Raw genomic sequence first — 52,555 nt, forward strand, 5'->3', positions numbered from 1 at the left:
TGAAGTTTTTTTTTTCCCATTCACATGAATGTCCCTTCCATGACATCTATCACTAACAGTCACCAGCTCACGCGAACATCTACCCATATAGATCCCTGCATGCAGCCGCTTTTCCACCAACCTGCACTCATTCATTGGCCCTCCACACCACCAAGCAGTGGGAGGGGGGGGGAGCCAAGGGGCAAATGGCAATGTAGGACAAAGGACGGCTTCATCCAACAACTTAATCAAAGTGAAGTATGAACGCATGAATGCCAACCATCGCCACCGTTTCTTTACTAAAGCCTGAAACAGGAATGCAATGTTTGATGGCACATGTGTGTTCTTCCCTGCTAGCCACAATCACAGAGGCATTAGCGTTGCGTTATAGATGCACAGTTGCTTTAAGTGGCATATCTTGGTTTGTAATCACGCTAATCTGCTAGCTCTTATGCAACACCACTTTGTAAGTGGAGACAGGTCAGAGAGTCAGTAACGTACAGTGACTCCCCTCCGGGTTTCTAATTAAACAAATTTATGCGCGGATCATGATGAAAGTGGTTATGTCTGTAGCCTTTTTAACAAGAGCAACAGCTACTCTATGCTGCTCAGTTTTGCACTGGGGGATGAATTACCATGTTTAAGTATTCCCACAAAAGGGTGAAACTTCTATGAGTATGTAACCCTTATTGAACTAGGTAAGTCTGTTGAGATGCAAGTCTTATTTACAAAAACAACCTATTTAAAAGGGCATCTTACTGACAGTAATGTCCACAAGCTTTTCTTCAGTACCAACAATTTTTTGATCTACCATGTATTCTGCACTATAAGTCATATAATGCTAACATGGCTATGGTATGTTGAATTCTATTGTTTTTTACATGTTACTAACAAGGTTGGAAGTTAGCGTAGCCGCAGTAACGTTTGTTTTAGCTGTATCAGTCTGTTTATGTATGTGTTGCTAACAAGGTCAAAAGGTACAACCTATGCCAACATAACTAACATGTAGGAAACACGTTCTAGAATAACTCTGAACACTGTTAATAAAATCTGACTAATGGACGTCTCTCTGACTTTTTTGTCTCACTTAATGCACTTTAGTTTGGTGCGCCTTATATATGACAGAAGTTTAAAATTAGGCAAATCATCGATATTATGCCTTCTAATCCGGTGTAGTATAATATGGAATATACCAGAGGTGGGCACTGAGGGCCGCAGTCCTGCATGTTTTCCAGCATACCCTGCTCTGGCATGTTCTGATTGGCTGGACACACCTGAACCAGGTAATCAGCCATCAGTAGGGCAAGATTATTGGCTGGACACACCTGAACCAGGTAATCAGCCATCAGTAGGGCAAGATTATTGGCTGGACACACCTGAACCAGGTAATCAGCCATCAGTAGGGCAAGACTATCTGGAAATCATGCAGACACACCGGCCCTCGAGGCCTGGAATTGCCCACCCCTGGAATATACGATACTTTTGAAAAACTTTAAATCACACTGCGATACAACATCTTGTTCAAGTTAATACTGTGCGTGAGAAAACAAAGGAGCACTATTCTCAAGAAGAACTTAAAAACAGCATGTTATACAACCCTGTGTAAGGCCAATGGTAGTTCTCCACTGCTCTTCTTGATCTTCTTTAATGGATTAATCCAGAAATAGCAGATAATTCAGGTGATATAGATGTGATGATTTTAAAGAAAGGGTACCATCCTGAATGGGAAGACTTTCAAGGACAATCTCATTGATTGATCTTGTGGGCAAACCGTTGAAAAAGTTCTTGATCTGATCTTGTGGAACATACTTACCCCTGAGCCCGGTCAACCACACTCAAAAAGACTCAACCCAATGAGAGTGTACCATATTTCATGACTGCAACGGGTCAACAATATTTGTGTCAAGATTGAGACAATAAAATGACATAAAACCAAAGAGCTTGTCACAATAGTAATAATGGGATCAAGCAGGCGTGTACATAAAAAAATGTTTCTCCATAAATCAAGAAGACAATTTTTGGGATTAAAATTCATCTTCACACTTATCAATAAGCACTATAGACTAATAAATCTTAGCGGAAACTGTTCAAAACAGTAGACTCATTAGGTTCATAAAAAGTTTTTAGAGTTCCTGTAGAGTTCCTGTACTTTTCTTAAGTCTTACTTTACCTTCCAAAGTGCCAGGCTAAACATTGCTCTGCACTGTTTACTTCTGTCTTCATACATCTGCCATCATGGCATCTGACTTTGCTCACCTTTTCCATTAAATAAAAGAAAAACATCTAAAAGATGTTTGAAGGTGCAATTTTGTTCATTTTGAAGATTTTGCTGTGTAGTGCTTTGAAAGTAGAATAGTTCAGTGACCTTTGTTTCGCTGGCTGCAAATGTAAATGTCACACCATTGATTAACTTTGCTTTTACGCTTCTGGTTTTACTTTATTCTCCTTAATTAAAAAAAGAAATACTCACACTTTTTTTGGTCTAGACAGTCTATCTGCATTAGTATTATAGAGAACGGCACCAGGGTTCACTTTTAAATGTGTTAAATAGGGGTCTTTTTCCATCAGATTAGGGTTTGGCTTGTTTGGGTGATTCTGTCACACAGTGCCCTTAGACCACATTCCAACCATTAGCAAGGTACGTGCACTGGCTATTTGCAAATGCTGAGCGCTTGGGGTATGTAGGTGATATGCAAGTGCCCTTGGGACACCTGTAGGATGCCCCCACAAGTTACAATCAGGTTGTCTAATTTCCTTATTTCTAACAGTCAGGTGCGCGCACAAGGCGTGCTTTGGGCGCAAAAGGATATACACATCACTTGAACAAAACTAACAGGCCTCTTTCGCAGTGGGCATGTTTAAGGAGCATTAAAAAATGAAAAATCCGCACGACGTGCCTGAGTCTCACCTACTTAACCCTTACTCACCCTTGTGTTGAGTGTTTGCAATGACCTGTCAGCAGCATGCCTGTAGAAAAAATGTACATGCGCGATTTTCTCCACAAGATCAACACACGTTGTAAGAACTTAAAATTTCGTGCAAGCCACCTTTGTGTCCCGTACAGGTTTGCTCATTTTCCCCCCGCAGACAGCCAGTATCCACTTGTAAAGGCAGTTGTGACTAAGGCATAAAGTTAGCTTCAACTATCCGACCATCTGAGCAATTAGCACTTAGAGCTATTTATTAAATTATTGCAGACCAAAAAAAAAACATCGTCAACCATGTTTTTCTTTTTTCATTTCAGAGTTAACAGCTAAAATTTTCATTTATGAACAGAATTAGGACTTTTTTCAATGTTTTTAAAGCAATTTCAGAAATTTTGCAATTCCTTTGGCTACAACCTTTAACCACTGTAATAGTGAAATGTGATATACCGACGTCGTTTATCATACTATCAACAGCAAAACTGCTTATATGGGTTTTTGACGGATCTTTGACATTTAAGTGAAGTCCTATTAAAGTCTCGTTTTACAGATTATGCCACAGGACTTACAGTATAACAGCAGGTCAGCTGCGCCAAAGAGAACATCTTAGAAACAATCCTCTGATGCCAGAGTTTTTCAGATGACTTGCTGTATGCAACCTTTGTCTCTCCTTTTTAACCTGTTTCCATCCAACAGCAAGATTTGTGGTGTCCTCCTCTGTAACATTGTTTTCACCTGGGTATTTCACTCTCCAGGAAGTAGCAATCATGTTAAATCATGCAAGTTCCATGAAACCCTGTGCCGTAAAAGCCTTGCCTTATTATCTGGTGGGGTATTTGGGGTGCAGAGGGAAGTCAAAGTGCTGACGTATGAGCAGCAAAATCCCCCTTAAGGTACACTTTGTCTCACTTTTCAACTTAAAACGATTCTTTGTTTCTGACATCATTGATTTATGTCAAATTCTGCTGCCTGCTTCACTAATTATCCAATAAATGAAAACAAAGCCCAGTGCAGCAGAAACCAAACAAGAGGTCATTTAGATCTAATAATGAGTTTGCACATCAACAAATCCTTTCTGTGATCACTGATGAATCCATGGTCGTCATTCATCTGGATTGTGGATGTTCTTTGCATTCGGACCTTTAATACTGAGTCATCCAGATGCCCTCGGGTGAAGCTGCTTGGCTTTCACCTTGGATGCTTGTTGACCTGATTTCAGCATATTTTTGCTATTTCTGCCACAAACCTACAAACAACTTTGATCCAAGATGTTTTTAGTTGATTCATGGTTTGATTTCATCGATTTAAACTGGACTTCTGAGCTCAACAGTTTGAAGAATTACGGTTGAGTTCTGCCTTTTAGTTTTCCAGCAGAACAGCTCTTGTTTCTGTGGTGGAAATCCCATAACAATGTTGCTTTGGGTCTCTCGTGTTTTTGGTTGACAGTTGATGGTCCTTTGTTCATTCATTGATTACCAGGAAACTTGCTTTTTCACAGTTGCATCAACAGAAGGGGGGCATTGCACCCAAAATACAGTTGTTAGCTCATATAAGTCACTACATCATTATATATAGTTGCAGTGGCATTTTTTGACCTTATTGACAAGATCTGGTCTATGACAACCTGTATAATTGAATAAATGAACGCAACCCAATTAGAAAGGTTCTAGAATGAGAAAAACCTGCTACTTGTCTTTGGAGTTTATTCTCTACATTGCCTCTAAAAAATGGACAGTCACGTTTCTCTTCTGCAGTGCTGTGGATTTTCTGATTTTTTTTTTCGGATTACGGATCATGTATTAGAGCACACGGCAATCAGCTCCACTTGCTCTGCTCTGCTTCTCTTCATTTCTTGTCTTTTTCTGCACACTATCTGGGAGCCAATCACAGTCTGCTGTTTTCTGGTCCTGTTTGTGAATGGGACTTTTACGAGAGAGAAGGAGGAGGAGGAGGAAGAGAAGAGCGCTGCATTTGTAGGCATGCCGATACCACAGTGGGGGGATACCAGCTACAAATAATGTTTTTTTATTCCATTTTCCCTCCGAGTTTTCATTTTCATCACACTTTCCACCCCCCCACCCCCCGTCCCATCAGCTTTGAACTCTGAGTCGTCTTTCTCCTTTGATGCTGCAGTTTAGTGCTGCATTAAACATCCATCTTCCCCCCGCTTTCCTCTCACTTTCCATCCCCGTTCGCTTCAGCTTTCCCTGTCTTTCCCTCGAGCGTCCTGTCACACCACTGCTTCCTCTCTGCCCGCTTTTACGTCTTTCCCTCGCTTGCTGGTCCTTCCCAGCGTCACACCTGCAGCCACACGTCAAAGCAGGACACCCACTTACAGACGGGGACCCTTACCTTCTGTGACAAGGTCTACGTCCTCTCTTGGGTGAAGTGCGGCAAGCTGGCGAGCTTCTGGAGGCTGGAGAGAAGTGGAGGACAGAGAGAGAAAGAGATGGAAGGGAAGAGAAAGAGAGATAAGAGACGACAGAGCGAGTGTGAGAGGTTTAAAGATAGAGAGAAAGAGAGGGAGAAAAAGTGGACTCAAGAGTGGGGGGGGTGAACAATCAAAGAGGAGGAGGAGGGAGCACCAGCTAGCTGGAGGTGAGATGAAGGGGAGAAAGAGAGTGGTAAAGAGAGATAAAGGGGGAGCCAGAGATGGAGAGGGGGAGGAAGGATGGCAAGAAATGGATCGAGAAGTTGAGAGGAAGAATGGAGACGGTGGTGATGAACGGGAGGACGGATAAGGGGACACCCTCTGAATAGGCAGGAGGAAAAAGCCAGAATAAAAAAGAGGGGAGCATGAAAAAAAGACAAAGAGCCTGGCAGAGGACGCGCAGAGGACGGATAAAAGTTCATGATTGCAGAACATTTCATGTCTGGTCCTGATGCAGGGAAAGTCCTTCCGTACAGTCAATCATAATCCAGAGCAGGGATGCAGCACAGATACTGCAGTTAACCGAGGAGCAGTAACTTAAGGGAGTCAACTGATGGAGGGATGGGAGAAATGGAATCTTACGGGGCTGGTTTCTTTGGAGAGATTCGATATGTTTGACATGTTAGAGGGAAGAAGAAGACAACCCGCCTCAGGCTGTGTGTGATGGAGGGGTGGGGGTGCAACAAGGTTGAATGGAGGATGGCGATATTCACTGATCTGTCCCACGCCTCTCAGAAAGTTAAAGTACGGCGGGTCAGGCGTGAACGGCGGCATTCTGCAGAGTCACGCAGCAGAGACTTAAGAGCACACTGCAGCTGTGGATTATGGATTACCACCAGGCTCTCAGCACAAAAGTGCTGCGTGCCAAAAGCACAAGCCCCCAACATGTGGCTGCATCGATTGCGTGTCTTTGTGTTTGATTGTGTTCTGTTGTGGCTCAAATTGTGGTAATTTAGTGTCAGCTTTATTTATTTTCTTTTGCACAATTATAACCATCTGGTCAGTTTTTCTATTTGCTTTCCTTATGTTTTGTTTTCTTTAATGTAATTCTCTTGTAAAATAGTATTTTAGGGGATAAAGCTTTTGGTTTATCCCCTAAAATAAAGATAAAGCTTTTGCTGCCATAGATTTGTTATTTTTTCCCATTTGAAAAGACAGTTTATGTTGTAATGCCAACAGCTGCTTTCTGTTAGCTAATAATCCTTCCTTCAGCATTGAAGTTGGTGGTTTTTTTTGGGTCAGGGGTTGTCAGAATTCCGTCACCACTCACTATTAGGTGCACTATATAGGGCGTTTGCCATTTTTTCAGTGTGTCAAAATCTACAATTCCAAGGTCCTGGAAATTAGCCAGAAGTCTCTGCAAAAAACCAGCGTGCGTTGATGCTACTGGATTGGCGAATGTAGACCAAAATGCATTGCAATTGAATGATTTTTTATTTTTAAATTGTTATTTAAATTGATTTATTATAAATCATCATCACCAGAGCCCAGATTCAAAAACAGTCTTTGTAAAATGTTCATATTTATTGGGTTTATATTTCAGCAATTGAGTGACTTCATATTTGTTGAGTGAAACCCTACAAAGAAGTGAACATGTGTCCAATTTACGTTTCAATCCTGGGACCAGACAGTCCCCCAGTATGTTTTTTAGGGCTTAGTAAGGACTGAGAGAATTCCGACACAGCCTCAGTGTTCAGTTCTGTTTGCCTCCTTCTTTTTCTTTCTCTTTGCAAGTTTACAACTCTGTCAACCTGCTCCAAATCTTTTGCGATTGCATCCTTTAACACATTTTCTTGTCACAACTTAGCTTTTTTGTCATTTTTAAAATTTACTAATTCATTTTTTTTTATAAATAACTGTTATAAATTCATGGGGTAATTTGTTTGTATTGTTGTTAACGCATCGGTTTAATTTAGTAAGTAATACTTAGTTTTTGAATAGCAAGTTTCTTTCATTCACAATGATGCTACTTTTAACATTTATTTATTTATTTATGCCATTCTATTTCCTTGTAAGACTTAGTTTATCCAATTAAATAGAAAAAAAAACTGTTCAGAAGGTGTTTCCCAAATCGTCTTTAGCATTGAACCTCCCAATACTTTGGCAATACTCTCATCCAACCTGTCACGTGTAGGGGAGAAATTATGTCTCGTTCGTTTATGTAGCTTTAATTTAATTCCTTCTATTTTAGATGCAGACTGATTCAATATCTTCAAGAAGTCAGTTGTCTTAAACACACAGCCTCAAACAGAGATGACAAGATTACATGGAGTTCCTGAATTTCTTCGGCTGGCCCCACGTCAAATGTTTGAATATGTATCATGGAAAAATAGCGACTGAATTGACTTTTTTTTGTGGAGCCAGATATAAGCTGTTTTCTATGGGTGACATCACACTCACCGACTCGGTCCAGTCCTGATACGGTCAATTGACCATGCCAACGTTGGACAAGGGGTGGGTTTAATAGGGAGACTAGGGTTCTATATGGGGTGGCATTCAGTCACTTAAATACACAGCATAATCTTTCACAAGTATTTTAGTCTGAAAAGGGACTTATAACAGATGTGCAGCAACAGGGACTTTGATTGTTGTCCTTCCCTTGGCATTAGATGAACCTGGATGCTGCAGATGACATGTCAAATAGCCTGCAGACCTACAAGTTTTTAGTTTATTGAGAACTGAAGAACTCATATTAATCAATCTGTGAGTTAGTTCTCTCTATGTCAGTTCATCCAAACCTCATATGAGCAAACCAGACTCCACTTCCACTACACTTCCACCTTCATGCGTCACTGTAGGTAACATGTTTATTTTAGTGGGATTTCTGTCGTTGCACTAAGGTCAGAAAGGTTTGAGGTCCCTGAAACGTAAACCTGAGTTCATGTCTATTTTTCTATATTTGGTCATTGATTAAACCAGGATGAAAAATATCCAAAGAAATGAAACCAGGATGACTAAAAGAAAACGTTTTCTTATCTCATCTGTGATCTGACTATCTTTAAAGTGCCTTTGAAGAAAATAATAACATTAAAACGAAACATTTATTTTTCTGAAGGATTTTATTTGTAATATTTAGTAGTGTTATTTATTATTTATGTAGTTCAATGTGTTATTTTTGCCTCTCCTGTCATCTAGTTACTCTTTGAGAATGTTTGATTAGCCTGAAATCTTTTCAAGCTCAAACACACACATGCCCCCGTTCAGTATTCCATCCATGAAAACCATCTGTTAGTGACTCTTGACCCTTTGCAGGTAGATTAATCTCCTTCACTACCATTAAATTCAGCATCGTGTAGGTTATTATAAAGGTTCGGATTTCAAAGTCTTTGTCATCTTGACAGGACATGAAAACTCTGATAAAACAGACGCCCCTCTGTTTTTGTGTTCCGAGTCGGAGTCAGTCGGGTCAGTTAAATTCGTGTTCAGCCTCATTTCTGTCAAAGTAAATGTTTAATTGCTCAAGGACACTTCAGCCAGATGGAATCTTGCCAGTGCAGGACTTAATCCTGAATGGTCTCTCTCAAAAAAAGGGCCTTGCTCAGCAGTTAGCTTTTCCAATAATTGAGGTCTGTTTTTAGAGCCATGCAGAGCATCAAAACAACAATCCTCTGTGACTATTTCCATTAAATAATCTATTTTACAAAGACGTTCAACGTGTGTATATGCAGGTTCGTTAAAAGGAGGAACCATTACTTGGAGACTTAGATACCACTCTAAATGTTTTTATTTTTATTTTTTTAACTTGTCTTGTCCAACAGCTAAGCAAACAGATGAGAGCTGAAAGCTTCTTGTGTTGGACATATTTTACTTTTACAATAAGGGTTAACTTGAAACGATTTTGACTTCAAACTGCTAAATTTGATCCTACATGCACAATTCATCATGCAAAGAAAAACAGGTGTTTGTCATTCAAGTCAAACAAATCCAATAGAGCATTTAAGTGACAGGAAATTACAGTACCTTAAAAAATAACATTAATACACGTGTATAGTGAATGTATGTTTATTTTTAATCCAAATATTTACTGTTATCATTTGGCTTTATAGTACTTGTGCCCCGCCTATTAAAATACTTTCCGTCTAATTAACAGCTGTCTTTCGGAGGAACCAGTGATAAACTCAGGAAACCACAGGGGGCGCAATAACCTGCATCACGCTGCAGGCTTGACAGTCTCAACACTGAGCAGGCAAAATGTTTCAATTTGTCTGTTGCACATAGATTAAAAGGAGAAACAGTTTCTTGGATTCTCTAATTGAGATCATAAAATGCTTTTGTCTGTGATGGATCATTTTTTAAAGGGATGTTTATTCCAGGCAACAGTGGATGCAGGTTATTTTTTATAGGCAGGAACATGGCTGTAAACCTCTGATGGTTCACGCTAGTTACAGTAAATGAAAAATAAATTGCTATCAAAAGTCTAACAAAGCTGCTTTTTATAAAGCAATTTTCTTAACTGGCCAGGAGTCTGCTGAAATAAGGAAAGATTTGAGATTTCCTTATGTAGTTGTGTGTTTAAGAAGGAACAATGTGTGGAATAAGTCTGCTTTATTCCAGTACAATATTTGATTTGAAACACAGATCCACACAGATGACCTTAATGTCATCTGTAAGAGGAGTTGCTGTTTTTTAGGATTTGGTTGCTCTAGCATTTCTTTTTATAATACCCATGTCATATATATGGAGGGCATCAGTTAATGCAAACATGCTGTGAGCTGAGACATGTAATGGTCATGAAGGAGTTCATGCTGCCCTTCACATACATGCTAGTCATGCTTGTGTGCAAACAGTAAAAAGAGTTAATGAGCGGGACAGTGAGAGAAAGTAATTGACGCCTTTTGTCACAGTATTGCAGCGGGACCCAAATATCTTGATCTTGAGGCAAAAGCTCATGAGGAACCAATAACTGAATAAAAAAAGCACTGCTAAAGATTTGGGAATAAAAAAAAAAAACAACTTCAAATTATCATATAATCCTCTATGTGGTGTAAGCAATAGCTTCGAGGTAACTAAACATACTGAAACTGAGAACCTGAGCAGGGACACCAACACACTGTCCAACCAAATCAATCTACTGTAAGTGTAGGCAGCTGTGTGGCACACCACAAACAACCACAGGTGAGGGGGCGGTACCCTCCAGGAGAAACCACAGGCAGCATGAACAAAAAACAGAGGGGATGAGAACACACAACAAAGCAGGCAAACTGTGTTACCTGTGGTGCTGTCAACATGGCACGGCCCAGTTGATGTGATATGAGCAGCCCCTAAGCCAACACGAATCATGAAAACGGGTCGTGGTCACATTCAATCAAAAGAGACCAAAACTGCTCGTGTTTGACAAAAGATGTGAGAGAAACAAATGAAATCAGTTAACAAGACATAAAAAATGGAAGAAAATAAATGCTGATATGAAGTTTTTTGTGTATGATTAAAATGAATTGATTGAAGAGCCTGACATAGCCTTTTTAACTGTCATCAAAGATGTGATTTCATTTTTTTTTTCTTTTTTTTTTTTTTTTTTTTTTTTCTACTTGTCCTGTCCATCAGCTAGGCAAACAGATGAGAGCTGAGGGCCTCTTGTGTTGGACATATTTTATTTTAACAAGAGGGGTTATTCATCTTCAGACAAACCCAAGGTATGTCTGAATAAACCCCTTTTGTAATTGAGGCCAAAATTTATTAATTTCAATCATGTTTGAAAATCTTTGGTGTTGGACCGGACGGAAAAGGAAAGAGGGGAAGAAGAGAGAGGGACGTTAGAGAGAGGGGGGGGGTAGGAGGGTGATAATAGGAGGGGAAGGGGGGTAAGACCATGAAGCAGCATAGAGCAGACAGGTTTACTGGTTGTTTATCGTTACGGTACGGTTCAAATGTAGTACAAAAAGGGCGGGGCCTGTTCACACACACTCAAATATTATCAACACACCTGCTAGCCGCAAAAATGTCCACATGTCAACATGCACACAAAACAGATAGTGTTCACGAACGCATACCTATGCCTTTAAACCAACTAGTGTGAAATCTTTCATTCATTCAATCATGCAAACTATTAGTGCAAAGGTGAGCTAACACCTGTGCTCAGGTGAGTGTTTATGTTCTTCTAAAATGGATGGTGGAATGTGAAAAGAAGGAGGAGGAGCGCCCAGCCACCCCCACACCCATACCCCCGCCGCAGCAGCAGCGGCAGCCGGAATTCCCCCAACGCCACACGGGAACAGGCAGGGAACAACCGCCCCCCGGGCGACCAAGACCGCCACCCAGGCCAGGGCCAGCCGGACCGCCGCGAGGCCCCCAGAGCCAGAGAGCAGGGAGGCGCAGAGGGAAAGAGAGCGCCGCCCCAGCCCAGCCAGGAAAGCAGCCCCCCGCCGCACCGGAAGAGCCCAACGCAGGGCCCCACCGGAGAGGGACGCCCACAGCCCCAGACGAGCACCCCACCACCACCCAGGAGCTCCGGGCATCCCCCCGCCCCGACCCCAGGTACGAGCCAGGACCCCCCAAGGGAGACCCGCTCCGCACTCCAGGCAGCCACCCACCCGGCCCACGGTTGGTCCAGGTAGGAGCAAGGCAGGGGCCCGCCGCCCCCGCCCAGGAGGGGGGAACCCCGGGGAAAAAAGGGCGGCCCACAAGGGATGTTATAAATATGGCCCGACCAGGCTCGGCCATGTTGGAAGTTTGGCGGGGCCCAGCGCCCAGGGGCAAGGACCAGGACCCACCCCCCAGGGACACGAACACCCCCGGCTCAGGTGTAATATGAACCCCCCCACCGTGCGGAGAGAGCACCGCCGGGCCCAGGGAGCCGGCACCCAAGGGACACGGCCGCCATCGCCAAGGGGCCCGCACCCCCCACCAGGGAAGGGGTAGGGGACAGATGGACCCAGGTCCCACCTTCCTTGTAAAATGTGTGTGCGTGTATGGGTGTTTGAGAGGGTGTTTGTGTGCATGTGTGTGTGTTTATGTTTGAATGTATATATTGAAGGGGGAGGGGTGTGTGTACTAAGGGGGGTGCAGTTAAAATTGGCGAGTAGGGCACTAAGGGGACATCTCCTGATTACTCACAGTGATGTCCCCTCACCCTCCACACCAAGGGGCCCTAAATGTCTAAGGTGCGGTTAAAATTGGCGGGTAGGGTGCCAGGAGGACATCTGCTGCTTGCTTGCAGTGATGTCCAAGCACCCCCCCTACCAAGGACCCTACATGTCTAAGGTGCAAATAAAACCGAAAGAGGGGGGGCCCACTCCATACGGCAACCATAGGAGGGGGGCCACTCCCAAGTAGCCCCCCCCCCAAGGCGCATCGCAGGCTAGACCCCCCACCCCCTCACCCTAATATGAGGTTATATAAGGAAGGGGGTAAGTTGGGGACAGCTGGTAGACTGTCCCCCGGTGGTCAAACAGCCGTCCCCCAGCCCACCCCCAGCAAAGGGGCCAGGGCCACCCAGCCCAGGGGCCCACCCCCGGAGGCGCCGACACCCCAGGCCCGGCACCACCCACCCCACACAGAGAGAGAGGAGCCAGAAAGCGTCGCCCCCCCCCGGAGCAAGCCCAGGCCCCCACCCCCAGACGCCGGCCCTAGAAGAGCTCTGGTCAGGCCTCTACGGGACCGAGGAGGCCAACCGGCCGAGGCAACCACTGATTGCCTCAGCGGAGACCCCGACCCGCTAGCCCCCCCGACCCGTACTAATAATGGGCCCCCCCTCCCCCCCAGAACGCCCCCCCACAGGACAGGGCCGACAAGCCCCCCACCCCACCCCACCCCAGACCCCGCAGCCGAAGCGGGTGACACCCAGAGCGACCGGGGGCCCCGAGAGGGTTGTCCCGTCCCGCCCCAGAGCCAGGGAAGGGCCGATCCCAGCCCCCAGGTGCAGATGGGCAGCCCATCCGGCGCCGCTGGGCCCCCCCCACCCGAGCAGGGCCCCCCGCCAACCCCCCCCAGCACAGGCAAAGGGACCACCCCCCCAAGCCAAGCCAGACCACCACCCCACCCCCCCACCACGCACCCCCACACCCAAGCCCAGAGGACCACGCAGCGCCCCAGCCCGCCCCACCCAGGCACCGGACCCGACCCCCCCACCCAACGGAGCCCCCCACCGCCCCCGCCAGGCACCGGAAGCCCCGACCCCCACCCCAAACCACGGCAGAAGGGCAAGGAGCAGCGACGACCAAGCCCCCCACCCCCTAAGTCATGGAGTCAACCACAGGAGACCAGAGAGATTGAATTCTTTCAAAGTTACTTGAGCTTTGGGCTGACATTTTTTCCAAGCTGATATGATCAAACAGCAGATTTCTGTGTTGACTTATGTTTATATTTTTCTTGTTTTTCCAATTTATTAAAATAGTTTTTTTGGCAATACAAAGAGTTATGAAAATGATAGAAGCTAATCCTTCTTCTATATCGATGGCACTCATGTCACCAAGCACACAAAGTGACGGTGAGGCAGTGATTGAAACCTTAAGCCAGACTGATAAATCGGCACATACCTGCTGCCAGAGAGCCTGGACAGGAGTGCAGAACCACAGTGCGTGCATGTAGCTGTCGGGTAGATTATTATCACAGTGCTCGCAAATGTCTGAGTTACTGAGACCCATCTTGAACATCCTCTGTCCAGTGTAGTAAATTCTGTGAAGAGTTTTGAGATGGATTAGCTGCAGATTTGGACTTTTTGTCAGTTTAAAGGTGTTTAGACAAAGTTCTGACCAGAAGCTTTCATCTGTGCTGATGCTCAAATCTGCATCCCATTTTTTTGTTGGAAGGGCAATATTGTTATCTAAATTACATAAAAGTTTGTATATTTTGGAGAGAGTTCTATTCATTGAAAAATTAATCAGAGTGGTAACTACATCTGGTAGCTTTAAATCGTCGTCTTTAATTTTATACTTTTTAGTAATACTTGATTTAAGTTGCTGATATTCCAAGAAGTTATTTATTCCATGTTTGTCTTGAAGTTCCTGGGGGGTTATGAATCTTCTATCAATAATTACGTGCTCTAGTTGTTTTATGCCCCCTGCTTGCCAAGCTGGGAAGTGAATCATTTTTTTGTTAATAAGGATGTCCGGGTTGTTCCAGATGGGTGTCATTTTGCACGGTTGAATTGATGATTTTGATATTTTGAGAAATTCCCACCAGGCTGTTAAGGTGGCATTTATATTAATGCTTTTGAAACAATCCTGTTTTTTAACTGTTTGGCTAATAAATGGTAGCTGTGACAGGTTGATCTTTCCACATAACGCCTGTTCCAAGTCTAACCATGAGTTGGTTTCTGGATTATTTTTTAACCATTTTAGGATGTATTGTAATCTATTTGCAAGAAAGTATTTGTGGAAGTTAGGTAATTCTAATCCTCCACAGTTTTTTGCAGATTTTAAAGTTTTTAGACTAATTCTTGCAGGTTTGTTGTTCCATAGAAAGCTTGATATGGATGAGTCTAATGTTTTGAACCATTTTAATGGCGGTTGTGTGGGAATCATTGAGAAGAGATAATTAACCTTGGGTAAGATTTTCATTTTAACCGTGGCTACCTTGCCCATAAGGGACAAAGGCAGGTTGGTCCAGCGTGTTAGATCGTCCTGTGTGCTTTTCAGTAATGGGGTGTGGTTTAGCTGCACCAGTTCTGATAGTTTGGGGGAAAAGTAGATACCCAGATATTTGATATTTCCTGTTTTAACTGGAATTGTGAGTCTTTGTTCCATATTCCTGTTGAGTGGTAATAAAACAGACTTATTCCAATTAATGGAATAGTCTGATATGGAGGAGAATTCATTTATGATCATTGCTGTTTCATTTACAGAATGTAAATTCCTTAAAAACAGTAATATGTCATCCGCATAAAGACTAATTTTATGATGGCTGTGTTTGGTTTTTATTCCTATAATGCTCTCATTCTGTCTTATTGCTGCAGCTAAAGGCTCAATGAATATAGCAAAAAGAGAAGGAGAGAGTGGGCAGCCCTGTCTGGTTCCTCTTCCAAGAAAAAACCTGTTTGAAGTCTGATTATTAGTTCTAACTAATGCATTGGGGTTGTGATATAATATTTTGATCCAATTGATGAATGCTTCTCCAAAACCAAACTTCTGGAGGGCAGCAATAAGGAACTTCCAATTAACTCTGTCAAAGGCTTTTTCAGCATCCAGCGATAGTACCGTCATTTCCTGGTTTTTAATGGTGGCAAAGTCTATTATATTAACTAGTCTACGGACATTATCATCCGAGTGTCTGCCTTTGATGAATCCAGTCTGGTCGAAGTGAATTATGTGAGGAGTGATTTTTTCTTGTGTATGATTAAAATGAATTGATTGAAGAGCCTGACATAGCCTTTTTAACTGTCATCAAAGATGTGATTTCAAGTGTAAAGCTACGTTCCCACCGCCCTCAGCTACACACGTTCAAGCGACCACTTCCAATGAAAAGATTACGTAAACGTGTGTAACGATCCTCCGCAATTAGAACTCTTGCGCTTACACACAAGTTTCTACAACCGTTTTTGGCGTACACGAGTCGCCAGTAAACACACGTCGCCAGTCATGGACTCGGATTTGGTAGTGACCTGTAAATGGTGTCCCTTTTATTTCACGGGAGTGCCAACTGTTTGAAAATTGATCACGGAAGACAAATTAGTCATTGCGGTTTTTCCCAGCTGGAATTATATGACACCAAGTCTTTCATATATCGAAATAGAGCCGTGAAAAAAAAAACCTTGAGTGAGATTCACAAAATTTGCACTGCTTTGACATTTTGCCCCAAGCCTCTTCCAACTGTAGGTTGTGGACGTTGGCTAATAAACAGTAAAAAAAGAAGAAACCCTTCCCTGCATGTCCAGTGTGAACACCATAAGCTTAACATGCATTATTGAACTCGCGTCACATTCTCTGTGTTTTTGACTTAATTTGAAGCCAACATGGAAAACTGTGTACAGAAATGAAGAACGTGATTCTTTCCACCTGTTCAAACTGCAACTAAATTTTAATGACTTCATTGGAGACAATCGTTTTGTCCAGCACGATTCGCTACATACCTCTAGATACATAATGTACACCAGGGTTAAGTCAGCTCCACTTAGTGGGCGTACTTACAAATAGAGAGAAATGGGAAAACCCATCATTCATCCAGTTGATTCAGATTGTTGTCTAATTAGCCTTTAATAGCATTTCGTTTTACTGCTGCAGACTGTTTTCTTAAAACACATTGTGATACTTTTTTTTTTAACTTGTTCTGTCCAACAACTGAGCAAACGGATTCGAGCTGAAGGCCTTTTGTGTTGGACAGGTTTTATTATTACAAAAAGAGGTTATATGTCTTCGAAAAACCAGAGTGTAAATTTGTATAAACCTCTTTTTGTTTGTATTATTATTTATTTTATTTATTTGTTACATTTAGTGTGTGTGGGGAGGGAGAGGGGAAAAATGTGAGATGTGAGAGGGGTGGGGAATAAAAAGGAAGAGAGGTGGAGAAAGTGGGGGTTACAAGCGCTGATTTGATACAAGCGCTGATTTGAATAAGTTATTATTTTAAGCTGTGTAACAATTATACCAGATCTGCTGAGACGACAAATATTACATCAAATTGCTGATATTCTGACATGAAGATGAGCGGAAGACATCTGTCCATCGATACACTTTGGGTTAGGAGGAGGGATATACATAGGGATATACAGGAGGGTGGAGATACATGCATGCTGCCGAAGTGAACCGTGTGATCATAAGGTGAACCAGATCCTACCCAGGCCGACCAGCCAGAACAGGAAAGGGGGGGAGAGACCCCCAAGCCAGGAGCACCCCTGGCAACGGGACCCAAGCAGCCTGGGAGGGGGGGAACCGCCCACCCATCCAGCCAGACGCAGAGGGGGCCCCCCCCTTCACCCATGCACTCCCACACACACACTCACAATCTTATGGCACAATCATGGTTGTGTTGCAGTTCTTTAAAAAATACATTCCTTATTAAAAATCCTGCAATAGGGCATCAATCTTCACATTAAAAAGGCAGGTCATTTTTATTTTAGCAAGTTCTTTAAGAATGCGCATAGAGTGATGCCTTTAAAATGATCACTGACAGATAAATTTCTTTTTTTTGTCATGTTTTGAGGCAGAACAGGGCGCAAAGCAAAAGGGAAGTGAAGGTCTCCTGCAGGCCTGGCTCAGTTCTCTCATTTTCATCATGCAGATTCTTTTGCAAGTTTGGTTTATCCCGAGCGCGGTTTGGCTGCAGTTCACCGCTCCTCCAGAGGATGGGTCAAATGCGGAGAAGAATTTCCCCATTGTGGGATAAATCAAGTATCAATTATTATTATTAATATTATTATTATTTTAGGTGTTTGTCTCAAGCAACCTTAAAAAGAAAAAAATAACACAAAATTGTAATCATAGACGTTTTCTTACATTTTCTTTAGTCCTGATAGTGTTGACCAGGTTGTGTAAATGTTAATCAGTGATCAAGTGACCGTCATCTAATAGGACATTTTATAAAACCTTTGAATGACTTTGTTGGTAAAATACATTATATTTTATTCTTTGAAAATTGTGTATTTTGTTCAAATGTTGGGGTAGCTGTCCAACTTTTAACGTATGTGGCCAGTAGGGGGCAGGGTTCCTTTTTCTATCCTAGTCCTAGAAAACCAACCAAAATAAACAAACGTTTACTGTTGTACTGTAGCATATTAAGAAATATTGATTTTGTTTAAAGGAGATGAAAGCACAGCAAAAAGCATGTGAACCCATGACACTGGATTAACATGGGTTCATGCACAAAACTTAACCATAAACAGAATATCTCTAGATGTGATAATAATAACAACTATAATAACAAATGAAAGTAACTTATTAATAACTAAAAAGAACCGATAATGAAAATTAATGACTATAATTGATTTTTTGAGCTGCCATGTATTCTATGGATTTCAATATACTGTGTCTGGCAGGAATTAAAAAGAGTTTCTTCGTATTTCTAGGTACTAAGAACAGTTTTTTTCTTTTTCACAAAGTCTCCTGACACCACAGTTTATTTAAATGATTTGTTTGGACTCCTGCCAAAGTCACTGCAGAGTAAAAAAAAAAAAAAACCTTAAAAACATTTCTGCCTTGGCAGTCACCGGAGGCTGATTGCTGGGTTTGTTTTGCCATGAGATATAGCTGACAAAGTAAAGAAAACCATTCAAACAGCAGACAGTTGACAGTTTGGCGGACTTTATGTGTGTGGGATCTGCTGCAGGAAAAAAGTTCGTTCACCCGTTTTCGAACAAAGAGAGTTTAAATTAAAGCAGCTAAAATGAGGAAGAAGTCATGGGGCTTTTTCCTTTATCGTCAGCTTTGCTTGAACTGACGTGTCAAAGATATCTGCTAGCAGGAAGTGGACGGGTTAAAAGCAAAGTAAGGAAAGGGTCAGCCAGCTTTTTGTTCACAACAAAACTGACTGACAAAGAACTTTCATTTTTCTTTGCATGCATCAAAATTTAAAAATGTTCAGGTTTGACAAAAAAAAATTCAACCAAAAACCTTTTAGAGACAATAATTCCAGTGAAATATGCAGATTTCCTGAAAAGTTTGTTGAAAACATCTTGCACCAGAAAGTAAATTCCCCTTTTAAGCTGTAGTGTCTGCTTTTACAGACTGTTATTTAGGAAAATGAAACTAACCTTTTCTTGTTTTTACATTTAGAATGATTAACAGAAAAAAAAAAAGATTCTTACATAAGAACATAAAATTCAACTTTTGAGACTCATGTTATTATTAGACAAAATAAGTTGAAAATATATATATGCATGATAATAATTATTGTGCACAAAATTCTAGCTTGTACTTACTTGCGTGCAATACAAATCGTGTGTACATGGCATAATATATGTCAGCAAAAGTTTTTTTTTTACACTCAACAGGAAACAAATAACTTGTAAGATCAGCTTTTGTGCAGAAACAATCAGCACTTTTGAACATTAAAACATAAAAATGCACATACAGCACCATTGTAACTTGTGCACATTGTAAATAGATTGTAAATAGTGCTCATAAGATCATTCATTCATTCATCTTCTAATTCGTTATATCCCTTTCGAAGTCACGGGGCACATAAGATAATAAATTGTGCAGTTGTTTTGCATGCAATTATAGTGAACACAATCCAGTTTTGTACAAATTCTAGTTTAAAAGCCGCGTGTGCAGAAGAGAACTATGATAATGTGTGTTTGGGAATCACACTTGTGCATGTAAAATAGGAAAAAAACTGTGAAATAATGTGGTCGTTAAACACTACATAGTTCTCCAAGCACTTGTGCACATATGGCTGTGAAAATAAATCGCTCAGTAAAGATAAAGAGTTGAGCACAGAAGGTGTCAATACATATGTTGATCACATTAAATTGCACAAAAAAATAAAAGCTTGTGTTAGGCAATTCTCACCGAATCGTGTTTCATTTCAGTTCTTTGTTTTTTTAGGCAAAAGTTTAAGTTTAATTTAGTAAAATTTTTTAACAAAAGGTCCTTCATTTTAGTAAGTCACAACTTTAACACCGTAACAAAAATATTGTTTCTAAATTAGGCTTTCCTCTGTACCAAAGGCAAATAAATGAATATAATATTACCTTGCTGGAGTTAAGGGCTCCACAAAAATGGAGTGCAGTAATCAGGTATGTGTTTGTCATCTGTATCAAATCTATCCATCCATTCATGTTCTTTATCCTTTTTGAGTAATGGGGTTGCTGGAGCCAAACCGGCAGCTGTTGGATGAAGGCAGGGTACACCTTGAGCATGTCACCAATCCATCACAGGGCCACACAACCACACACACACTGAGACAATTTAGGAACAATTTGGAGCCACCGGTTAACATATGAAGCATGTTTTTGAACTGTGGGAGGAAACAAGAGTGCCTAGAGAAAACCCACGCATGCACGAAGAGAACATGCAAACTCCACACAGAAAGGACCCAGCCGGAATTCGAACTAGGGCCTTTTCGCAGTGAGACAAGAGCTCTAACAACTACGCCACTACGCAGTTCCTTTGATCAGAATTCTTCATTTTCAAGAATCAGTTCTAAAATTCTTTGTCCTTCCTTGTCCCCGCCTCTGACCAGGTATTTGGAGTCACGTAGAAGCATCGGCAAGACAAACATGAACTCGGTCCACAAAACGCATCCATCAGGAAGCCATGTTTTTGAAATGTTACTTTGTAACAACATGTATCCTGAATGAGATTCTAACAATGCCAGTTTCAGTAGAGCCACATACAAGAACAGTGTAACTGCTGTTATCTCAAAGAGTGTGGTTGGAAGTTGGAGGTTTGTTGATTTCACTTTCATTTTTTCTGAGAATTCTGAACTTTGGCACACAGCTCTGCTTTCATTGGTTTTCTCTGTTCATTCCTGTCTGCAGGGGTTTGCAGCTCAGAAGGATATTTACTCTTGGGTGTATAAAAGCTTGTAGGTTCTGTCTCCTTGGCTGTAGATTCCTTCAACATCCATCATTTTATCTGAGCATTCAGCAAACAGGATCTAACACAGCTGATTGTGTATTTCAGAGATAGGTTGCAAAGTGTCACAGTGGACAGAAAGAGGGAAGTCATCCGTCGCAAAGGAAACTCCCACAGTGTTTGAGTCATCTTTAGGTGGGAGCTGAGTGACGAGGACGAATGGCAACAGACTGTTGAACAAAAAAGCAGCCTTCAACAAGTAGTGCTGGGTGAGCCTTGCTCCAGGTTTTAGATCCCAGATGATCCGAAACCATGTAGAAGTTCAGCTTAAACTGATACGAAGAAAGTTAGTAATGTCACCAAGAGTTTTGTCATTGTTCGTGGGAAAACATTTACACTATGAGTCTACAAGTTTACACAACAGGAGCATTACATCATATTTTTAAAGAATCTAGGTATCTGTAATCTGATTACCTTCACAGGAATGTAAAATTTGGTGTCAGATTTATGAGTCTTATTAAAAAATTCATTTAGTAAAGTTGCTTTTGTTAAAGATTGGTACCAAATTATAACAAAGAGCGGACGACCCATCATCTTTACCCCAATTTTAGAGAGTACTGTTAAAAACAACACCTCTGCTTAAACAGACTTCAGTGACCCCATTATTTTTTCCGGGTTGAGTTTAATTAAGCTGCAGCAGCTTTCAAGGGCCACCCTGATGAAAATTGTGTTTTTAACATGTTCTTGTAGCATTTTTCTGATGGAAGACTTAGTTAAAGAAAATTAAGCCTGAAATTGTAAGTCTGAGTATTTCATTATTCAAATTTTTGTAAATCTGGGCAGACGACTAAATGCAGTTGGAAACAGCTTGAAGGTGGGATGTAAAAGCTACATCTGGCAGACGACAAGTGCCCTGCTCTGCTCCATTGGGACGCATCCACTTGCAGACAAATACATTCATCTACATGTTGGCATTACTCGTCTGAGCTGGCATTATGTCACCCCAACAGTTCCACCCACAACTCAGAAGCTAATTTCTGATGAATTACTGCAGAAAATGTGTCCAAGAAAATGACAATTAAAATTTAAAAAAATTACTAAAAAACAAAAAAATCAAGGTGGCTCCAATGAACACACCGCAGCACACTCCATGAGGCGTATACTGCAGCAGTGAAACTGAGCCGCTGTGTAACTAGACCGCTGCCTTGGTGCATGGTAACTGTCGTAGGTGGGATGGAGGCATCAGCATCACATTTGGAACCACATTCTAAAAAGGAGTTTTCAAAATATCTTAAAAAGTTTGAAATGATTAATCTATCCTGTTTGTGTTGTGTTATTTTACAGAAAATGTAACACAATGCAGTTGTTACAGGTGTCTCTCACCCTCATCTACCCATCTTCCTTGATTTTTTTGGTAGGTCAGATAATGTAAGACAGCAATTCCAGCATGTATATTCTGAGTGACAGGCTCACATTTAATCAGGCTGCTAAGGCACAAAAGCAGTCAAATGGGGAAAAGGCGTATACTTATGTAGCACTTCAATACCTTCTTAGATAGGCCAAAGTTTTTTGCAGACCCACGCACGCACACATTCACACACTGATTGTGGCTCTCCTGCCCAATACTGGTGCCAACCTATAACCACCAGGAGCAACGTAGGGTTCAGTGTCTTGCCCAATGACACTGTGACACATGGCAAGGCAGGGCGGGAACTGCACCTGTGGCCTTCTGACCAGAGGTTGACCACTCTACCGCTGCACCACAGCCGCCTAAACACAAACATGTAGACTTAAAATACAAAACAGCAATACTTTTGCTTCCTTTAAAATGTGAGATTTAGTATGTAGTATTTAAGGCTTTGAAAATGATCCTTTTATTTCTATACTGTAAAATACCAAAGCACATGCTTCATAGGTCAGTTGGCAACTCTAAATTGTCCCTAGGTGCGAGCGTGAGAGTGAATGAGTGTGTGATTGTGGCCCTGCGACAGACTGGCGACCAGTCGAGGGTGTCCCCTGACTTCGACCTCAAGTGGCCGTTTCTGCTTGTGAGTGTTGTTTAGGCCGAATAGGTTTTTGAAAATGTTGATCTGCTTAATAATGTGGAACGTCCTTCTTATGTAGTTTTTCTTATAATTAAACTAATTATATGAAAAAAAAGTCAGTTTTTTTACTGATGTTTCTATTTCTGATTGATTGATCTGTTCTTTGTTGTCACCCACTGTTTGTGTGTTTGTATCTTGAGCCTAACGCTGACGCTGCAACAAGCCAATTTACCGTGCTGGGTTTAATAAAGTATCTCTATCTTATCATATCCTAATTATCACAGGTATCTGAGATTGATGTCAGTGATCCAAAGAGCACAGAGATACAATATCATCCATGAGTTTAATTGAAAACAAAGAATCTTTTTGACACTTATACCATTTGCATTGTAATTTGATCTTTTTAAATCTTGTAGACAGATGCCCTTCCAAGCAGTAGCCCCCATTGACTCTGGAATGCTCTGCTTTTGACCCTCTGTGTGGCTGATTCTGCTGATTTTTTTAAGAAGCTTTCAAAGATATTTTCTATTCGTATAAGCTGTCAGTTAATTTTGCAACTACCTATTTTATTTTTATCTTGAATTTTTATAGTATCTCAGTAATGTTTTATTTCTTATATCTTTTGCACTTGAACATGAACAAGGACTTTATGATTTTTATCTATCAAAAAAAGTTCCAATCAAGTCCAAAAATTGTAATTAAGTTCATGTCAAATCTAAAGGCTTTGCACTTCAGTTCAAGTTGGGTGTAAAGTTTTTCTCTTGAGTTTAAGTCGTATCTGAAAATGTTTGCATTTCAATTCAAATCAAGTATTAAGCCCAACAATTACTAGTTCAAGTCCCACTTCAATAATCAAGTTTGATCTATTGAAACAATTTTACCAGTGGTCTTTTAATTTTGATTATACAATTTTTAACCTAGAACCAAAATTTCTGGGCGGGACTGTTGGCGTGGACTAAGCCTGCCCTCATTTCCCAACATTGATCTGTTAACATGCCGTCCCGTTATCTTACAGCCCCTCACAACCGCAAACTAACTTTACCGGCGCAACAAAAATGCAGAGCAATATTGCAGCCATCCAGCTGTACAGTCTTGAGCCAGATGCTAGATCGGACGAGGAAAACTAAGACGTATATGAATTTAGTCATGTACAAGTGGATTCTTTAGAATGGAGTGGAGCAGGGAGCGGCCCACCGATTCACTGCTACAGGCTTTACCAAGGAAAAGAAAAAAACTCAGAAATGCAATTTCAATCTTAATTTTCTTTATAAATGTCCTCCATCATCATTAAAATGCCACAAGAACATATTAAAAACACCAACAACACCATTTTCATTGGAGTGTGTCTTGAAAGCACTACTTTGGTCATAAACTGACATCAAACGACCGACTTAGTGTCAGTATTTCCGCAATCTCAAAATAAAAGGGCTGTAAAGAGTTGACTAGATGATAAAATAGCTAAAGAGTATTGAAACCTTTAGAAAACAGCAAAAATTGATTTATTTTTTTACACACATTCTTACCACAGGGTGGTATATTTTTCTTTTGTACATCTATTTTCCTGTTGTAGACAACCCAATTCGCACTTTCCATCTACCTGAAAAGTGTATTTATTTTGTCAGCATCCAGATACGTATGTAGAGCACCTCAGAGAGAACAATTGCAACTCAACTTTGCGTTTTAGTTTCAGAATTTGTGTTAATTTCCCCAAATATTCTGAAGGTGTTTTACCTCATCTACTGTGTATGAAAGATAAAAAGAAGAAGTAATGCCTGAATGAGTCCAATTTGTTTAACCCTTGTGCTATCTTAGATGCATTGACGTGTTCTCCCTACCATGACAAAGGTGGATAAAGGTGGAAAGATTTCATGTAATCCATGAACACCATTGAGGTTCACAAATCGTTGAAGAAGAAAGGTTCAGCACACTGTCTAGTGGGTCTAGTCTAGATGACCCAACTCCTAACGTTCAAGTGCCTATAATTGTATCTGAGTTCCTTATGTGTTGTTAAGGATTTGAATTTAACTTTTTCTAATTTTTACTTTGGTTCAGTAGGTAAAGTGATCATATATTTTTCTAAATAAACTGTGGAACAGTGGATTTTGGTATAAGTTTTTAATGAACGAAGGGTAAAAAAATAGTATGAAGCACAGGTCTCTTTGTTCAACACGTCTGCAATGACAACAAGGCAGCCTGAGGTTTCTTATCGTGCAGGGTTGTGTCAGGTCTTTCTGGCTGTGAGTCTCACCGTAAAGACGTACGATGAGCAGCATTCATGGTTCATATTAACATGTTTGTGTCTGCCTTTTCTTTTTTTAGATCTATCACATGTGAGAGGCAGAGATAAGGGCAAAGAGGATGTGTGGTGACAACCCACAGCATGTAAAAACGCAGAGCGGAAGAAAACCGATGGTGCTGTTATGAGTCATTTCTTCATTATTTCTAGTAAATGAAGTACTTCCCTTTCAGCCTGTCTGTCTTAGACTCACTTCAACACTTCATGCAAGACTCTTGTCAGCTCCACAATGTTTTTGATGATGTGAAGATACGCGGTTGAATAAAAACATTGAAGCTGAGTGATGGCGGTAGTCTGGATCCTCCTCTGGTCAGTTATCACCTGTCTGGCTCTCCTGACTGCTGTCCAGGAAAGCAGCAGCTCACCAAGCGGTAAGTTCATATTTTTTATGTTAGGCCAAATATTTAGTTGTGTACATTTTGACTAAAAAGGTCTTGAAACAAAATCTCTTCTGGATGTCAGGAAATATTCTGTAACGAAATGTATTTTTCTTTCCCTGAAGATTGATTTTATTTAGTTTTTATAAAAATGATTGAATGAATTAAAAACTTGACTTCAGCTTTAAAATAAAAGGAAATCTTGTGCAGAAAACCCCCCACTCTGATCTAAAATTTACAGTTGAAGAAAAAAAAAGTTTTAAAAAAGTGTGTTCCAAATTATTGTGCAAACTGTATTTGAGTGTCAAAAAGATTACATTCTTTGTTTTTCAATTAAACTCATAAATAATTTTTTGCCTCTGGGCTCTTTGGATCAATGACATCAATCTCAGACACCTGTGATAATTAGAGGAAAAACTGATAAAGACGGACGTTCCACATTATTAAGCAGAAAAACATTTTTAAGCAATATGGGAAAGAAAAAGGATCTCTGCTGCTGAAATGCAGCAAATAGTTAATTGCCTTCGACAATATCTGAAAACCTTGGATACTACATGAAAACGTAAGTGTGATCATCATGGTATTAAGAGATTTGTGGCTGATTCAGAGCACACAGGGTTCATGCAGATAAAGGCAGAATGAGGAAGGTTTCTGCCAGACAATTACATTGGAATAAGGGAGCAGCTGCTAAAATACCATTTCATTTCAAAGCAGCAAGCACATGTTTAAAGCTGTTGGTGTCTCTAGAGTCTCACCAACATCAAGGTGTGGGATCCTTCAGAGACTCGCAGTTCTAAGAAAACCATTAAGAGAGCTGCTGGTAAAATACCATTACAAAGCAGCAAGCATGTACAGCTGCTGGTACATCTTTTATTCAGCCACCCCAAAACAACACTCACAAGCAGAAACGGCTGCAGTGGAGTAGATGGTTGTGGAATGGCCACCTTGTCCTAACAAGACTGTAATGTCAGCAAAGAGGTGGCAGAGTCCCTGAAGGGGTAAAAATGACCTCTGATAAGTCCGTGGAGTTTCTGACTGACCACTTTCTTCCATGGTACAAGAAGAAAAATCGTGCTTTCCGTAACTAAATCAACTTCATGCATGAGAACGTACTATCTCATGCTGCAAGGAATAACTCTGCATCATTGGCTGCTATGGGCAGAAAAGGAGATAATCTGACGGTGAGGCCTCCATCCTCCACTGACCTCAGCCCAAATGAGAACCTTTGGAGCATCCTCAAATATTGATAGATTAACTGATATGATGATGGCATCATTTTTTACGGATTTTAGGGGCTCAGAGGGATTTGACACCCCAAACTCTCAGCACACACAGACTTGCCCCCCCCTGATTTTTTTGCCTGCACACAAATGTAAAAAAAAATAAATAAAAAATAAAAAAGCAAAGTCGAGCCTGGAGGTTTATCCCACAAGTTTTGTCATCTGCTACTGATGGGGCCTTCAGGAAATGGGGGGGTCTTGGTCTAGACCCTGGGTATCTGGGGGCCCATTCTCTGGTCCTTCTGCTCTGTGATCCTGTGCTCTCTTTATCTCCGCTGGTGGGAGCTCCTTTGGTGTTCTCTCGGATTCGGTTTCTGGGGTTGGTTTAAGGAAGCTCTGACGTTACTAAATCTACAATTTAGATATACAATTTCTAATTTTTACTGCACAAAAAAGCAGTTACATATTGTAGTTTTTAGTAACTACATTCTATTTACACATTTTTCAGGACACAAAGTTCAAAATCCTGTAATAAAAACATCCATCTTTAACTCTGTTTTCATAGTTTTGATGCTATGGGTCATTGTAAAAATGTAAATGCCTGTCCTCTCAGATCCAGCACTGCTGAAGTCCTTAGAGTGTCACAACAACTACAAATCCCACGTTCACTGTAAGTGGAGGAGACAAGAGAAATCCGACCTGCAGCTGTGGTTTAAAACAGACACCAACAGGTAAAGAGAGGACAGGTGAGGGTGCTTCGAAAGTGCACGTGTTTTCTGCCTTGAATGCTCAGGTTTTGTATCCCAACAGTGAGCCATGCGTGCCGTCTGATGCTCCACATGATCCCAGATTTGTCCACTGCACATATAAGACGTCATTGTTTTCTATTGCCATCAAACACACCGTCTTCTTCACCAAAAACCAGACGTCGAGCGTCCTCCCAGCTGGTCTCAAGTCTGTGGCTCACCTGCAGGAATGTAAGTCTCACCCACAACCTCATCTCTAACCTCTGCAGGGCTCCTTTGGGTGCTTAAAACTGTTTTTTTTGCACAGTGAGAGCGCTCTCGCCTTTGAACTTATCCTCACATGAGGTAGGTGACGGAGACCGACGTCTGCAATGGCTGAGTCCATACCCTTCCTCCTCCTCCCTGAAACTCAAATATCGGCTCAGCTACAGGGTGGAGACTGAAGATCACTGGACGGTAGGGTTAAGATCTAGACCACACACAAATGTTTTGGAAGGTGTGAAAATCGCTCAGAATGCATTGCCTCTTTTGGGCTTCCAGGAGGTTGTGAATCTCACTGAGACAAGTGCGACACTTGAGCGTTCGTCTTTGCTTGAAGGACGCAGATATGAAGCCAGGGTCCAGGCTCATGCTGGTGTGGGCCAGTGGAGCAACTGGAGTCCTGTAGTGACTTGGACGACTCAAGACAGTAGTACAAAAAAGAATTTTAAGAGTTATTTAAAATCCTCATGTCTACATCAAATTTATTGAGCTGCTTTTTTCTCCTTTCTTGGTTGCAGACTCCAGGCAGTTTCCCAGGTTGCATTGTGTTCTGGAGGGAGAAAAAGAAGTGTTGTGCAGCTGGGAGGTGAGCGCAGATCTGGCGCCCATCATCACCTACAAGCTTTGTTGTCGACAAAAGCAGACCGATTGGTACGCTGACTGTGACAGAAGTTATACCTCATGATTGGTGCCGGAGAAAAAGAAGACAGCCGTCAGTCACCCTGTTTTCAACATTGAACCTTTCAGTTTTAAAGGATGCTGCCCGAACCCAAGGGTGACCTCTGACCTCAGCGGGAAGGAACAGTACAGCTGCTTGCTGTCCGTGTCAGAGCCTGAACATCTGCGGCTGGACCTTCTGCCAGTACACAGAGTCAAAACCTTTAAAGTCCACCAACACAGTGAGTGAAACCCAGCTGAGAAGAAAACAGCTGTGACCAAACAGCTCCACCTAGTGGCTGAATAACAGCATGCTGCCCGAACCTAAAACAGTTCAATTGTTCTTTAAACTGCAATGATCATTGCTTGTAGTGAATGAAATCGGGATATTTCACATCCTAGAAAATATGTGTATTATTAAAATCCTAAAAATACGTTTTACATAACGTTGCATGACTTGTATAAAGTATGAAGATATTTACTATTGAGTACTAGTAGGGATCCTCTTGGCATGAATGTGATCAGTTAGTGGCTCTGTGCTATTGAAGCCCAGCTTGTTGTGATAGCAGCTCCTCCTGTTCATAAACTGATGTTACTTCTTCACAAGACAAAAATTTTATATTAGCTTTAGTTCAGCGCACTATGCTGATCAAAGTATGCCAATATTGTAATGATTTTATAATATTAAAGGCTCATTCACATGTATGGGCGTTGGCCCATACATGCCACAGTCTAGTTGTTGATAAGGTGCAAGTTCTGGATCCTTACTGACACGCAAATGCTGCACGCAAATGCTGCTTGCACGGGGTGTGCAAGGATATGCAAGTGCCTGTAAGACACCCACACAAACTACCCTCTGATTGTCTTATTTCCTCATTTTTAACAGTCAGGCTACACGCAAAGAGCACATATCACTTTCACAGCACTAATGGGCCTCTTGCGCAGTGTGCAGAGTTGAAGAGGATGGGAAAAATGGAAAATCTGTATAAAAAGTCTGCTTTTCACCCACTTCAACCTTGCTTACCATTGTGTGTTGTACAATTTTTGCACTACGGGCTAATCAAGCTGTCTACGACCTTGATATTTCATGCAGGCCACCTGCATGCCCCATACAGGTTTGCTCAATTATTTAAAATTATTTATTTCTAAAAAATTCCAAGAAAACAATGACAGGAAACACCAGAAGAGAGACAGACCATCATAATACTGATCAATATAGAAAGTGTCGGTGAGTACTGTATCGTTTTTGCATCAAAGGTCTGAACTAGAACAAACTGATAGGAAAAGGTCTGAATCAGACTGAAGAAGAGGACAAGTTTGCTAGGCTACGTTGACACCAGGCATTTGATGCCTGTTCAAGAACCTACATTTTGTGCTGCATTTAGGGCTTTCAAGCATTTCTTTTAAGCTCTGAAATTTTTGGAAACTCCTATCATAAGAATAAAAAAACATTAGGTTACGTACACACCAGGCATTTGATGCAGGTTCTCGAACAGGCATTTAACCCAAGGTGTTTATGCTGGACAAGCGGCGATTTTTCTTCTATCAATTTACTGTTTACTTGCGCATGTCCGCCACTTACAGAAGAGGCTTGGTGTGAAATCTCGAATTGGTGCAAATCTGGCAAATCTTCCTCCATTTTTTTCTTTCACAGATCTGTTTCAATTTATGAAAGACTTGGCGTCTTATATTAACCGCCAGGCACAAATTATTATTCAATTCTCCTTGGTAATCAATTTTCAACCGGTTGCCGTTTCCTTGAGTAACAAAATGTCCATATGTCACCACCAAATCCAACTCTGTGATTGGTCGAAGTTTTATCTGGTTTTACACTTAAAGTGCATTTATTGGACGTGCGTTATGTAAATAGAGCCCAAAAACGGTCTTAAAGTATGTGTAACTGCACATAAATGCGAGAGTTTGGAACATGGAAGCCCAGAATGTGCAGGTATGCGGGTTTACATAAACTTTTAATTGAAAGTGGTTGCTTCAACATGCATTGCAGAGGGTGGTTTGAAATTAGTTTGAGGGTTAAAGTCCTGCAGCACAGGCAGTTCACAAGACAACAACTTCAAACACAGCGTCAGCACATTCTCCAGGATCAAACCCCATACAGTTGGTTTGGGATGAATAGGACAGAAGAGTAAAAGTATAGCAACTTACAAATGCCAAGGTCTCACGACCTGTTATGAATTTTTCATAAACAATTAATTCATAATGTGGAAATTATACAGTGTCCAAGTGTAAAAGGTGTCTACAATTTAAAGGTTTGACAGTTTATGCTTTTGAAGCAGAAAACATTTCCACAGGAAGTGGGGTTGTTGTCATAACTGCTTTTTTCTTGGTTTCAAATAAAACCCCAAAAGAGTATTTTTCCTGATGTGTTGTAAATCCACTGAAGGCCAACACCAAAAGAAGGGACAACAGTAGTTCCATAATATCCAATTCACTGTTTTTTCTTTCTTGGTTTCTTGTTGTGCAGTTCAACCCAGCCCTCCACAGCAGGTGAAAGTGAAGGAAAAGGACAAAAACTGGATCGTTGAATGGACCGAGTCCGCCTCAGCAGCTGATGTCAGACTGTCCTACCAAATCCGTTATTACAAGACACAGGATGAGGTGAGCAAAATTGGACGCCATGCCATCAATAATAAGGAGGTGCAAAAGTCGAGTTAAACTTACAAGGTCGCAAGTAGCTAATCAGCGGAAAACGGTGCAGAGGGAAATGTAAAACAGGAGGACCGGGGTTGGGAGGTCTGACTGTAGGTCAACAGCACCAGAGGCTGTCATTGTTAACCCAGGTCACGACAAATCCAGCATGGAAGTTCTATTAGAGGTTGGCATAATTGATTTGTTTCTGGTTTTACATTAGATGCTCTTCTCCTTATACAATTCCCTGCATTTATGTAGGATTTAGGATTGGCAAATGATGATTTAGGATTGCCCCAGATTATATGCATGTGGTTGCATTAAACTACAAAACTAAGAATTTGTTTTGTTGTTTTTAAACATGTAATTTTAAAATTACAATACAAATTGTCAGAAATTCAAGTTCCAATCTTAAATGGAATGCATTACTTTGTAGTCAAGTTAATTATAGGATGACTCATTTTTAGGTTAAACAGTCGGATAAAATGGTGTTTTGGGTATTTTTAACATGTTCTTGTGGAATTTTTTGATGATGGACGACATATATAAAGAAAGCTAGCTTAAAACTGCATTTCTGACTTTTTCTTCATTCAAATTGTTTTGAATCAGTAGTAAATGAAAAAAATGTCGTTTGAAGAAGCTGTAATGCAGAAGCTACAACAGAAACCCACAGCTCCCTGCTCTGCTCCATTCTGATCCATCCACTAGCAGACAAATAAAACAATGTAATTCTCTTTTCCACATCTCAGCATGGCACCTGAGTCAAAACTGTAAAGCTGGATAGCTCCAATAAACTGTATCTAGTGATGTCATCTGTTCCGTCTCCCAACATTTGCAACAGGACAGGAAATTAAAGACTGGATGTCACTCAGAAATCAGACCTTGAAGATGGCTTTAAATCCATTCACTGACCTTTTTTTACCAGATGATAAACATTTAAACAAATAAATATCAGTGCAAGTAGCTGAAAGTGATAAATAACATTATCATGAATACAGCAACATGAACCAAATGTCCCAAAACAGACATTAAACATGTAATAAGTTGTCATAAAACATGTTTCATGACAATATTTCATATTAGAAAAATATTCTATCAAATTAAACTGATTGTTTCCTTCTATCATATATAAACTTTTGTACCATCAATCATTTTTACAACAGACTAAAAATCTTTGTTGCCCCTTTTGTGCACCTTTTGTGTATTTTAACCTTTTAATGTCAAATGGTTGTACGCTGAAGTTTTATTTTAAAGGTCACAGTTTGTGCAATAAAAGATGCTTTATAATGAGAGTTAAAGACTTCCAAACTGCATTTCTTCTTCAGTCACCTTCTTTGACACTATTTGTGCTTGAATACCAGGGGTCTTCTGTGCTGCACAACATTTCAGAGGGGTCCACATCCATGTCCATCCTGGGAGACTCTCTTTCTCCACTTCAGGATTACCAGGTTCAGGTCAGGTCACTGGTCGTCCCTGGGGAGGGCTCTCACTACAAAGGAATCCCCTCCGAATGGACAATTCCTGTGACATGGACCTCAAAACAAGGTGTTGCATCCAAACACTAAACATGATCGACTTTCTAGTGTTTGGTGTTACAAGTAAAACGTATGAAAATCTTCTGCATCCCTTTACTGTCCTTGTTGATTCTGTTTTTGCCTCCTGACAGCCTCTTGGTCATTCTCCACCCTGATCTACATCCTCATTGGTGCTATTGTTGCCATGGTCTTCCTAATTCTCTACTGCACTCTTCCAGCTTGTCAAAGGTACTTATGTTTGCACACTCAAATCAAGGTCTTAGTCTTAACTGCCCTTATGGGTGGATACAGGCTGTCTGCGGGCATAAATTAGGCAAACCTACACAAGATGATAAGGGAAAAGGGAGAAGGGAAGAGAGAAGGGAAAAGGCAGGAACATAGGTTTGAGAATAGGGACTCTTAACGTTGGCACAATGACAGGGAAAGGCAGAGAGCTGGCAGACATGATGGAGAAAAGGAAGGTAGATGTACTGTGTGTGCAGGAGACAAGGTGGAAGGGCAGCAAGGCACGTAGTATTGGAGGAGGATACAAACTGTTCTATCATGGTGTTGATAGGAAGAGAAACGGGGTAGGAGTGATTCTGAAGGGGGAGTTTGTAAACAGGGTTCTAGAGGTGAAAAGAGTCTCAGACAGGATGATGAGCTTAAAGTTAGAAATCGAAGGGGTGATGGTGAATGTAGTCAGTGGGTATGCGCCACAGGTTGGCTGTGAGTTAGAAGTGAAGGAGAGATTCTGGAGTGAGTTGGATGAGGTCATACAGAGTTTCCCCAGAGGAGAGAGAGTTGTTATTGGAGCAGACTTTAATGGGCATGTTGGTGAGGGCAACAGAGGTGATGAGGAGGTGATGGGCAGGTTTGGTGTGAAGGAAAGGAATCTGGAGGGACAGATGGTGGTGGACTTTGCGAAGAGGATGGAAATGGCTGTAGTCAACACTTACTTCCAGAAGAGAGAGGAACATAGAGTGACATACAGAAGTGGAGGTAGGAGTACCCAGGTGGACTACATCCTATGTAGACGAGGTCATTTGAGAGAGGTTATTGACTGCAAAGTGGTGGTAGGAGAGAGTGTAGCCAGACAGCACCGCATGGTGGTGTGTAAGATGACTCTGGAGGTCAGGAAGAAGAAGAGAGGGAAAACAGAAAAGAAGACCAAGTGGTGGAAGCTACAGAATGAAGAAACTTGTGAGGAATTTAGGCAGAAGTTGAGACAGGTCCTGGGTGGTCAGGATGAGCTTCCAGATGACTGGGAAACTACAGCAGAAATTATCAGGGAAACAGGTAGGAAGGTGCTAGGTGTGTCATCTGGAAAGAGGAAAGACGGTAAAGAGACTTGGTGGTGGAATGAGGAAGTACAGGAATGCGTCCAGAGGAAGAGGTTGGCTAAAAAGAAGTGGGATGTAGAAAGGACTGAGGAAGGTAGACAGGAGTACAAGGAAGCGCAGCGTAGAGTGAAAAGAGAGGTGGCAAAGGCCAAACAGAAGGCTTACGATGAGCTATATGACAGGTTAGACACAAAGGAAGGAGAGAAGGACTTGTACAGGCTAGCCAGACAGAGAGACAGAGATGGGAAGGACGTGCAACAGATAAGGGTGATTAAGGACAGAGATGGAAAGGTGCTAACAACCCAGGAGAGTGTACAGAAAAGATGGAAGGAGTATTTTGAGGAGCTGATGAACGTGGAAAATGACAGGGAAAGAAGGGAGGAAGATGTGGTTGTTGTGGAGCAGGAAGTAGCAGAGATTGGAAAGGATGAGGTTAGGAAGGCTCTGAAAAGGATGAAGAGCGGAAAGGCCGTTGGTCCTGATGACGTACCTGTGGAGGTATGGAAGTGCTTAGGAGAGACAGCAGTGGAATTTCTAACAAGGTTGTTCAATAGGATTTTAGAGAGTGAGAAGATGCCTGAGGAATGGAGGAGAAGCGTTCTGGTTCCGATCTTTAAGAACAAGGGTGACACGCAGAACTGCAGCAACTATAGAGGAATAAAGTTGATGAGCCACACAATGAAGCTGTGGGAAAGAGTAGTGGAAGCCAGGCTTAGGAAGAAGGTGGAGATTTGTGAGCAGCAGTATGGTTTCATGCCCCGTAAGAGCACCACTGATGCCATTTTTGCTTTGAGAATGTTGATGGAAAAGTACAGAGAAGGTCAGAAGGAGCTGCATTGTGTGTTCGTAGATTTAGAGAAGGCGTATGACAGGGTGCCGAGGGAGGAGCTGTGGTACTGTATGAGGTCGTCTGGAGTGGCAGAGAAGTATGTCAGAGTAGTTCAGGACATGTATGAGAGAAGTATGACGGTGGTGAGATGTGCTGTAGGTCAGACAGAGGAGTTCAAGGTGGAGGTGGGACTACACCAAGGATCAGCTTTGAGTCCTTTTTTGTTTGCTATGCTGATGGACAGGCTGACAGATGAGGTAAGACAGGAATCTCCCTGGACAATGATGTTTGCGGATGACATTGTAATTTGCAGTGAGAGTAGAGAGCAGGTGGAGGAACAGCTAGAGAGGTGGAGGTTTGCTCTGGAAAGAAGAGGCATGAAGGTCAGTCGTAGTAAGACAGAATACATGTGTCTGAACGAGAGGGATCAAGGTAGAAGCGTTAGGTTACAGGGGGCTGAGGTGAAGAAGGTGCAGGAGTTTAAGTACTTGGGGTCAACAGTTCAGTGTGATGGGGAGTGTGGAAAAGAGGTGAAGAGGCGAGTGCAGGCAGGTTGGAGCGGTTGGAGGAAAGTGTCAGGAGTGTTGTGTGACAGAAGAGTGCCAGCAAGACTCAAAGGAAAGGTGTACAAGACAGTGGTGAGACCAGCTCTGCTCTATGGGTTAGAGACGGTAGCAGTGAGACAGAGACAAGAGGCTGAGATGGAGGTAGCGGAGATGAAGATGTTGAGGTTCTCCTTAGGAGTGACCAGGTTAGACAGGATAAGGAACGAGTACATCAGAGGGACGGCTCATGTTGCCTGTGTTAGCGACAAAGTCAGAGAAGCCAGACTGAGATGGTTTGGACATGTTCAGAGGAGGGATAGTGGATATATTGGTAGAAGGATGTTGGAGATGGAGCTGCCTGGCAGGAGGGCAAGAGGACGGCCAAAGAGGAGATACATGGATGTCTTAACAGAGGACATGAAGTTGGCTAATGTTAGGGTAGAAGATGTCCATGATAGAGTGAGGTGGAAAAGGATGATTCGCTGTGGCGACCCCTGATGGGAAAAGCCGAAAGAGAAAGAAGAAGACACAAGATGATTAGGTCATAGACCACTTGTTAAGCCCGTAGAGCATAAAATGTACTTTTCTTCCAAGGGGCACAGGTTGTAGCAAAGGTGACATGCAGGTCAGTGTCGTCCAGATTTTTTAATTTATTCGACCATCCCCAAATCATGCGCACTGCAAAAGGGGCCTGTTAGGGCTGTTCAAGTGATAGATGTGTGCATCTTGACCGTTAGAATTTAGGAAATTAGACAGACTGTAATTTGTGTGGGCAACTGGACACTTGCGTATCATCTGTTCACCCTGTGTGTGCAGCTTTTGCACCCGGTAAGTAAGGATCCAGTACGCGCACATTACTAACCACTTGAGTGTGTCATTAGGGCACAGTGCAACAGTATCACCCATACATAAGTGCATGCAACTTACAATATCATTACAAACACTTCACAATACATTAAGGGGTATCACACACACAACAATGGTGCAATCCATTTTCATGACGTCCCTTGAGGTGGTCAGACAAGCCTCAAGGGAACTGCAAGACGCACCTGTTCTCCCTTTACAATGCAGCTGCTCCGTTCTACGACCCTCCTCAAACCCAAAAACCTGCAGCACTTGTACAGGTCAACCCCCTGTTAGGGGACATGTGAGATTGAACTATTATATAGTTGTGGATTTTATTTTAAAATCTATGTCTTTGTATAATTTTTAATCCTATAGGAAAATAATGGTGTGGAAGGAATCGCTTCCGTCTCCAGGCAAGAGCAAAACTCTGTGTAAGATTATGGTGAGACAATACTCTTGTTACTATCCAATCGAAGCTCCTTGCAAACATGTATTTATTGTTGCACCCTGTTGTGATCCAGTCACCTACCTGTCAGCTCATCATGCAAAATGAGAAGACTTGCATCTGCAAAGTGGAACACCTTGACTCCGTTTCGACTTGGTAATATTTTTCAAATTGACACCTTCTACAAGTGTATCTGTAATTTCTTTGGAGAATGGTGAATGAAGGATCAACCCAATATATCCACTGTGTAGTTCTTCAGAAACTCATCTGTGGCCCTCAAAGACTATAGAGAAAGGTGTGGATCAGAACAGAGAAAGCTGGCGTGGAGATGATCTGATCTGCTGTGCTGACAAAATGAACAGCTATGAAACGTCATCTATGAGCTTCATTGGGCCTTACATCCTCTGTCAGGTAGGCAAACACCAAAATTTTCTGAAATGTTTTGTATCCCTACTGTGATGATGAAGCAGCATCACAGATTTCAGGCCAACACCTGAACACCAGCCTGAACTGTTTGTTTTTTTTTTTTTACTGTTGTTTTTTACTGTCATCTCACAGTCCATCAGTCTCTGTAGCTTGCACCCACCTCTCACATGCAAACAGCCAAATAAATCACTCACATTTCACCACACCATATTAGTCAATTTTGTTTAATTCTAAGGGTGCACACTTTTTCTTACATAGAATTGTACTCCAGACTTTACACCACACACTTTCAGATCAGAGCATTGTACACATAAACATACATATCCGTTTGCAACAGGAAACAGGAAGTGACTTCATATTATCTTCCTGTCTAAATGATTTGTGTTTCTAACTTATTTCTGTATTTTATCATTCCAAATCCTGTTTAGAATATTTCTAATTTTTGGTTTATGTTTAACAATTTATTGGAGTTTATAAGTAAAATTTGTTTTGAAGAAATGTTGATTACTTGGCCTGAGGGAGAGGCCAAGCCCTCATAAGGGGGGACATTTTACCAGTTAGAGAGGGAACAGCCTTGGTTGCAGGGGTGGAAACAAGCTCTCCCCGGAATTGTGTTCTTTCTTTGTTTTGTTTGGGAACAATAAAATCCCTTTATTTCTTCAAAATTCCTGGAATGGTGATCTTATTTTCAAGTGTCTTTATTTTTCATTGTGAAGAAAAACCAGTGTGTCTAGGGGATTTGCCGCACATTCAAGAACCCGCGTTTGGCGTATTTAGCGCGTTTGGCGTGTTTAGCTCTTGTGCAATCCTATGACCCCACCCTTACATTGACGTGTTCTCCCTACCATGACAAATTTGGATAAAGGTGAAGAGGATTTCTTGTAATCCATGGACACCAGTGAAGATCACAAATCATTGAAGAAAAAAGGTTTAGCGCACTGTCTAGTGGGTCTAGATGACCCAACTCCCAATGTTAAAGTGCCTAGGAAAGCACAAGGGTTACCGCGTTTGGTGAATGCTGTAACAGTTTACTGAACCCCATTGTCTTCTCACAGGGATCTGCATCAACGTCCAGTTCAGCGAAGATGAAGACGGACCATGGAGACCAAGAGACTTTGTTAGAGTTCTCTTCATTTCCTCCAAGGGTGCATTTTCCTGTAAAAGGTGACGAATATGTGTCTCTACCCAACAAGGGCATCTCAAGGTCCACAGAAGATCTCACATTTCACAGCAATCCGAACTCAGAATGGCACAGACATGCTGAGCAGCCCCAACAATGCTCAGATACTACACTGTGGCATGTTCTGTCAAATGAGCAGCTCATCAGCAGTCAGCCTCCTGAATACACCTCAAGTCCCTTCTCTCCCTGGCCTGAAGAGGGAACCATTACACAATCAGGATACTGCCACCTCCCTGCAGCGTTTATGACAGCAGCAAAATAAGAAACAGCAAAATTCAAGGTCTTTGTCATTGCATCGTTAAACATAAAGAACAGACCGAGGTAGATAAATAACACACGGGGAACCACCAATTCTAAACATATATACTAACATTCATTTAAAAGTTGCACACTTTATGTAAGCTTATTATCCTAATATATATATATATATATATATATATATATATATATATATATATATATAAATACAATACAAATATATAAATGTGTACATACGTTTAGCTTGTAAGCTTTACATTGCTGTTGGAACTGCTTTGGTGAGATGTATAAGTTGTTTTGTTTATATAGTTTGGCTCTTTGGATCAGGATCTCAAATAAAGAGTGTCACAAGTCTTTGCCATGAGTAAAGTCTTTTTTTCACCAACATTTACAGGAAATCTAATAAATCAATTTTTTAGTTAGTTGAAAAAGTATGGAAAGGAGCGTCTGAAGAAAAGACCCTTTGATCTTTTGTTGTTAGTAAGTAGAACTTGGAGTTTTTACAATTAAATAAAAAAAATTCTTCTGCTTGTAGTTTCTTATTATAAGAATTCCTCATTCAAGTTCACCGAGCAAAGCAGCAACTGCAAAAAGTCAAACTGTGCCCCAAACATGAACTGTTCAAGTGAAGAATATTCAAGTCAGAGTAATAAAACATTCGATTTAAAAAAAAAAAATCAAAATATATAATGTGTATGTTTACAGAAAAGAATAGCACATTTCTATACTTTTCTTTCCTACCAAACCCAAATTGAGGTCAGGGACGAACAAACAGGTGACAGAGCAGACAACCTGATGAGGGTGCACTGAAAACGGAGTTAAGGATAAACAGCTGTTTGAATAATTCCAAATACATGTGTGAACTCGATTGTGGTGAAATCATCAAACCTCTTTTAATCACAACCAATAAACGTTATATTGTGTCATGTGCAATAATGATTACTGAAATGTTTGAATTACAATTAATAAGCTATTGATTTTCTTTATTTGATCTGCGATGTGTTGCAATAATTACTGGTTTAATGTGATCATGTGTTCTAATGATTATCAATGATTAATAAATATCAGTTACTGTTGCTGTTCACTGAAAGCATGAATGAATGTTTTCTGAAGATCATCAATCATTAGGCACTAGATTATGTTACTTGAACAGTGTGTTTTGTTTCTTTGTTTCCCTTCTATAAAACTGGACACATTTTGCTATAAAGAGTTGAATTTTGAGAGTTTAACCAAAAAGAAAAAGTGTGGAAAACGTTCATGTCTTTCTGAAAAAAGTGTATGAAGTGTGTAGTGAGTTTTAAAGTTGAAGACATCAGTAATCCTACTTCGGGTGACGATAAACGAGGGAACACTGTACACCTGGATGAAAAAAGTTTGTCACGGCTCATCTTTTTAAGTGGAACACTTTGCACAGGTGATGGAAGAAAAGGTTCTTTTTTACTCCACTGTACATTACCTATTCTATGGAAAGTAAGGACATATAATAGATATGTTTACATAGTGTAAAAGCAGCCGTGTGACAACAAATGCATTTTTTCTGTTTTTTCAGCACAATTCACCTATTCACACACACATTCAATCACTGATGACGGCTGTGCTGCACCAACCTATAACCATCAGGAGTAGTAAGGGGTTAACTGTCGAGCTCCGGCACACTTCAACGCAGTTGGACAAGACGGAAACTTAACCTGTGATCTTCCAATCAGAGGTTTACCGCTACACCTCTGCACCACGGCCAACCAGTACCATCAAAAACACCTGCCATCTTATGATTTCTCACTGGAAACATTCCAAGGTTTAAAAAATATATATTTCAACTATTGTTTCAGATGTGAATAGAAAGAGAAAACATTTTATGTATTTGTTTGTTTCTAATTACACTTCACAACCTCTCTGGAAAATGATCTCCCCACAAGGTGGCAGTATATTGCAAAAAAAGACGGACTGCCCCAAGAGATCAGATGTGTAACCAAGCTTCCTAATTATTCTGACTTTTTCCTTCAAGTTGCTTTTAAAAGAAAAGAAGAAACTTTGATCAAAGTTAAACTAAATTATTTCTTGCAGTTTATATTCAATGCTTCATCATCCAGAGAGGATTTAAATCATCACCTTTTTCATTTGAGAGAACTTTTTGCTCACCACCACTGAAAAGTATTCCTCAGTCATCAGTTTGTGATCATCCTTTGGTGGATAGCTCTGTTTAAATCACACCACATGCTTCACTCCAGAATTGGAAGATTTCCAAGCCCTGATCATAATACTCCTGCCACTGTGCATGAAAGCAGGTTTGTATGTCTTTAAATATGAGTTCTAGGATAGTCCTTGATTTCTTCTCTATTTGGTTTAGCTTGTTTTTAAAGTTGATGAAACCAAACCACCTGAAAATTACACATGGTACTTGTTTGGGTCCCTAATTGCCTGGAATAAACTGAACAGGAAAAGGAAGAAAAAACACAAACAACAGATTTTTTGACAAGTTGCTTAAAAAAACTCAAAAAAGTAATTTTAAAATAAATTCTGCAAATTTAAAGTACATAAACTAACAAATAAACTAAAAGTGACAAAATTAGATGCCCTGTTTTGGCTGACAATTGATTCTTTATCAGTGATGGTAAAAACATGTTTTTTGTCTGATAATTTCTTTAATGGGTCGCACAGATCAGACTCTCCCTCTGATTCTACTCTAAAAGTGAGAAGAATTGTCGACTGTGTTTTTGCTTTTATGCTATTGCACATTACTTTCTGACACATCAGCATTATGTGCTAAACATGAGCACATTGAACAAAAGACAAAGCTGTTTAAAGCTGTCAAAAGTAAAGAAAGAAAAGGTTCAATCACTCCTGACCTGCATATGACCCAAAAAGACGAAAGAGAAGAAAAGACTAGTTTTTAAAGTAATTTAAAGATCAGGCAAGAGCTTTTCTCTGGGTCTGAGAATAAAACCACCTTTTACTCTCTTCTTCTTTTCCTTTTGACTTTTCCCTTCAGGAGTCACCACAGCAAATCAGCTTCCTCCATCCAACCCGTCTTCTGAGGTTTGCCGTGAAATGTCGAATTGGTGGAAATCATCTTTGGAATCTTGCTCTAGGCTTTTTCCGTCACAGGTCTTGGTTTCATGTAAAGATGGCAGAAACTGCGGTTTTTTAATTTCTCCATGATTGACTTTCAACTGGTTGGCAATTCTATATTATGAAAACACAACAGGTCACTGCTAAATTCGAGTCCCTGATTGGTCAAATTTCAAGTGATTAAACTTTTGACTTGTCCTCATTTGCTTAACAGTCGTAAAACCTTGCGTATCGACCCGTGAACATGAAAGTTTAAAACACGGAAGCGAAATAAGGGGTGGGGGGATTTAAATAGACTCTTCACTAAAAGTGGTAGCTCAAACGTGCATTTCCGAGCAACGTGTAAACATAGTCTTTTACTCTTACATTTCTTTTTATCTGCTATTCACTTTGTGCTCATATTTTTATTTCATTTTATTTTATTTTACTTGATCTGTTTTTATTTCGTGTGTTGTGAACTTCTTGGCCCGATTTCCCCTAAAAAATTCGATCTGGTTAAATAAAGATAAAAATTACCCTCCCCTTAGTCTTTAAACTTTCCCAGCAAACTCTGTCATACAACCCACTTTCTTTGTTTACTTAGGATCTTCAGCAATTGTCTCCTGGGATTTTTTGAAACCTTTGATGGTCATTCTAACAACCAGAATTGTCCACTACAACATGAGGAAGGTTGAACCCTATCACATTGCCCAACTCCTCATTGGCCTTGGTTACTTTTTATTAACAGGGCTGCCAAGCTGCAGAATGAAGCTCTTACCGATTATTCAAAATCCTGCTGCAGGTATTATTAATTTTATTCATCTCAAAAAGGCGGATGTCTCTGTAGTTCAGATTTCTGCTCCCTGTGGTTGCCAACATCCCATTCAAAACCCTGACCCTAACCCACAGAGTGACCCCTGCCTACCATACATCCCAAAAGCCTCCTATTATAAGACTTTGTGCATTAATAACCAGGTTTACATATAGTTGTGTTTAGCCTTTCTGCAGACAGAATGCATTGTTGGAATTCCTGGCATGTTGAAACTAACTTCCTCACTTTGAGACCATTTCCCTGTGTGATGAGACTGAAGGGTACTGTGACACTGGCTGAGCTGGGTCAACTGTTCACCAGGTTTTTATATTCTTTGTACTCTCTAACTAGAGTAATGATCACCCCTCCTCTTAGAATGAAATTAATGTTAGAGCTCAAATCTTGGTTGCTGTTTTCAAAAAAATGAACTTGTCACCATTATTTCTGATTTTTCTCAATAGTTTTTAACCAAAACATTAACTAAAACATTACCAAAAAAAATTTTTTTGTCTGTGTCCAGTTTTGAAAGTAAAGGTCCAGTACAGGTTAAACCTGACTTAGACCTGAAATCTTTGCACAATCTGTTTTAGAGTTGCTTTTAAGATTCCTTTTTTTATTTTATTTTAACCACCATGATCACACTGACCTGTGCCATTGCCTTTAAAGCAGGCTCTGCCCAGAGGAACACTGCCAAAAAGTCATCTGCTGCCAGACACTCTCCATCCTGGATTGGGAGTCTCCCGTTCCCACAGTTTTGACTGTTCTGCATTACCTTCTTGGATGTACTTACTGTGACTCCCGTTTTCTGAATTCCTTCACTACATACTACTGACTGCACTATATGGTGCGTTTCCATTTTGTTGAGCTGTCCGACTCTACAACTCCAATATCGAGTGCCCAAGCAATTAGAAATCACTAGATTGGTGAGACCACAATTTAGTGAAATATCATTTTCAAAACACAGTGGATTGGATTTATTTGTCTTAGATAAGTGAATAAACTGTTTGTGAATTCTGAGCTGTGTAAATTCTGGGACCCGTTTCTCACATCCTGACAGTTTGCACTTACGGTATTTCTTTTTCAGAATACATCACACCTTACAGACCACAGGCGCTGGTCTTTTTACTTTTCACAAGTTTAAAAAAAAATAACTGTGAAGAGGCCTTGTTTCTACTTTTTACAGTTCTCCTAAGATCAGCCTTACGAGAATATGAGTTTCTGCTTCTAAATCATTCATTAAACAAACTGACAAGTATAAATTTTAAATCCTCTAAAATGTTTTGGAAACTTTTACTGTCCTCTGCAACACATGTTCAAGCGACCACTTCCAATGAAACGTCTATGTAAATATGCATTCATGTGCATTCCAGGCTTTCACATTCAAAACGTTTGCGTTTACGCGTAGCTATGCAAGTTTCAATGTACGAAATGTGCGGCCGGTGAATCCAGGTTATAAGGTAAAACCAGTTGAGCTTTGACTAATGAGGTACTCTGGTTTGTTAGTGACTTATGGATGGCGTCCCTTCTAATTCACAGAAGTGCCAACCATTAGAAAATTGATAATGGAGGAGAAATTAATCATTGCATTTTTTGCCTGGCTGGAAAAACACCAAGTCTTTCTTGCATCGGAATAGAGCTGTGAAAGAAAAAGCCTGGAGCGACATTCATGAGGTTTGCACTTCTTTGACATTTCGCAGCAAGTCTCTTCCAACTGTAGGGGGCAGACATCTGCATGTAAACAGTAAAAGCGACAGACAGTGTCCAGTGACTACATGCTAAACCCGTGTTGAAGAATGCCGATTGTAAACGTAGCATTGGACCCTTCACTTACTCACATGCAAGAGCACTGGGGGTTTCCTCAAATTGAAACGTTTTTCCTCAGAAACAGAAAAAGGTACAGTATCTACCATGCAAGCTTTCTCCTTTTTTGTTCTCACTTATTTGAAATTGAGTCATCCTTTCGAAGAGTTAAAACAAAGTGGAAGCATCTTAAAAATGAGGAAAATTCACATTAGACTAAATGAATTTCTGGATGACCTGAAACGTCAGCGTTCATTGAAGCAGCACAAAAAGGCTTCTGGTATCTCTATGTTGGATGACAGGGTTGTTGGGTCGTCACCTGTGTACAATGTGTCCCAGTCCTTTGTGAAACAAAAAACAGGAAAATCAAAGCAGTGGAAGGTGTAGGCAGTGCGCGGCGCCACACAAAAGCTTGTGTAACCTCCTGTCCGAAGACGTCCTGTTTCCTCTTGTTGTGCTTCGCTGTCGCATGACGAAATAGAGCAAAGACACGTCCAGCAAGGCTACTCAAAATCTACATGGTGCTTCTTTATTCCGTGAATAAACCGGTTATTCTTTATTATATTTCAGAAAAACAGCAGTGATGAAACAGCAACACTTAAGATTCTGCTTTTTACATGGATACAAACTGCTGTCTAAAGGTTTGATTAATACCATGACACTTTTTGGAACTTACAACAATAACTTTAACAACTTCCTGATTCCTTTTTAAACTAGGTCAAGTGTGAGATTCCTTCTTGGAAATAAGAATGAGATGAGTAAAGTTAGACATTACAAGCTCTATTTAAATAAAACGAAGAATAAGAAATTCAAAGGACCAAAGCAGAGGGTTATGATTTGGTATAAAAAAAGAAAAACTTTTTTTTTCAAAAGAGACTTTAGGGTTCAGATCGGTGCTTAACCTGCAGTACAAAAGACTCAGACCAGCCAACAATTGTCTTTCAAGCTCTTATAATTGATGTTTGTTTGTTTGTTTGCAGCATACAGAGAGTACAAGCAGAAAGAAATCACTCTAATCTCTCTTTAGATCAGTTAAACTGTATAATATCACAGGAAACTATTAATATAAATGGAGTGCATTAACGTTTAAAATCAGTGGAAAATAATCTGTCATTATTACATAAGGAATTGCTAAATAACAAAAAACCACCTCCATCGTATTAAATGGTAAACGAATAAATCAAAACAAAATAAACCAAGTAGAAAATTCTTCCCCTTTCCCTTGACTTGGTACAAGCCATGGGTTGATTGCAGACACGAGGCCTCCATCTGCTATAACCATGGGCGCGCCTCCACGACCACACAGGAAGAATCACCTCAAAAGGAGAGAAGAGTTAGAAACGCACCAAACAAAAACAACACAACAACAACACGCATCCAAAACACAACAGGATCCATGGTTAGAGACAAACAAAACATGAAATAATTTGACATAAAGTGGTGACTGGGTAAGTGGTTCACCTACACAATGGGGAGATGCCCGCTTCTCCCTTCCAGAGACCTTTTGGCATTCTTGCAGCCGCAACTTGAAAATATTACAAGTCCATAATTCCATTTCTAAATCATTTTTTTTATGGTGTGTTTTTTTTTTTTTTTTGTGGCTTTTTTATACTTTTCCTTGTGGGAATTGCTTATACGGATATTCTAAATACTTAAACATTCAGATCATGCATTTTGATTAGATTTTAAATCTTGTCCAACACATTCCCAAAGTCTGTGGCATCCTTTGCATCTTCTATTGAGCATCTAGACAGCAGGTATCACACACTGATCATGAACTGTAACATCTCTAAATAGTTCTCTCAATTAGTAAGAACCCACCATCCTGTGATGTTTAACTGGAAGTAGAAAAAGATTGTGTGAAAAACAAAGTCACCTCTCAGTTTAGTCTTTCTTCAACCACAGTCCGGCCTAGGAAAAAGGCAACAAAACTATCCAATACTTCAGAATTGTGTGTGTCCTTTTTGCAAGAATTTTCTTCCATTCATTTCATGAAGTGTGAAGTCACAACTGAAGCTGCCTCAAAGCAATAAACACAAAGTAAGAATCTATCCAACCTAATAAATTACATGACTTACAAAACAAATAATTTCACCCAAATACAGATTTGTGTAATCCCTTTAAGTCCAGATAGTGTTAAATTCTATTCTAATGAAAGTGTTCATAAGGAACTAACGGATTACTTTGATGAGTATTTGACACAACCTGTTGTACTGAGCAAACAAAGTTTTAGTGTAAATAGTTCGTACTTTCAAAATGAAATTGATGTTTTTTCATTTTGAAATATGTAATTATAAACAGAACCACTCTGTAGAAAAGAAACAAACAAACCATGAACTGAATGACCCCTCCCCTATCAGGAAATCAAAAAATGATGTACACACTAAATCGCATAGACTTTTATTGAGAAATAAACAACTATTACTCAGTCTTTCTATTTGTCAGAATAACCATTATTGCTCCGCTACCTTTTTTCAAAACAAGTTTTTGCTAATCCAAAATGTTTTCATAAAAATCCTTCTGTAGTGCAAGTTATTCAAGTTATAAACTGACCAATTAGATTCCCTTAATGAAAATGTGGTTTCTTATTGAACGTTCAAACATGACACTTTCAAGTGGACTTTAAACACGCTCACTCCTGATTGGCGAGAATGGTTGCCATACAAACGTTGACTCCGACTGACTTGGACCAATTACTGCGTAGGGTTGGACATCTGACTTCATCTGACATTCTCCAACATGGCGCCGTCCTAATCACGAACAAAATGGCAACCGAATTGACTACATTTCGTTGGAGTAAACCCTTTTCCAAGGGTGACGTCCCACTCACTCGATCAAGTTCTCTTTTGCAGTCAATGGAACAAGCTAAAATTACATTTGGAAAGCCAGAGACATGAAAACATTTAACAGAAACCTGGTTCAAACGTGCAGATTTAGATCTTGAAACATTTAAAACCACTGGATCTGAGAGACTGACAGAGGAAAAAGTTTAATGGAAGATATGTAGTAAAACAATAGAACCAGTAACAATGGCTGGGGTCAGTTCACAATGGTTCATAATATTGTCCTCAGAGCTGTCGTTGGTGAGCCGACAGTCAACAAGCCATGTCCTCTTTTGCAGTCAGTCAGTCAGTCAGTCAGTCAGCCATGAAACCTCCCGTACCTCTTTGGAAAGGCCTCTGCTCCCTCAAACACCCCCAGAAAATGCTATGGCGGCCGTTATTTGTGTTTGAATGATTGCACGTCCTGTGTATGTGTGTTTACCACAGAAAAATTAGATAATCTCCCTGCTTTTTTATGTCTGCAGGAGGTGGGATGCTGCAGAAACACAAATGGCAAAACATACATCCCACCTTGATGCTGAATTTAGAGACAATTTGCAGTTTGGAGTTAGAGTCCATGTGTGAGACTGGCTGTGGAAAAGCTGCAGTAGTACCTGACCACACACTAACTTGAAGGTGTTACGTGCAGGTCACAGTTCTGTAAATAACCCTCCTAAGACCACAAACCATTCAAGATTTATTGGGTTTCCCCAGTTTGAGACAGGAGAGCATATGACAGTTTGGCTCACATGCAGAGATGTGCAGCTGAATGCTGAGTTGGAGTTTTTGGAGCCAAGAGTCAAGTGTGTAACCATGAAAAGCAAACTAAAATTTAAGTGTGTGCCAAAGTTCACCTGCTTTTGTGCAACCCCTCTGTCTTTTGTCAAACACTTCAGCAACCAAGCACAAACTAACGTCACTGTTAATTTTTTTTTTCTTTTTTTTAGTCTTTATATGAAAAATAATTTGGTCCAATCTAACCACTTCTTTTTTATATACTGTATGTTTTAGTGCAGTTGTTTCAGTTAAAAAGAGATGACGTCTGGATTTTGCATATACGATATGAGTTCACACAATCCATCCATTCATCTTTCATGGGGTTGCTGGAGCCAATCCAACTACTGTTGGGTGAAGGTGAAGCACACCCTGAACAGGTCACCAGTCTGTCACAGGGCCACACAAACATACAGTGGGGCAAAAAAAGTATTTAGTCAGCCACCAACTGTGTTCTCCCACTTAAAAAGATGAGAGAAACCTGTAATTTTCATCATATGTTTACCACAACTATTAGAGACAATAGGAGAGAAATCCATAAATCCCATTGTCTGATTTTTAAATAATTTATTCAGTAAATGATGGTGGAAAATAAGTATTTGTTCACCTACAAACAACTAAGATTTTATAGACCTGTAACTTCTTCCCCTCTCCCCTGTCCTCCACTTGTTACCTATATTAATGTCACCTATTTGAACCTTTTATCTATATAAAAGACACCTGTCCACAACCTCAAACAGCCACACTCCAAACTTAACTATTACCAAGACCAAAGAGATGTCTAAGGACACCAGAAACCACATTGTTGACCTGCACCAGGCTGGGAAGACTGAATCTGCAAATGGTAACCAGCTTGGTGATAAGAAATCAACTGTGGGAACAATTATTAGGAAACGGGAGACATACAAGACCACTGATAATCTCCCTCCATTTGGGGCTCCCCACAAGATCTCGCCCCCTGGGGTCAAAATGATCACAAAAATTGGTAAGAAAAAATCACAGAACCAAACGGGGGGACCTAGTGAATGACCTGCAGAGAGCTGCGACCATTAGTTACAAAGGCTACCATCAGTAACACACCAAGGACTCAAATCGGGCACTGTCCCCCCACTGAAGCATTACATTCGTAGGTCCTTCTAAAGTTTGCTAGAGAGCATTTGGATGATCCAGAAGAGGATTGAGAGAATGTTATATGGTCAGTTGAAACCAAAATGGAACTTTTCAATAAGAACTCTACTCCTGGTGTTTAAAGGAGAAAACATGCTGAGTTGTGTCCAAAGAACACCACACCTTCTTTAAATCATGGGGGTAGAAACATCATGCTTTGGGGCTTTTTTTTTCAAAAAAGGGACCAGGAAGACTGATCCATGTAAATGAAAGAATGAATGGAGCTATGTAACATCAGATTTTAAGAAAAAAACCTCCTTACATCAGTAAAGACATTGACGATGAAACGTGGCTGGGTGTTTCAGCATGACAACGATCCCAAACACACTGACTGGGTAACGAAGAAGTGGCTTCATAAAAAGCATTTCAAGGTCCTGGAGTGGCCCAGCCAATCTTTAGATCGCAACCTTATAGAAAACCTTTGAAGCGAGTTGAATGTCCAGTGACAGCCTCCAGTGACAGCCTCAAAATATCTATGCTCTAGAGAAGATCTGCATGGGGGAATGGGCCAAAATACCAGGAACAGTTTGTGATCACCTTGAGCAGAGTTACAGAAAGTACAGAAAGTTGCCAACAAAGGATATGTAACAAAGTATTGAGTTGAACTTTTATTATTGACCAAATACTTATTTTCCACCATAATTTGCAAAGAAATCATTTAAAATCAGACAACAGGACTTTCTGGGTTTTTTTTTTCTCATTTTGTCTCTCATAGTTGATGTATATCTATGATAAAAATTACAGGCATCTCTCATCTTTTTAAGTGGGAGAACTTGGACGATTGGTGGCTGACTAAATACCTTTTTGCCACACTGTACACATTCACACTTTGAGGCCATTTAAAATTTTCAATTAACCTTTTGACTATAACAGACTGGTGACCTGTACTGGGTGTGCCCTGCTTTCACCCAACAGTAGCTGGGTTGGCTCCAACAACCCTGTGACCCCAACAAGGTTCTTTGAGTAATCATAACATGTAGTATTTTGGGGTTTACATCCACTGCTGTAACTAAAGGAAGGGGCTTGGAACACACTCATCTTTGTTATTCTTGCTTTAACCCAGACACATTTTACCTTAAAATGAAAATTATGTGGGGTATATCAAAGACAAAGCACATTTCCGATCTGTTACACTGATATCACCATGGCTTGTTTTGGGGTTAAAAAAACTCAGTTTTATTTGTTATTTGTGTTTTTGTGCTTTTTTATTATTATCGCAGAATCATTTTTTTTATTATCTAATTGACCTGTGTATGAAATATTCAAATCAAAGGACTAAAACCTGGTTAATATGTATTGCTTTTGTAAGTGACCATGGTATAAAGTTCGCGTTGGACGGTTCAGGCTTCCGCGGCGTGCGTTAAAAAGTAATAAACGCACACTTCGTCGGCCATTAACCCTAACATAATCTTCTTATCCATATGAGTCAGTAAATTTCCTGTAAGAGTAGATTCCTGTAGTCATTTTTTGTCCCATTAAAACCTAAAAATGAATCATAAACAACAGAGCGTGGCCTTATGGGTTCACCTTTATCCTGTTTTATGAATTATGGCCTGGATCTTCAATTTAATAACTAACAAGGGAATTAATAAAAAAAAACACTTTCTTTTATTGGGAGCTGTAGTGCATATTTGCATCAATAGGTGTCAAGGGTTGAGGGCAGATTTTAATTTTCAGATTTTTTTTTTTTACATTACAGATAATATAGCATTTTGGTTATACCCATTTGAAAATTTGTCTTCTGTGATTCCGTTTTTCAATGTACTTCCATTTTTACTTAACTTAATAATTTTGCATTACCTTTAACTTAAGCCAAAGCTTTGCGACACTTATTTAACCAGCAGCCTGAACTCAAATTAAAAAAGCAAACTAGTGCCTGGTTAAATCTTGTGCAAGTGTTGGACCATTTAGTTCAATAAAACAATAAAAATACACAAAAATAACAATTGGGCACATTAGCTTCTTATATGGAAATAGCATCATGTTGCAAAGTTATGACAGACGTTCCCTTTTAACCAAACTAGAAAAAAACGGAGTAAACTTTGTAACATACAAGCCTTAACATACAAGCCTTGTTTTTAAATAACTTAAAGGGTTCATAGATTTCTGTACTCAAAGCAGTAGATTGTCTTTTTCATTTGAAAACACACAGGACAGAAATACATGATGTGTGTTGTTGATTTTTGTTTTATTGGGTTAGGACTCCACTAAATGAGAATGCAGAGTGGACACAGTGCTCCACCAAGGACTTTTTTGTCTTCATGGAAGCTACTAAACCTTTGGGACTCAGTGAAGAGAATAAAAAGATTTTTGAATTAGAAATTGTGACTAGATTTTTTTTTTCTTGTTCTAAGGTAAGAGAAGCATAAATTTGCGTCTATTCTGATTCAGCATTTGGTGGGACCAGGGCTTAAACCAGAGCTGCCAGAACCGGGTCGTGGAGCCAGACCACCCTTCTTGTTCTCCAGCCTTTCCTGCTCAACTGACTGCTGATTCCCTGGAATCGAATGATTTCAGGGCTATGTGATAAACTGATTGTATCTATAAACTGAAATTTGTTGCTTTATTTAAAAAAAAACAGGATTTTTTATAATCCCAGCCCAGGACTCTGCTTTCTAAGGCTTTTGTTGTTCGGAGTAAGCTCGGCTCGCCCATTTCTTGCTACGTGCAGACTTAAAAACGTTTTCAGTTCAATGGAACTGCTTCAGTTTTGTGACTTTAGACTTGTAGCGGCCCAAAAAATCTATTTGAGGGCAGTTGCTACCAAAAATGGGAGTACAATGAAGTTGTTTTAGAGGCACTTTTGTTGAGAAGCAGAAGTGTTTTTTTCTGTATGAAGCTAGCAGCAGTTCACAAAACACCTGCCGCACAGTTTTACAAAGCTTATGTAGTTGCCCTTTGTGTTCAGGCCAACTTCCCACTGAGATGTAAAAAATTGTATGTTTTTGTTAAATATGTTACATCATCTGTAATTGCCGTAACAGAAACTAAAGGGAGGGAGAGAGAAAAATCTAGTAGAATTGAGAATCGAATTGGGTGTGAAAAAAGTTGGATAACTTAATTTCTGGCCATTTCACCCAACAATAAATGATTCCAGGTCCCGAGTGACCCAACAAAACTGATCTATGTTAATAACAAGTGAAGCAAGAGTGGATGGATAATGACAAGGACCCGGACTGGGCAGCCCTGCTGTAAATTACCAGAGTTAACGTTTTTGTAGAGAGTGAACAAATTAGATTAAGGACAGTTTGCACTGAAAGAAAAACAGAAAACAAAGAGACAACAATTAGAAAAAAAGGCATTTCCTATTGGGATATACACTCTATTACCAAATGTATTCGCTCACTCATCAAAATAATCAGAATCAGGTGTTCTAATCACTTGGCCTGGCCACAGGTGTATAAAATAAAACAATCAGGCATGCAGACTGTTTTCACGAACATTTGTGAAAGAATGGGCCGCTCTCAGGAGCTCAGTAAATTCCAGCGTGGAACTGCCTAGGATGCCACCTGTGCAACAAATCCAGTAGTGAAATTTCCTCACTCCTAAATATTCCACAGTCAACTGTTAGCTCTATCATAACAAAATGGAAGAGTTTGGAAACAACAGCAACTCGGCCACAAAGAGGTAGGCCATGTAAACTGATGGAGAGGGAAGCGCATGGTGCAAAGAGATCGATGACTTTCTGCACAGTGAATTCCTACAGAGCTCCAAACTTCATGTGACCTTCAGATTAGCATAAGTACAGTAAGCAGAGAGCTTCAGGGAATGGGTTT

General features: G+C 40.5%; 2 protein-coding genes across 3 annotated transcripts in view; one reads left to right on the forward strand and one right to left on the reverse strand.

The window, feature by feature from the left end:
• LOC101168466 (parvalbumin-7) overlaps nt 1–5,536 on the reverse strand; it is a gene marked incomplete at its 3' end in the record, with an annotated part of 59,851 nt that extends 54,315 nt beyond the window's left edge. Inside the window, 1 exon segment of the mRNA XM_023957721.1 lies at nt 5,256–5,536.
• A 19,619-nt stretch (nt 5,537–25,155) lies between these two features.
• Nucleotides 25,156–38,714, forward strand: LOC101164896 (cytokine receptor common subunit beta). 2 transcript variants are annotated; one of them, XM_011478457.3, is made up of 14 exons: nt 25,156–25,435; nt 27,275–27,392; nt 27,472–27,638; nt 27,715–27,863; nt 27,948–28,098; nt 28,187–28,319; nt 28,416–28,567; nt 30,808–30,941; nt 32,333–32,516; nt 32,638–32,734; nt 36,424–36,490; nt 36,570–36,649; nt 36,745–36,904; nt 37,975–38,714. In XM_011478457.3, the coding sequence occupies exons 1-14, from the start codon at nt 25,348–25,350 to the stop codon at nt 38,359–38,361; spliced, it is 2,067 nt and encodes a 688-aa protein (XP_011476759.1). In that variant the 5' UTR covers nt 25,156–25,347; the 3' UTR covers nt 38,362–38,714. The 2 variants fall into 2 exon arrangements, with proteins under 2 accessions (XP_011476759.1, XP_011476760.1); XM_011478458.3 differs by having other exon boundaries at nt 27,948–28,095.
• The last annotated feature ends 13,841 nt before the right edge of the window (nt 38,715–52,555 follow it).

Source organism: Oryzias latipes, chromosome 8, assembly GCF_002234675.1.
Source record: "Oryzias latipes chromosome 8, ASM223467v1".
Classification (NCBI taxonomy): domain Eukaryota; kingdom Metazoa; phylum Chordata; class Actinopteri; order Beloniformes; family Adrianichthyidae; genus Oryzias; species Oryzias latipes.

What these genes read in the sequence shown, in the direction of transcription:
- LOC101164896 (XM_011478457.3), top strand. Translation starts at nt 25,348, where the DNA reads ATGGCGGTAGTCTGGATCCTCCTCTGGTCAGTTATCACCTGTCTGGCT. An exon ending in AAGCAGCAGCTCACCAAGCG is followed by an intron (nt 25,436 to 27,274) that starts GTAAGTTCATAT and finishes CTGTCCTCTCAG; the next exon opens with ATCCAGCACTGCTGAAGTCC. An exon ending in CTTGACTCCGTTTCGACTTG is followed by an intron (nt 36,650 to 36,744) that starts GTAATATTTTTC and finishes TCCACTGTGTAG; the next exon opens with TTCTTCAGAAACTCATCTGT.